The sequence below is a fragment of the Mustelus asterias genome, chromosome 8 (assembly GCF_964213995.1).
Source record: "Mustelus asterias chromosome 8, sMusAst1.hap1.1, whole genome shotgun sequence".
NCBI classification, from domain to species: Eukaryota; Metazoa; Chordata; class Chondrichthyes; order Carcharhiniformes; family Triakidae; genus Mustelus; species Mustelus asterias.
In genome coordinates this window covers 31547372-31619460 of record NC_135808.1, presented here as the reverse complement: position 1 = coordinate 31619460, position 72089 = coordinate 31547372, and the positions used below count along the sequence as shown (strand labels likewise).

The window sequence follows — 72089 nt, the reverse complement described above, 5'->3', positions numbered from 1 at the left end:
AATTAACTCACAGACCCAGTAACAGCAACACAGCAATGGAGCAGCATTGGTCCACATGCAATTATTAGAGATTTCCCATTATAAAACAGCATGCATTACATGGTAGGAATTTGACAAAAATGTATTTTGAAGCACTTTGCAAAACTTCTTGTTTTATGTTCTCAACAACTCAATTCCTTCATTTGAGCAGCACCACCTCCTGGATCTTGGGCAGAATGCAGGGATCATTTTGAATTCAGCATTACTGGTCCAGAGCAGGAATGGGCAACCTCGGCGAGTGAGTGGGCCACAGGAAGGGCCCTCTCAGTGGGCCATAAGATTGAAATAGGGCATGTCCACTGACTATGGTTCTTGAAGAAGATTGAATACATTTACTACACGCTGTACATTTCATAGCGCGTGATAGAAAATACTGAGTCATTCGGAAATCAATAGAACTGTCATCAACTTCAAGTGGTTTAAAAACAAAATAAACATTTAGGCTTTGATTGGGCACAGGGCAGGGCTCTCACAGTCAGTGTTGTGAGCAATCAGCAGGCACCTCAGTTTGCGTGTCCTTGTCGGATGTGTGTATCACTTCCGGCAGGGAAAAAGCAACCCGGAATGTGGTAACCCTGTGCGTGGGCAACGGTCGGCAAAGTGTCTTGAGGGACGCTCTCACAACCCTGATGGGCTGTTGGTCACCCCGGGCCACAGGTTGCCCACCAGTGATCTCCGGCACCATCATACCAGGCTTCCTATTCTGATAGGATCGATTTTTCAACTAAGATGAGTCAAGTAAACTTTTCATTTTCTACTGTGAATTTAAAATGATGCAAAATAATAATTGGGGTTTGAACTCGTACCTCTGCATCTTTAGTCCAGCTGTCTGGATTACTCGTCCAGTAACATAGCCCCATTCTCTATCTTCCAGCCCATAATTCATTGCTTGGTTTGAAGCTGGTCTGATTCAATACCTTTCACTCTGCCGGTTATAAAGTGCTCGTGCCACATGTTAACACCTCTCCCTGAACACCTCTCCTCACAGTTTGTGATATAACAGCAGACATTACAATGGATCACGCTGAGATCTGATTCCATTTTTAGGACCAGCTGAAATTAGCCTTGGATTCCATGGAGAAGGAAAAGAAAAATCAAAGTGAATTCAAACAGCAGCAGCAGAGGGAGATTTCAGAACTGGAGGTGAGTATGACTTCAGATCCCTTTCAACACTGCAACCCTTTAACAACCCGCTGTTTAAACAATCTCTCTCACTGTCATAGCAACTCACTGGATCCCTGGAGCAAGACATCTCCACACAATTTGCCAAAATCCATCGATATCTTGAAGACAAAGAGAAACATTTAATCGAAGAGCTGAGGAGACAAAAGGAGGAAGATCTGCGACCAATGGAGGAGAATCTGAGAAGAATTGAAGAGGAACTGACTTCACTTGAGGAGAAAATATTGAACCTTTGTGTAGACATCGAGCAGCAAGACAGTGTCTCCTTTCTCAAGGTGACCCTTTGTAACCCAATCCCCAAACTGTTGGTGTGATTGTAAACAGCATTTTATAACAGGGTCAAACCCCATGACAGCAATGCACAGTTTGCAGTATAACTGAAGGCACAAAGGGATCAGTCAGGATTGAGTTCAGGAGTGTTGAGGAGACTGTCCCACACTAACAACCCCTCACACTGACTGTGACTGGAGCCAGAATAAAAGGTTCAGAAAAGGAATGGGAATGAAGAGATGGGAGCTGAAACCAGGGAGGGTTTGTGAGGAACATTGAGGCAGCAATTAGAAATCACTTAAACTGGATAGGTGGGCGGAGGGCTTTGGCTGGGCTTTCTTTATCTACATTTCCCTTTCACTGCTGCCTCACAGTGACAGGGACCTGGGTTCGATTCTGGCCTCGAGTGGTTGTGTGTGTGGAGTTTGCACGCTCTCCCCGTGCCTGCGTGGGTTTCTTCTGGGTGCTCCGGTTTCCTCCCACAGTCCAAAGGGGCATGGGTTCGGCCGATTCGCCAGAGTAAATGTGCAGAGTTACGGGATTGGCCTGGGTGGGATGCTCCTTCAAAGAGTCGGTGCAGACTCAATGGGCTGAATAGCCTCTTCTGCACTGTACGGATTCTGTATTCTGTGATCCCTTCACACTTGACTGAAATCACTGATTTGCCATAATTGAAAATGACAATCTAAACAGCATTTTATTAAAATGTTTCTGATTCTCTGTCCCTCAGGAATTAAAAAGATACAGAGAAAGGTGAGTATCTAATCTAAACTCACACAGGGTTTTACACTGTGACCACAGTCTGTATCCAGCAGAGAGTGATTATATCAATCTCATTTACACAGCTACGGGTTGAAGATCAGAAAGTGGGACGTGTGGGGAGAGATGTGGATGGACACGAGAAAAATGAAATCTGAGAATCGGACAGAAATGATAATGGAGTTTCAAGAAAGGACATACACAGGGTATCGAGGCCCGTTACTCTACGCAATGTGGAAAGAAATGAAACAGATCATCTCTCCAGGTAAGAAACTCCACAGCTTTGTGTCCATTTTCTGTACAGTTTCATGCTCTCTTCACCCCCCTCCCCCTGCCACCGCCACCCCCCCCCCGCCCACCACCCCCTGCCACTGCCCCCACCCGCCCCCCCCCCCCCCCCCCCCCACCCCCCCGCCGCCCCGGCACTCCCACACATCTGAAGGTGCTGCCTGTTCCTGTGAACAGATCACTGGGGCAGCAACACCAGGGATGTTACTCAAGCGACCGTTCTTCATGTTGCTCCTCTGGTTAAGGGATTCAAGAATGAGATCAGAAGATCTTTTTAATTCACAATCAAACTCTCAGTCTATCCAGCTGGACTCACTGGACAGTGACCAGACTGTGATCATTTATTGTTACCTCACTGTTCACACTGGAGTCTGGGAATATATCTAACTGTACACCATACCCAGTCTGTAATATCTGTTCACTGTACACACTGGAGTCTGGGAATATATCTAACTGTACACCATACCCAGTCTGTAATAACTGTTCACTGTACACACTGGAGTCTGGGAATATATCTCACTGTACACCGTACCCAGTCTGTAATATCTGTTCACTGTACACACTGGAGTCTGGGAATATATCTCACTGTACACCATACCCAGTCTGTAATATCTGTTCACTGTACACACTGGAGTCTGGGAATATATCTAACTGTACACCATACCCAGTCTGTAATATCTGCTCACTGTACACACTGGAGTCTGGGAATATATCTAACTGTACACTGTACCCAGTCTGTAATATCTGTTCACTGTCCACACTGGAGTCTGGGAATATATCTAACTGTACACTGTACCCAGTCTGTAATATCTGTTCACTTTACACACTGGAGTCTGGGAATATATCTAACTGTACACCATACCCAGTCTGTAATATCTGTTCACTGTACACACTGGAGTCTGGGAATATATCTAACTGTACACCATACCCAGTCTGTAATATCTGTTCACTGTCCACACTGGAGTCTGGGAATATATCTAACTGTACACTGTACCCAGTCTGTAATATCTGTTCACTTTACACACTGGAGTCTGGGAATATATCTAACTGTACACCATACCCAGTCTGTAATATCTGCTCACTGTACACACTGGAGTCTGGGAATATATCTAACTGTACACCATACCCAGTCTGTAATATCTGTTCACTGTACACACTGGAGTCTGGGAATATATCTAACTGTACACCATACCCAGTCTGTAATATCTGTTCACTGTCCACACTGGAGTCTGGGAATATATCTGACTGTACACTGTACCCAGTCTGTAATATCTGTTCACTTTACACACTGGAGTCTGGGAATATATCTAACTGTACACCATACCCAGTCTGTAATATCTGTTCACTGTACACACTGGAGTCTGGGAATATATCTAACCGTACACCATACCCAGTCTGTAATATCTGTTCACTGTACACACTGGAGTCTGGGAATATATCTAACCGTACACCGTACCCAGTCTGTAATATCTGTTCACTGTACACACTGGAGTCTGGGAATATATCTAACCGTACACTGTACCCAGTCTGTAATATCTGCTCACTGGACACACTGGAGTCTGGGAATATATCTAACCGTACACCATACCCAGTCTGTAATATCTGCTCACTGTCCACACTGGAGTCTGGGAATATATCTAACTGTACACCGTACCCAGTCTGTAATATCTGCTCACTGGACACACTGGAGTCTGGGAATATATCTAACTGGACACCATACCCAGTCTGTAATATCTGTTCACTTTACACACTGAGGTATTTGGTGATGCAGATATTTTGGACTGTGTTCTAAGTCCAGTTATACAGACACCTACTAGTAACCTGTGTCCATGCAGCTTCCTCTGGTTAACATATTTATTGTGATTTATTTTGTATTTTCCAGTTGCAGTCTCACTGTTGCTGGACCCAAACACAGCACATCGTAAACTCATCCTGTCTGAGGACCGGAGCAGTGTGACCATCAGTAAGCGGGAATCCTGGCTGGTTCCTGATAATCCGGAGAGATTTGATGTATGTCACTGTGTCCTGGGGTCAGAGGGATTCACATCGGGGAAACATTACTGGGAGGTGGGGGTCGGGAACAAGACTGACTGGGCACTGGGTGTGGCCAGAGAGTCAGCCAATAGGAAGGGAAAGATAACACTGGGTTCTGAAGCTGGTTACTGGGCTGTGTGGCTGAGAAACGGGAATCGATATGAAGCCCTCGAAAGAACAGAAATCCCCCTGACCCTGACTGTGAATCCCAGGAACATCGGAGTTTTCCTGGATTATGAGTGGGGACAGGTGAGCTTTTACGATGCTGATGATATGTCCGTTCTCCACACTTTCACTGACACCTTCACTGAGAAACTCTTCCCTTATTTCTGGGCTGGGGCGTACAATGAGGGTAAAAATGCTGCCCCTCTGAAACTCCGTCACTTTGAACCGAGATTCCTAGCCCGATATGAAGGGGAATGGTGTTGATATTAAACTCCCATCAGGGGAGGGAGAGAATCAGGGGATGAAGGGGGATGGTTGAAATTAAAATGTCATGAAATGTGACCACAGCCCATCCTGTGCCACCATTTTTGTGATGGTGACTCGTGGGTTTGTCTGTGTCCTGCTCTCTCTGTGTCATTCAAATCAATAATTAAAACTCAGCTCAGTGATGGTGAATGTGAAACTCTCGTTAATTGTGGTAAAAACCCATGTGGTTCACTAAGATTGTGGGTGAAAACCAACTCCTGCATTGAAAGCATCACCCTCCGCCTTTTCTGCCAACCCCAGCATGATGGCACCATTAAACACACAGAATCATCGAATCCTTACAGTGCGGGAGGAGGCCATTCACGCTAGAATGTAACCGGTGACAACTTTGATTGGATGTAATGTGACCAATGGGAACAAGATATAAGGGTCAGCTGACCCAGTAAAAGATGGACCCAATTACAGAATGATGTGATGGTCAGCTGACTCACTATAAATAAAGAACTGTGTAGAATTGTGAAGAGCTTGGAGTGGCCCAGGGCATGGCCCCAAGTTTGGAGTAATTATGTTTCTTTATTAAACCCTTTCTTTGATTTATAAGTTGGAGTAAGCTTTGTTGTATTTTCATTAGCTGCATTTTGAAGAGTTCCTTCTGAAGTAACATTCAGCCCATCAAGTTTGCACCAGCTCCCAGACAGAGCATCTTACCCAGGCCTTCTCCCCGCCATATCCCCGTAACCCCACACATTTACCATGGCTAATCCATCTAACCTACGCATCTTGGGACACTAAGGCGGCATGGCCAATCCACCTAACATGCACATCTCCCCCTCACTCCCCCTGTCAGCATTCCGCAGGGAAGAATCCCTCCTCGACACCCTGGTCCCATCCTCCCTCATACCCAACACCTCACCCACCACCCACAGCACCTTACTATGCAGTCATAGAAGGTGCAACACCTATCCCTTTACCTCATCCCTGCTCACTGTCCAAGGTCCGAAACACTCTTTTCAGGTGAAGCAGTGCTTCAGGTGCACCTCCTTCAATCTGGTCTATTGCTTTCGCCGCTCCCAATGCGGTCCACTCTACATCGGAGAGACCAATCGCAGACTGGGTGACCACTTTGCTGAACACCTTCGGTCCGTCCTGTTGCTTGCCATTTCAACACACCGTCCTGCTCTCCTGTCCACATGCCTTTTACAATGTTCCAGTGAAGCCCAATGCAAACTGGAGGAACAGCCTCATCTTCCAATTGAGCATTTTACAGCCTTCCAGACTGAACATTGAGTGCAACAACTTTACAGCATGAACGCTCTCCTGCACCTTCACCCCATTTCTATTTCTTTTATTTCATTTCTTCTTTTCATGTTATTAATCCATTTTTATTACTTTATATTTTTAAAATTTTTCCCCTCCTAAAATCTCACGTTCCATCTTGTTTCAACCCTGTCCCTCGTTCTCCCCCACTCGGGCCATCTGCCACATCCCCACACTCTGCACCTTTGGTCTGCCATTTATACATTCTGATTTCTTAATGGACATTAGTAGCACTATTCCAAGCATTTATCATCACCATTTACATTCCCTTTCTCTTTTATCTATGCCATACATTTCATTTACAGCCGCTTCCCCACCCTGAAGAGTATAAACCTCATCCTATTTTCTTTTTCTTAGCTCTGACGAAGGGACATCCAGATTTGGAACATTGGCTCTGTTCCCTCTCCACAGATGCTGTCAGACCTGCTAAGATTTTCCTGCATTTTCTGTTTTTGTTGCCCAAGATCTGGAATTCCGTCACTTCGCCTCCCCGTCTCTCTGCTTTCCTCCTTTAAGACACTTCTTCAAATCTACCTCTTTGACCCAGCTTTAGGTTGTGTTGTACTATCTGTTTATTTCACTGTGTCATTCTTTGTTCAATAATGTTCCTGTGAAGTGCCTTGAGCATTTTCATTGTGTTAAAGATTCTGCATGAATACATAGAAACTAGAAGCAGGAGTAGACCATTCAGCCCTTCAAGCCTGCTCTGCCATTCACTGGATCATGGCTGATCAACAAATTCAATGCCCTGATCTCCCCTTCCCCCCATATCCCTTGAACCCTTCATCCCCAAGAGCTGTATCTAATTTCTTCTTGAAAGAAAAGTTGTTGTTATTATTCTGGGAGGGGACTTTGTTTCCAGGTGGAGGAGGGGATTTTGGGAGTCAGACAATGTTCCTTTTGGATGTGGATCAATTCTGAATTGTCCCTCGATTGTAGATGTTGTTTAATTATAATGTGGCGTTTTTCTGCTGTAATGGAAATGACACCTATCTTTATAAAACTAGACCAAGTGTTTGAAGACTGGGAGTGAATGGAACCACAATGATCAATACAAGGTAGCAGACTTTTCACAAGATTGTCAATTGGGAGCCATGATTGACAGAATGGCAGGGCTGGAAGTGGGCGGGGCCAGGCAAGGGGCGGGGTCAGAGTGTTGGCAGGGCCACTGATTGGACAGGGTTCAATGGGCGGGGACACAGACTGGGCGGGGACACTAGACAGGGCTCAGTGGGCGGGTCCTCGTCACCAGGCTGGAACTGGACACAGAGGTGAAGGTGTGAGTTGGCACTGTAAGTGGCACTCACTGGGGCACAGGTTGGCTGGTCTCTGGTGTGGGTCAGAGTTTTGCTATTCGGGATGGGGAGGATTCAGGACCTCTGGCTCCTTGTGTTTCCTGTGCTGGGGATCAGAACCAAGTGGCTCAGACATTGGTGCAGGCAGAGAAGTGAAAAGGAGTCAAATAAAACATTGGAAAGTAAAGAGGGTCTGAAAAATTAAACTATGAAGAAATAAGAAACGAACGAGTGAAGTACACTTCATTCACATGAATACATACACAAATAATAATAAAAATATGATAAGAAGTAACATATTAGAGATGGGGTAAGTGAGATTAGTTTGGGGCAGATGTTGCACTGTGGGGGAATGGGATGAGTTGATAACTGATATTGGGCAGTGGGATTAGTTTGGGATTGATATCGGGTTATAGGGAGTTATTGGGACAGTGGGATTAGTTTGGGGTTCATACAGGGAAATCTGAAGAGTTCAGGTCAGTATGTTTAGTTGGGATTGATTTTGATTTATTTTCACATGTATTGGGATACATTGAAAAGTATTGTTTCTTGTACGCTATACAGACAAAACAAACCATTCGAGAACATAGGGGAGAATGAAAGGACACGGTGCAGAATATAACATTACAGGTTGGTTGAAGAGATCTGCTAATGTGTGATAGGACCTTTCAAAAGTCTGATGGCAGCGGGGAAGAAGCTGTCCTTCAGTCGGTTGTTTTCAGACAAACGTGAAACTTTTTTTCAGACTTCTGTATCTTTTTCCCGATGGAGGAAGATGGAAGAGAGTATATTCAGAGTGCATGGCTGCTTTTCCGAGGCAGTGGGAAGTGTAGGCAGATTCAATGGATGGGAGGCTGGTTTGTGTGAATAGACGGGGCTACGTTCACAGCCTGTTTAGTTTCTTGCGGTCTTGGTCAGAGCAGGAGCAGTGGAAGAACCCATCAAGCTGTGATACATCCAGAAAGGATGCTTTCTATAGCACATCTATGAAAATTGGTGAGACCTGTAGTGGACATGCTGAATTTCCTTAGCTTCCTGAGAAAGTAGAGGCATTGTGGGTTTTTCCACTGTAGCATCAGTGTGGAGGGATCAGGACAGGTTGCTGGTGATCTGAATACCGAGAAACATGAAGCTCTCGACCATTTCTACTTCACCCCCATTGATGTAGACAGCGGCATGTCCTCCACTCCGCTTCCTGAAGTCGATGACTATCTCCTTCATTTCACTGACATTGTGGGAGAGATTATCATCGTCACACCATTCCAACAGATTCTCTGTCTCTTTCCTGTACAGTAAGAGGTCTCACAACACCAGGTTAAAGTCCAACAGGTTTATTTGGTAGCACAAGCCACAAGCTTTCAGAGCGCTGCTCCTTCATCAGGTGAGTGGGAGTTCTGTTCACAAACAGGGCATATAAAGACACAAACTCAATTGACAAAATAATGGTTGGAATGTGAGTCTTTACAGGTAATCAAGTCTTAAAGGTACAGACAATGTGAGTGGAGAGAGGGTTAAGCACAGGTTAAAGAGATGTGTATTATCTCCAGCCAGGACAGTTAGTGAGATTTTGCAAGCCCAGGCAAGTCGTGGGGGGTTTCAGATGGCGGTGTAGTCCGCTAACTTGAAAATGGAGTTGGAGGGGAATTTGGCCACACAGATACAGATATATTGGGAGAGTGTGAATCAATGGATTTAGTTGGGATTGGTACATGGCTCGGGGAGGGAGCAGAGCAGAGAGGAATGATTTGGTGTTGATACCGGCTTTTGGGATTTGAGAGTGGGACAGTGGGAGTAGTTTAAAAACGATTCGTTGCTGAGATCCCTGGGGAATCTGATGGAACCATGTGGGGGTGAGGGCAGATTTACTCAGATTCCTGTATGTGTATTTTATAGCCAGCAGTGAAGGGGTTAATGCTGAACCTGAACTCTCTTCAGATTTTCATCTTCAATCTGCGATCCCCAGATCCAAGAATTTGGCCGTTGTGTTTTGGAATGGGCGTTCAAAGACACATTTGCATGATGAGAGTGCACTTTCAGTGAATTTCATGCTAAACTGCGTGAAATGAAACTGAAAGTTCAGCGAATAACAGAAGCAGGAGCAGCAACGGAGATGGCCGTCAGTAAACACATCTTATCGCTGAGTGAGGATTTAACCTGCTCCATCTGTCAGTCTCTGTTTGTGGAGCCGGTGCGGCTGGACTGTGAGCACAACTTCTGTAAATCCTGTATCCAGAAGTGTTGGGGAAAGCAGCGTCAGGCTGTGTCCTGCCCGGAATGTCAGCAGCTTCTCCCCCGGAGAAGTTTCACCAGTAACAGGGTACTGGCCAATCTCTGTGAGAAAACCAGCCAACTGGAGCTGAAACTGGAGGAGGAACACGGGGAGAAGCTGGATGGAGACACAGAGAGGGAGCAGTGTCTCTGTGAGAAACACGGGGAGAATCTGATCCTGTTCTGTGAGAATGATGAGATTCTGATCTGTGCCAGTTGTCTCGACTCTGCCCCACATTTAGCCCAGTAAGAAGTCTCACAACACCAGGTTAAAGTCCAACAGGTTTATTTGGTAGCAAATACCATAAGCTTTCGGAGCAATGCTCCTTCGTCAGATGGAGTGGTCTCCATCTTGATTACCTGTAAATGAGATTTTTTGTAAACATTTTCTGTAAACCATTTTTTCTTCATAAGATAATGCGGGGGCTGGATAGGGTGGAGGCGGAGAGATTCTTTCCACTTAGTAAGGAAGTTAAAACTAGAGGACACAGCCTCAAAATAAAGGGGGGTCGGTTTAAGACAGAGTTGAGGAGGAACTTCTTCTCCCAGAGGGTGGTGAATCTCTGGAATTCTCTGCCCACTGAGGTGGTGGAGGCTACCTCGCTGAATATGTTTAAAGCGCGGATGGATGGATTCCTGATCGGTAAGGGAATTAAGGGTTATGGGGATCAGGCGGGTAAGTGGTACTGATCCACGTCAGATCAGCCATGATCTTATTGAATGGCGGGGCAGGCTCGAGGGGCTAGATGGCCTACTCCTGCTCCTATTTCTTATGTTCTTATGTTCTTACCCCAGTCCAACGCCGGCATCTCCACATCATGACTACCACATTTAGCCCACAGATTCCCAACTCTACCAATGGCTGTTGAAAGGTACAAGGTAAGGGGACACAGTGAGTTACCCGTCTCCATGTTCATGGTGTTTATTGGGTTGTAACCGGGACTGTAATACGTTAATAGTCAAATGTTGCTCTGCCCGATTGCTCGCTTTCAGCTCAATGCTGGCATCTGGCAGTGGGAAATGTGAGTGTTAATGTTAATAGTGTGTGAAAGGTTTTACAGCCTCTATTTACACTGACATTATATGAAGGCAGTCCCAAGTTTCAGCTTTCTTCATTCGGGCTGTGTTGTGTTGATATTATTTCTGGAGTTGGGGAACGCACTGAAACTGATTCTGTCCCTGGAGAATTCAGCGCATGATTTCCTGTCTCTAAACCCCGCCCCCGGACTTCAGCCATTGGTCGATGCACATGTCAATCCTCATCAGCATTGTCTTCCCCACCAATTGGGAAATGAACAGAGAGCCTTCAACAAGTGATTGGCTCATTTTATTTTACTGTCAGTCATTTCCCAACATCGGTGATATTTTGATACAAATAAGTTTCCCAAGAAAAAACAATAAAAGCTGTTTTCTTTTCATGTCCCTGTGATTTTCTTTCTCCTGGGTCGCCTCGTATTAGATTCCTGGAGTTCAGTCTTCAATTCAGGGAGACAATAGCACACAGTGGGAGGGTGGGTAACTCGAGCTGTTGTGTAATGCGGCGTTAAATAAGTTTCCTTCATTGCTGACTGTTTCATATTAATTGTACATTTAACCCAAGAAGCCGGACAGAAGGTCCAACCCTTCATCACTATTTAAGGCCATAAAGATGTCAGCCATTTGGCCCATCGATTCTGCTCTACCATTCAATTAGATCACAGACTTGTCTGATATGATCCTCTTTCACCACCATTGAACTATCTCGCTCACAAAATACTCTACTTTTTTCTTTGGATTTCTGTTCGATAGTGACAATACCAAGGCCACGTATGTTGTTTTTCTCCTGGGTCATGATTTAACCTGTGCCCACACAAAGATTCATTGAGCCATAGAGGTTTACAGCATGGAAACAGGCCCGACGGCCCAACGTGTCCATACCGCCCCTTTTTTTAACCCCTAAGCAAGTTCCAATTGCCCACGTTTGGCACATATCCCTCAACAGCCATCGTACCCATGTAACTGTCTGAACGCTTTTTAAAAGACAGAATTCTACCTGCCTCTACTACTACCTCTGGCACCTTGTTCCAGACACTCGCCGCCCTCTATGTTAAAACATTGCCCTTCTGGACACTTTTGTATCTCTCCCCTCTCACCTTAAACCTATGCCTTCGAGTTTTACACTCCCCTACCTTTGGGAAAAGATACTGACTATCCAGTTGATCTATGCTCCTCATTATTTTATAGATCTCAATAAGATCAGCCCTAAGCCTCCTACGCTCCAGAGAAAAAAACCCCACCCTATCCAACCTCTCCTTATAACTCAAACCATCAGGTTCTGGTAGCATCCGAGTAATTTTTTTCTGAACTCTTTCTAGTTTAATAATATCCTTTCTATAATAGGGTGACCAAAACTGTACATTCCAAGTGTGGCTTTACCAATGTCTTGTACAACTTCAACAAGATGTCCCAATTCCTGAATTCAATGTTCTGACCAATGAAACCAAGCATGCCTTCTTCACCACCCTGTCCACCTGTGACTTTCAAGGAGCTATGAACTTGTGCCCCTAGATCACTTTCTTCTATAGCTCTCCCCAACACCCTACCATTAACTGAGTAAGTCCTGCGTTGTTTCGATCGACCAAAATGCATCACCTCTCATTTATCTAAATTAAACTCCACCTGCCATTCGTCAGCCCACTGGCCCAATTGATCAAGATCCCATTGCAATCCTAGATAACCTTCTTCACTGTCCACTACGCCACCAATCTTGGTGTCATCTGCAACCTTACTAACCATGCCTACGAAACTCTTATCACTCTTTCATTGTATAAATGGTTCAGACTCTGAGAATATTGGAGGGTAGTTTTCCATTTTCTTAGGTTCCAACATTCACTTTTAGACTGTTATTCCAGCCAGAAAAGCAGTTGTTGAAGTATATTAACATAGTATAGTGTAATAATAACACACTTTTTATTTACAGTGTTGTGGGAGGAATTTTATGCTGGCCTGATCTCTCCCCAATGTTGAATTTTATTTGGGTGTTTATAGCCCACCCAGATGAGCGAGTCCCGCAGAGATATTAGGCTCTGGATGTTCTTAAGAAGCCAAGGGTTGGATATCAGCCGCCCAGAAGGGCGTCCAATATCCCGCCAGTGTGAATGTCCTGTGTTCCCACTGCCCCACCTCACCTACGGTGTCCAAACCTTCCCCATTCAAATATCCTGCACTTCCTTCCATCCGGTGTCCACTTTTGACACGTGTGGGACTCCTGGCAGCCCGAGCAGTGCCCACTGCTCTCTTCTGATGTTGGTGGAGCTGCCAAAGATCCCAGCAGCACTCGAAGGTGGGATCTCCTTTCCCTAAGGGGCAGAGGTTTAACCCTCACCTTGGTAATACCCTCCCACGGTGTAATACCGCACGGTGGCACAGTGGTTAGCACTGCTGCCTCACATTGCGTCAGGAACCCAGGTTCAATTCACTGTCTGTGCGGAGCCTGCACATTCTCCCCGTGTCTGCGTGGGTCTCCTCCGGTGCTCCGGTTTCCTCCCACAGTCCGAAAGACGTGCTGGTTGGATGCATTGGCCATGCTAAATTCTCACTCAGTGTAGCTGAACAGTGCCGGAGTGTGGCGACTAGGGGATTTTCACAGTAATTTCATTGCAGTGTTAATGGAAGCCTACTTGTGACACTAATAAATAAATTTAAACTTAATGGGGTGATTTCCCCCCCAAAAATTCTAAGTGTCGAATTCACGTTAAAAACTGAAGTAAATCCCACTGTTTCTTTTCAGCAGGATTTTCAAAATGAATCTCCCACAGTCTGTGCACTGCAGAGAGCCAGAGTGTGATTCACCTGAAAGATCCGGGGAAGGGGCCTATTCCCGCTGGAGAGGCTGGCAGCATAGCGCTGAGTGGGCCACTGTGCATGCGCTGATCTGTCAGCACCAAGATCAATGCATCCATCGTAGCCACACACTGTCGGCCTCCTGATCGCTGGCCAGTTTGATCGCTAGCCAGCCCCACGACCCTGCAAGGCTGCCCATCCGATCTCCCCCGCCACCCCCCCAGACCCGATCATTGGCCCCTTGAACATGTCCGGGTCAGCCTTGAACATCTCCCCACCGCCCCCAGCCCATCTCAATCTTGCCCCCCCCGCCAACCCGACCATCCCTCCCACCCGCAGCCCCGATTTCTCCCCCCACCCCCACAGCCCCGATCGCTGGCATCCCTCCTTCTGTCACCGCCGAGTGCAGAGTGGCACTGGGATAGCCCACCCCACTGATTGCCCCCCATTAGGTCCCGCTGCCTTGGCACTGCCCGATGCCTGGTGGGCAGTGTCAGGTGCCCCCTGGGCATTGGCACTTTGCTCCTTGGGCAGTGCCAGGGGGCCAGGCTGATACTGCCAAGCTGGCAATGAGCAGGGGTCACCACCCCTTAACTCTGACCTTCTCGGGGGCCTCGATGGCCTCACTTCACTCCAGCGCGGTTGGGCTGCCAGCTCCCCGCAAGTGGAGAGCTATTGTAAACCCTGCTGGAGTGAAACACTCCTGGCAGGGAGGGAGAGAGGCGAGCAGGCTCCGAGACTTCAGTCCCGAGCCCGCTGATTAAATGTAAAATATGTTTAATTGACAATCAGAATATATTATGCAGCTCCGCACCGATTTCTGGCACAAAGCTGACAGAGAGGGTCTGGCGCCCAATTGGGAGCCCGCTAAACGGCCTCAGCTTAAGCCTCTCGGCCTGCTGCGCTGCTTGAGGGACCATTGTCCCCAATATCTCTGCAGACCAGCCATTTACTAAAGCTGGTCGCGTTGCAACTGACTTTTCCTCAGACAGTGAAAGAAGCCTCTGTGTAAAATTCAGCCCGGACAGGTCTACGCATCCTCGAACCCAACTGTCTCAGTTTTAGTCTGTGCCTATTTAAAGGCACAGTAAATCCCCATTTAAAACCCAATACCAGCACCACAATCAAACACAATTACTATACAATTAACAATGTCTAAACTATCAAATCCTATATTCTATACACCATGAAGCTGTTGTTGGTTTGAAGCTGTACCTGGTCTGATACAATACCTTTCACTCTGCCGGTTATAAAGTGCTCGTGCCACATGTTAACACCTCTCCCTGAACACCTCTCCTCACAGTTTGTGATATAACAGCAGACATTACAATGGATCACGCTGAGATCTGATTCCATTTTTAGGACCAGCTGAAATTATCCTTGGATTCCATGGAGAAGGAAAAGAAAAATCAAAGTGAATTCAAACAGCAGCAGCAGAGGGAGATTTCAGAACTGGAGGTGAGTATGACTTCAGATCCCTTTCAACACTGCAACCCTTTAACAACCCGCTGTTTAAACAATCTCTCTCACTGTCATAGCAACTCACTGGATCCCTGGAGCAAGACATCTCCACACAATTTGCTCAAATCCATCGATATCTTGAAGACAAAGAGAAACATTTAATCGAAGAGCTGAGGAAACAAAAGGAGGAAGATCTGCAACCAATGGAGGAGAATCTGAGAAGAATTGAAGAGGAACTGACTTCACTTGAGGGGAAGATAGCGAACCTTTGTGTCGACATCGAGCAGCAAGACAGCGTCTCCTTTCTCAAGGTGACCCTTTATAATCCAATCCCCAAACTGTTAGTGGGGTGATTGTAAACTGCATTTTATGATAGGGTCAAACCCCATGACAACAATGCACAGTGTGCAGTATAACTGAGGACACACAGGGATCAGTCAGGATTGAGTTCAGGATGTCAGCGAGGTGGTCCCATACTCTCAGCACCTCCACTGACTGGAGTGTAACTGGAAGCAGAGTGAATGGGCAAAGAAAAGGATTGGGAGAGAAGAGATGGGTGCACTGGAATCAGAGACAGAAACAGTCTTGTCAGGAATGTTTAAGATGACAATCAGAATTCATTCAAACCAGATAGGTGGAGGGTGGCCTGGACTGGGAGGAAACCAGATCCATTGGAGACAAACCAGAGAATAGAAGGTCATCTGGAGAGGCTTCCAGACTTCGACAATTGGAAATACCTTTTGGGAGCTAATGGAGAATCTGTTTCCTCTCCTGCTCAATTTTCTTTTTATGTCAACAGGTACACACACATGCAGGCACACACAGGTACACACAGGTACACATGCACACATATACATACGGCACGCAGGGTATATATACACAGAGATTCAGGTACACACAGACACACACATGTAGGTAACATCTACATGTAATTACACACACGCAGGGTACGCACACATATGCAGGTACGCAAAAACTGTACACACAAGTACAGATGCGCACACACACAGACACACACACACACACACACACACGCGTGAGTTGAGAAGATGCTATCAACCTGAATTGAACCAAAGTTAGATCACACTTGGAATAATGTACAGAGTTCAGGTCTCCCCATTTTAATAAGGCTTAGAGACAATTAAGAAGATTCAATAAAATGCTAAAAAGAATTTTATCAGAACCAAAAGGTTATATCTCACAGGAAAGACTCAATGTGTTTTTATGAAGCTCTTTGGGCTATCAGCAGAATTGTATTCAAACACAATCTATAACCTCATGGTCCAGCATGTCCCCACTCTCCCATTATCCACAATTTTACCATTACCATCAAACCAGGGGATCCACCCTGCTTCAATAAAGAATGCAGGAAGCTCACAGACTGGTATGGGAGAAGTGGGTTCGAGTTCGTGGATTACTGGCACCAGAACTGAAGAAAGAGGGACCTGTATCATTGGGATGGTCTAGACCTGAACCGTGCTGGGACCACTGTCCTAGCGAGCCTCATATCAAGGGAAGTAGAGAGAGTTTTAAGTTAAATAGTGGGGACAAGGGATCAGATCAGGGAAGGTATGGTCAATGAAAGAGAAGCAACCAGGCAAAAGAGAAAAGTATTCTTACATGAAATGAAAAACAGACCATGACAGAAGGGATAGAGAGTCCAAATTGAACAGTAAATCACCAATGAGATAGAGGTTACAAAAATAATGAGAGGATAAAAATAAAAACTCTGTATCTGACTGCACAAAACATTGAAAACAAAACAGATGAACTGAGAGCGTACTTAGAAATAAATAAATACCATTTGATAGGCATTACAAAGACATGGCTGCAGAAGGCAAGGATTGTGACCTGAATATTGAAGGATTTCAGATATTTAGAAAGGTCAAGAAGCAAGGAAAAGGTGGCGAAGTGTGTCTGTAAGTTAATAATGTATTAGCGCAATTGATAGATATGACCGAGATTATGGAAACCAGGATGCGGAAACGGTTTGGGTGGAGATGAGGAATAGTAAAGGCAAGAGGTCACTTGTGGGAGTCGTGTCCAGGCCTCCTGACAGGAACAACATGGTAGGGTGGTGTATAAAGGGAGAACTAATCGGATCTTCTCAGAAAGACATATTGATAATCAGTTTAATTTACAAAGAGGACAGAAGGAGACTACAAAAAAGATATAGAAAGGTTAAGTGAGTGGGCAAAGGTCTGACAAATAGAGCATAATACAGGAAAATGTGAAATTATCCATTTTGGCAGCAAGAATAAAAAAGAAGCTTCTCATCTAAATGGTGAGAGATTGCAGAGCTCTGAGATACAGAAGGATTTGGGTATCTTAGTGCATGAAACGTGGAAGGCTAGGAGGCAGGTACTGCCAGTATTTAGAAAAGCGAATAGAATGTTATCATTTAGTGTGATGAAATTGAATACAAAAGTAATGCTTCAGTTGTACAGGGCATTGGTTAGACCACATCTAGAGTATTGTGTACAGTAGGAGTCAACTTATTTATGGAGGAATATAAATACATTGGAAGCAGTGCAGGGACGATTTATTGAACTAATATTGTCTTTTAAGGACCTCGATTGGTATCTGTTGAAGTTTGGAAGAAGAAGAGGCAACTTGATTGAAACATATTCAAGAGGCGGCGAGATATAGCACTTGGGGCGAATGGGATCAAAGGTTATGGGGAAAGGCAGGGTTAGGCTATTGAGTTGGATGATCTGCCATGATGGTAATGAATGGCGGATCAGGCTCAAAGGACCAAATGGCCTCCCCCTGCTCCGATCTTCTATGTTTCTATATACGCTGGAATTCTACGGTCCCGCCTGCCATGGAATTGGAGTGGGCGAGGGGGCGGAGAAAGGGAATGTCTGTTGACCTCGGGCAACATTTTCCAGTCTGGATTTGAGCGAAGCCGAAAATTCCCACTCAGAGGGTGCGATCTTACCGGCCGTTCACACGACACTCCCACTGCAGCGAAGTCGGAGAATTTGGCGTCCAGCCAAATCTCCATTCACTGGAGCGGGATGGGAAAATCCCACCAACGTGAATGTCCGTAACATTCCAGCTATAAGAACCTGAGGAGTCTTGACAGGGTGGAGGTGGAGAGGATGTTTCCTCTCGTCAGACAATCTGGAACTAGGGTCACTGTTTAAAAATAAGATCATCCATTTAAAATGGAGATCAAAGTTAAAGGGCCGTGAGTCTTTGTAAGTCACTTCCTCAAAAGGCAAAGGAGGTAGACTCTGATGTTTTTGAGGCAGACATGGGTAGATTCTGGGTAAGCAAGGGGGTGATAGGTTGTCGGTGAGTCGACGGGATGTTCAAAGTTACGATTTGATCAGCCACAATCTTATTAAATGGCGGGGCAGGCTCAAGGGGCTGAATGGCCATTTTTCATATGTTTGTTGCCAGGAACAGCACCAGACAAACCTAAAAATGAGGTGTCAGTCTGGTGAAGCGACAACACAAGACTACATGAATGTTCAATAGCGGAGGCAGCATGTGACAAGAGCCAAGTGATCCCAAAACCAACGGATGGGATTTGAGTTCTGCAGTCCTGCCACATCCAATCATGAATCAATGAAACAACTCACTGGAGGAGGAGGCTCCACAAATATCTCCGTCCGGAATGATGAAGGAGCATCAGTGTAAAAACCAAAGCTGAACCAATCATCATTGGCGAGAAGGGCTGAGTGGATGATCCACCTCGGCCTCCTCCTGAGGGTCCCAGCCTCACACCTTCAGCCAGTTCAATTCACTCACCATGACATCAAGACACGGCTGAAGGTGCTCGCTGCAAAGGCCCTGACAATATTCTGGCAATGGTACGGAAGACTTGTGCTCCAGAATCAACGCCAACCAAGCTGTTCCAGTCGGACTGCAGCACTGGAATCTCCCCAGCAATGTGGAAAAATGCCCAGGTATGAATTTCTTGACAAAAGTCAGAGGAAATCCAATCCGGCTAATTACCCCCCCATTAGCAGTGTGAGAGAAAATGTCCACACTGCTATCAAGTGGCGTTTACACAGGAATAACCTGCTCACTGACGCTCAGATTGGGCTCCAGCTATCCCTGTATCGAGGGGATGTTGGGGTTAAGAATAACATCGCTGTCACCAAGTCAGGGTGACACGAACAGAGAGGATCAGTGAATTTTATGGGAAAATAGAGATCAGAAACAATAAGGAACTGATCGTTTGAACCTTCATAGTCCTCAGCAGCAGAGGAAAACTGTCAATTTGATTTGATTTATTATTGTCACATGTATTAGTATATAGTGAAAAGTATCGTTCCTTGTGTGCTATACAGACAAAGCATACCGTTCATATAGAAGGAAAGGAGAGGAGAATGTAGTGTTACAACACCTGGGGTGTAGAGAAAGATCAACTTAATACGAGGTAGGTCCATTCCAAAGCCTGACAGCAGCAAGGAAGAAACTGTTCTCGAGTCGGTTGGTACATGACCTCAGACTTTTGTATCTTTTTCTTGATGGAAGAAGTTGGAAGAGAGAATGTCCGGGTTGTGTGGGGTCCTTGATTATGCCGGCTGCTTTGCCGAGGCAGCGGGAAGTGTAGACAGAGTCAATGGAGGGGAGGCTGGTTTGCGTGTATTCATGAGGTGGGGTGACTGACATGGGATCACATCACTGGAATCCATTAGATCCCTTCACATTTGACTGAAATCACTGATTCTACATAATTGAACATTACAATCTAAACAGCAGCGTGTATATTTATTAAATGTTTCTGATTTTCTGTCCCACAGGAACTGAAAAGATTGAGAGAAAGGTGAGTATCTAATCCAAACTCACACAGGGTTTTACACTGTGATCACAGTCTGTATCCAGCAGAGAGTGATTAAATCAATCCCATTCACACAGCTACCTGGATAAAGGGGAAGATGGGGAAGATGATGAGGGGAGTGAAGATGTAGAGATACTGGAGTTTCCAACAGAGAAATACGCAGGCTTCCGAGACCCATTTCTCTACCCAGTGTGGAAGGCAATGAAACGGATCACCTCTCCAGGTAAGAAACTCCCCAGCTTGGTGTCCACTCTCTGTGCAGTCTCCGACTCTCGCCCTCCCTCTCCCGAAGGTGCTGCCTGTTATTGGGTACAGATCACCAGTGCAGCAGCATCGGGGACTTCACTTTGGATACAAAGGTTGATGCGGTTTGATGGACAAGTTGTTTCCAATTTGAACAATTGACAGCAATCTCCTCCCAGTCATTAATGTCAATGCCACCGGGTTTCAAGGGGAATGTCAGAGGTGTGTTTTGTGTAGTGATTGCTTTCCTAACCTTCCCTGGAATGCTGGTCATTTGCGAGTTGAGAAAACAGGCACTGGCAGAGGGAGACTCATTTCAGATATTCAGACACTGTCCAGTCCATCATAGTTGAATCTGTTGGAGTTTTTCCTGAATATTTGTGGCGGTGACTTCAAGATAGGCTGGAGCGTTTGTTGGATGTTCCTGCCATTGAATCTGGGGAATATTGTGGAAGGAATTTCCCGAGCTGTTTTGTGTATCATGATGCACAGTCCAGGTCTCACTGCAGTGCAGGAGAGTTGTGACAACAGCCACTCTGTGCACTCGGATTTCTGTTGACTTGTGGAGGTCTTTGTTATGATGTGGAGATGGACTGGGGTGGGCACAGTAAGAAGTCTCACAGTTAAAGTCCAACTGTCTTGGCTTGAGACAATTCACACCTCTTTAACCTATGATTATCCCTCTCTCCACACACTGTTCTTACCTGTAAAGACTCGCATTCCAACCACTCTTCACATTCTAATCTGTAAATATCTTGCAATTGTGCCTTTGCACAAATCGATGCCATGTTTGTGAACTAACCTCCGCTCACCTGACGAAGGAGCAGCGCTCCGAAAACTCGTGATTCCAAATAAACCTGTTGGACTTTAACCTGGTGTTGTGAGACTTCTTACCGATGTCTTTGTTGTTACACATTCCCTCCTCTAGTTTGTAGGAAGCTGAGCTGGGCAACTGAGCCAGTGTTGGATCTCCTCACCAATATTGAAGAAGATGGCTGCCAATGTATCACAGAGTCTCTCCTTCAATATATATGGCAGGTGAAATATTTGATTGGCAGGTCTGGGTTGCTATTTAAGTTTTTGGTAACTCTCAAGTTTTTTGCATGGAGAATTGAAGAGCTCAAGGGGGATAATTTGCAAGTCTGGTGCAGAGAGGGCACCGACACTGCAGTCTTCCGCAAACCGTAGATTATGTACATCTATGGTGGTCAGTTTAGTTTTGGCACAGAGGCAACTGAGGTTAAAAAGTCTTCCATCAAGATGCTATTTAATATTCATACCAGAGGGCAGAGGATCTTTGATGAGGTGAATATCTCCTGACAGGTAGATTGTGAATAGTCTGGGAGGTTGTTACACTGTTTGACACTGGAGCAGGTTTAGAAAGTGTTTGTCTCAGATCTCCCACTCCTGACAGTTACAATAATATCATCAACGGCAGGATTGTGATGAACATCCAAATGTCTGGGGAACAATCCATCGATCCTCGTGATTTACTGAGTCAAATGATTTGGTCAGTTTGATGAGGCCAATCAAAAGTTCCTGGTCTTGTTCTCAACCTTTTCCTTGGATTTGTCTGGGAAGCACAGACTATGCTAGAGGTTCCTTTCGAAGGAGAACCACACTGTCTCTGGGAGCATTTCCTCAGCCACAGGAAGTCGGTGATTCAGGAGAACTTGTGTCCGGGTTTGTCCAACTCCCCAGGGCCTCAGTGAGCCCCAGTTACATGGATCCAGCACACAGAAGCACATTAGCTGCCTGGAACCTCTGGTCCTCATCCAGGCCTCTGTCTCCCAATGTCTCTCTCTCTCGCTCTCTCATGGTCTCTCTCTATCTGTGTCTCCTGGTGAATTCTCTCATTTTCTCTCTCTCCTAGTGATCTCTCTCTCTCTCTCTCTGTGTGTCTCCTGGCTGTCTCTCTTTCCCTTTCTTTCTCTCTGTCTCCTGGTGGTCTCTCTCTCCCTATCTCTCCAGGTTGTCTCTCTCTCTCTCTATTACTCTCCTGATGGTCTCTCTCTTTCTCTCTCCAGATGGTCTCTCTCTCTCTCTCTATTCCAGTGGTCTCTCTCGATCTCTCTTTCTCTCTCTTTCTCTCCAGATGGTCTCTCTCTCTCTCTCTCTCCCAGTGGTCTCTCCAGGTGGTCTCTCTCTATCTCTCTCGCTCTCTATTACTCTCCTGTTGGTCTCTCTCTCTCGCTCTCTCTCTGCGTCTCCTGGTGGTCAGTCTGTCTCCCTATCTCTCCAGGTTGTGTCTCTCTCCCCCTCTCTCTCTCTCGGTGGTCTCTCTATCTCTCTCTTTCCAGATGGTCTCTTTCTATCTCTCTCCAGATGGTCTCTCTCTATCTCTCTCGCTCTCTCTTACTCTCCTGGTGGTCTCTCTCTCTCTCTCTGTATCTCCTGGTGGTCAGTCTCTCTCCCTATCTCTCCAGGTTGTCTTTCTCTCTCTCTCTCTCTCTCTCTCCGTCTATTACTCTCCTGGTGGTCTCTCTCTCTTTCCTGGTGGTCTCTCTCTCTCTCTCTCCTGGTGGTCTTTCTCTCTTCCTCCAAATGATCTCTCTCTCTCTCTCTCTGTCTCTGGGTGGTATCTTTATCCCAGTGCTGTCCTTCAAGTCTTTTAGGAGGTTTATTCTTCTCCTCTCGTTCATTCCTTTCCAATCTTTGCCTGGTTACATCCATGGTGTAGGAGTTCTTTGCCCCCACCACCCCCCCCCCCCCCATGGGCACCCATGCAGCAAGGTCACTGGGGGGGGTGGGGGGGGGAGCGGGGACGGTAGGTGCCACACAAAGTGCAGTCCAAAGAGCCCACAATGCCAGAAGAAATTGCCTTTTCCAGGCCCATGCTGGGTCCTGTGACTGTGGTTTTCACCAGTCAAGCACGTTTCCAATGACTACTCAACAGAAAAGAAAACCCCAAAGGAAGAGCACAGAGCATGTGCAGCTGGTCATGTGACCGCTCTGCATATGCGCGGAACTCCTCAGGCCTGCTGGGAAATAGACATCTCAACTGAGCCCCAAACCCAGGTAAAGTCACGTTTCATTCCAATGGACAAATACCTCGATAGTTTCCACAGCCTAACTTATCTCATTTCTTGAAGATCTCATTCTTGAACCGAGGGAATTTCTATATCCTGCAAATTGGATGAGGGGCCGCGGGATTTGTTGTTTCCCATCAGTTTGATAGTTTGTTGCAGCTTTCCCGTCGATGGTGACTCACCCATGGATTCGGCCACAGGATCTGGGGGACAGCCTGCAGCCGCTGACACCTGTCGCTGTGGATTCAGGAATGGGAGATGTCTTTTCCAGTATCGATGGGTGGCTTTGTCACCCTTCAGAAGAGGAACTCCATCCTGTCAGTGAAGGGGACTTTGTCCATTTGACCTGGGTCCATGGGTTGTTTTGGAAAAGCTTTGCACGTCAGGAAGGTCGGCATTTCATTGGATCCCTTGGACTTTCTCTTCCCACTCCACCTTTCTCTTCCGGGTTTGTCCTTGGCTGTCCGTCTGGAACTGTTGGAAACGCTGCCTCTTGGATTGTTCTGTCAGGCAATGAGCACTGAGCCTTTTCCTTCCAGGAGGTCACGTATTTCAGCATCATTTTCATTGAACCAATGCTGGTGACCATGAGGCTCGGCGATGGTTGGGAACGCACGCGTCCCACGCAGCTGACTTCATTTGATCCCACAGTTCGGAAATTCCGTTGCACTTGGGGAAACCTAGCCGGTTGGCTGTGAGCTATGCTTGGATTTCCTCTCTTTGGTCTGGCAGCTTTAGGGGTGAGACAATGATCTTGTTCTTGGAGTTCAGGGTCTTGTAATGTCTTGGTGCTGGGAGGACACTCAGCATCAGTCGATGATCTGTCTGGCAGGCATCAGTCCCCCACATGGATTGAGTGACACAGACATCACTTCGGTCTTTGACTGGAACAACGACGTAATCCAGGAAGAGATAGTGCTTTGATCTTTGATACTTTCATGTGGTTTGTATTTGTCTTATTGACGGAAGTGGGTGTTTGTTTATAAGGAGTCGGTGGTAGCCATGATGTGGAGATGCCGGCGCTGGACTGAGATGGGCACTGTAAGAAGTCTCACAACACCAAGTTAAATTTCAACAGATTTATTTGGTATCACGAGCTTTCGGAGCACTGCTCCTTCCTCAGTGACTCACCTGATGAAGGGGCATTGCTCTGAAAACTCGTGATACCAAATAAATCTTTTGGACTTTAACCTGGTGTTGTGAGACTTCTTCCTGTTTCTAAGGATGCCATGCTGAGTGAACTTTGTTGGCAGGAGGGCACCGAGATGCCAGGAGGAAAGGGTGGACTTCTCGCTATTTTTCCCACTGGATTCTCTCCAGAAATTGGAGTCATGGCCAACACTGGCAATTAAGTTGCCCCGGGAGAATGGTTATTTTCTTTCTCTGGACTGGCAGGTCAGAATAGAACTTTTTCTGAACATCTGCACTGGGGCCTTTGTGCCGATGACCCTGGTAGATTGCTTATGGTTGAGCTCTGGATGGAATTTCATGGATACAATTGAGGAATTTTGGTTGAGTATCCCACATCCAATTCCCAGTGGCAGTACCAGCTCCATGGATGTTCGAGTCACTGTCAGCCTGACCTCTCCAGCAGAAGGTATATTCCCAGTTTGTTCCTTCAGGTGTCTCTCCCCAGGGAGGTGGGTCTCACCGAGGGCACCGAGGTCAATTTCAAGACTTGACAGCTCATTGCACCTCTTCTTTCTGGTCAGTCGTGCTTGAGATTGTCTTCCAGTGTTGCAACGTCCCGAGTTTTCTTTCTGCGAGAGTGAAGATGGGGTCCAGCAGGGTTTACTTCCCCAACAAGGAGGAAGTGGGACAGGCCATTTTGAGGGCACCCTTTCTGACCCCCCTCACCATCTGAGGCAAGCAGAGGCTATCTTCTGGAGTGCTCAGTAACCGCAGCTGCTGTCCAAAGGCAGCTCAGTCCCAATACAGGTGTCCAGTGACCTTCATGCGCGTGTATCTTGTGTTCTTGACTCAGGGGGACTCCTGGGTTCACTGCCCCGACCCCATTAATTTGCCAATTCCTCTTCCCCACAGGACTTGACAAATGGACCCTGGTAGAAAGCGACTCTGCCTTTGATGCACACGGGGAGGTCTTGTGTCACCGTCACAAGATCTTCACGGGTTGGTGGTCAGAATTTGGTGATGTGTCAAACCACAATGACTGGGACCATCTTCAGCCCCCTCCCAGCCATGGCAGTCCCAGAGCTGCAGAGTCTTCCTTTGTTCTGGCATTGTGGGCTCTTTGGACTGCACTTTGTGTGGCACCTCCCCCCCTCCCCCCCAACTGACCTTGCTGCCATGGGTGCCCATGGGGGTGGTGGGGGCAAAGAACTCCTGATGACGTTGCTGAAGGCAGAGTCGCAGCACACAGCCTCTCCAAGCCGACAGGGTGACAATCCACAGAGGGATGCGAGAATGAGGGCGGCAGAATGTCTTAATTTGACACCCAGACACTCAGACCTTGCAAATGGGCCTCTCTGGACAGTGATGAGATTGAGACACTGTATTTACTGTACACACTGGAGCAGGCTGGAGGGGCTGAATGGCCTCGTGTGCTGCTCTTTGTTTGTATGATTCGTAGGGAAAATATGTAAGCAAAGAGATGAGGTGAAATGTTTTCTCTCAGAAGGTCGTGAATCTTTGAAACTCTGTTCCGATAAAGATAGCAGAAGCCGCGACTTTGAGTATTTGTAAAGCACAAGTGTGTAAAACCTTGGTCAGCAAGAGGGTGAGAGGTTATTGTAGAACCCTTATAGTGCAGAAAGGCTATTCGGCCCATCGAGTCTGCACTGACTCTGAATATCTCCCCCGCCCCATCCCGTAACCCCACACATTTTCCAGGGCCAATCCTTCTAACCTACGCACCTTGGCACACTGAGGGGAAATTTACCACGGACAATCCACCGACCCACACCTTTAACTGTGGAAGAAGGCAGGATGCAGGTTTGATCAATCATGCTCTTATTAACTGGAGGAGCAGGCTTGATGGACTGACTGACCCACTGCTGCTCCTTGTGTGCTTTGTACGGCAATGTATCTAACAGTTCACTGTAATCAGTCAGTAATATTCAATGCTGCAGCAACTATGGACTGGGGGTTTGGGGTGTGATGGTGGGGTGGGGTGGGGAGGGGAGGGGGGGTCGGAGGGTGATGGTGGGGAGGGCGGGTCCAGTTACACAGACATCAGACCTTCATCTGTATCCATCCACTGTGTAAAATATTTACCCGGATGTTTTTTTTATTTCCCCAGTCTCAGCTTCCCCCACCTTGGTCTCGAACACAGAGCATCATCAGCTCATCCTGTCTAAGCAGCGGAGCAGTGTGAAAATCAGTACGACCATGCTGGTTTCTAATAACCTGGAGAGGTTCAGTGAGACTCTTTGTTCCCTGGGGGCGCAGGGACACATGTCGGGGAGACATTACTGGGAGGTGGAGGTCGGGGACAAGACTGACTGGGAGGTGGGTGTGGCCAGAGAGTCAGGCAATAGGAAGGCGGATCTCACACTGGGCCCCGAACATGATTACTGGGCGCTGCGTCTGAGAAACGGGGATGGATACGGAGCTCTGGAAAGCCCGTTAGTCCCCCTGACCCCCAGAGTGAATCCCAGGAACATCGGAGTTTTCCTGGACTATGAGGGGGGACAGGTGAGCTTTTACGATGCTGATGATATGTCCGTTCTCCACACTTTCACTGACACCTTCACTGAGAAACTCTTCCCTTATTTCAGGTCTGCATTATAAAAAGAGGATTCCGAGAGCAGCTCCAATTAAACATGCGACACTTAGAAGCGTAGATTCCTAAACAGTGAAGGAAACAGTGATATTCAACCCCCATTTGGGGAGAGAGAGGATTGGTGGGCAGGACGGGGGCAGAATGGAGGGGGTGGGACAGTTAAAATGAAAAGGTCATGAATTGTGGCCCCAGCCCATCGTGTGTGCACATGTTACCATTCTGGTGTAGATTTAGAATTATTTTAAAGTTTCAAGTTTATTAGTGTCACAAATAAGCTTACGTTAACACTATAATGAAGTGATTGCGAAAATTCCCTAGTCGCCACACTCCTGCGCCTGTTTAGGTACACTGAGGGAGAATTTAGCATGGCCAACTCATCTAACCAGCACATCTTTCGGACTGTGGGAGGAAACTGGAGCACCCGGAGGAAACCCACACAGACACGGGGAGGACGTGCAGACTCCACACAGACAATGTGGGAATTGAAGTGTGGGAATCCCAAGCCGGGAATTGAACCCGGGTCCGTGGAGCTGTGAAGCAGCAGTGCTAACCACTGTGCCACCTGGGAAAAATTGGGAAGTTATTGCAAACATGTGGACCCCAAAAATATAAGTTCAAATAAATCTAAGTTTTAATGATATTTATTTTGGGTTTGTGCATTATGTGCCACAAGTCTGATTGAATGTCGTCACAGTCCCAGAGGAACATAGGCTGCTCTCCCCTTGGAGAGAGAGCTGACTGGTGGTGATTTAACCTGAGGGTCACCACACCTCAGGCAAGGGACAAGTTTGAAAATGTGGAACCTTCATGGATAACCTCATGTCGAGAGGCTGGTGGATTGGACAGACACGTGGCAGATGAAGTTTAACGTAGATCAGTGTAAAGTGATACATTTTGGTCAGAAGAATGAGGAGATGTGATGCAAAATAAAGGTTACAATTCTGAATGCAGCAGAGAGAGCTGGGTATATTTCGCATGGATAACCTCATGTAGAGAGGTACAGGAATTGAACACACACTGTTAGCCTCACTCTGTATCAAGAACCAGCCATCCAGCCAACTGAGCTAACAGACCCCCACAATTCTGATTCTCCACTACTCAATGGATGGAATTACTTATTCATTGTGATCAAGTTTCAGGGTGTGTGCGCGGGGGGGTATGGATACGGTGTGGGTTTGGGAACTTCTTGTTCACCTCTTGAACTGTGTGGAATTACAAAGCAAGATATTTTATTGGCCAAATAAAAATAATCAGAAGAAAATGTTGTGGATGCACTTTCTACTCCGTGTCGGCTGATCCCTCCCAGCAGATCTCAGATCATTATCCAGTTCCTTTTTGAAAACAGCAATTGGATCTGTCACCAGCAAACACTCAATCAGTGCATTCCACATCCAGACCCCATGTTGTGTGCATTGACGGCACAGTGGTTAGCACTCCTTAATCACAGCACCAGGGACCCGGGTTCGATTCCCAGCTTGGGTCACTCTCTGTGCGGAGTGTGCATGTTCTCCCCGTGTGCGTGTGGGTGTCCTCCAGGTGCTACGGTTTCCTCCCACAGTCCAAGAATGTGCAGTTTAGGTGATTGGCCATGGCAAATTGTCCCTTAAAGTCCTAAGACGTGTAGTTTTGGGGGATTAGTGGGGTAAATATGAGGGGTTACAGGGATAGGGCCTGGGTAAGATGCTCTGTTGGAGCGTCAGTGCAGGCTTGAAGGGCCAAATGGCCTCTTTCTGCACTGTAGGGATTCTGTGAATCTGTCCAAGTGTCAGGAGATTTTTTCTAATGTCGATTCTGCCGATGGGAACAGTTTCTCCCTATTTACTCTATCCAGATCCCCCATGATTTTGAATACATCTAACAAATCTCCTTTCAACTATCTCTTCTCCAAGGAGAACAGTGCCAGCTTCACCAATCTATCCTCATAACTGAACTCTCTCATCCTCAGAAACATTCTCGTAAACATTTGCTGCATTCTTTCAAAAACATTCACATTCTTCCTGTTCAGACTGAGCCAGTGTTTTATAAATGTTTATAAGTGACTTGCTTTTGTACTCTGTGCCCTATTCATAAAACTCAGGATTCAATGTAATTGAGTAACTGGAACTTGCCTTCCACTTTCAATGATTGATGCGAAATATACCCAGCTCTCTCTGCTCCTGCATTCAGCATTGTAACCTTTATTTTGCGTCACATCTCCTCATTCTTCTGACCAAAATGTATCACTTCCCATTGATCTACATTAGACTTCATCTGCCACATGTCTGCCCATTCCACCAGCCTCTCTACATCCTCTTGAAGTCCATCACTATTCTCCTCACCGTGCGCAATACTTCCAAATCTTGCATCAGTTTCACATTTTGAAATTGTATCCATTACACCCAGGCCCAGGAAAAGAAGTGTTCCCCCCACGCACCATCCCCCAGTCAGAAACAAGTAAATTTTTCTCTAACTCATGTCTTAATAAACTTGAATTTAAAACATAAACTGTTGAGTAATGAAATTCCAGCTTTGCTAAAGACTAATGATGGAAAATACCACATGGTTCAAAGTAAAATGCCTAAAAAGCAGAATGTTACTGACTTTTGGGGATTAAAATTGTTCCGCTCTGAGTCACTCACCATCCTGACTTGGAAATATGTCACCCGTTCCTTCAACGTCACTGGGTCAAAATCCTGGAACTTCCTCCCTAACAGCACTGTGGGTGTACCTACAACTCAAGGATTACAGCGGTTCAAGAAGGCAGCTCCCGACAACCTTCTGAAGGAAGGACAATAAATGCTGGCCTAGCCAGTGATGCGACATCCTGTGAAGTAATAAAAACAGATCAGAGGAAAACAGTGGTCAGAGTAGCTTTAGAAATGATATGGCTAATACATTTTCTGACAGCACTGCATCTCAAAATTACTGGGTATATCACTGATGGAGTCCCTCACACATCTCCAGCAGCAACGACTCCCATCCTCACCCCCTCCAGTGACTCCTTCACCAAGATGGCGGAGTTTCACATGGGCACCATGATTGATGGGATGGCAAGGCTGAGAGTAGGTGGAGAATGGGCAGGGTCTGGCTCGCATCAGCAGAGAGAGTGAAGTGTTGTTGCCACGACAACCCACGCTCCTTGGCAGGCCAGTTGGTTGGTTGGATGGCTGGTCTGGATCATGTTGGTGCCAACTGCACAGTTTTTATCCTTAGTTTTCCTGAGGGGGTCAGGACTGCTGGTTCCTTGTGCCTTCCTGTGATGGAGATCGTAACAATGGGGTCAGACTTACAGTCAGAGAGCTCAAGAAGGAGAGAAAAGAAGTTAAATGAAACATTGGAAATGTAAAGAGGATTTAAAAAATAATTATCAAGCAACAGACAAACAATTGTGAAATACACTACAAACACATGAATACTTAAAAATAGGATAGGGTTACTTAAGGATGCAACAGATACACCCAGAGCAGAATTAGAGTCATAGCGTCATCGAGGTTTACAGCATGGAAACAGGACCTTCAGCCCAACTTGTCCATGCTGCCCTTTTTTTAAAACCCCTAAGCTAACCCCAATTGCCCACATTTGGCCCATATCCCTCTCTACTCATCGTACCCATGTAAATATCTAAATGCTTTTTAAAAGATAAAATTGTACCCGCCTCTCCTACTACCTCTGACAGCTTGTTCCAGACACTCACCACCCTGTGTGTGACAAAATTGCCCCTCTGGACACATTTGTATCTCTCCTCTCTCACCTTAAACCTATGCCCTCTAGTTTTAGACTCCCTACCTTTGGGAAAATATATTGACTATCTACCTTGTCTATGCCCCTCATTATTTTATAGACATCTATAAGATCACCCCTCAGCCTCCTTTGCTCCAGAGAAAAAAGTCCCAGTCTATTCAGCCTCTCCTTATAACTCAATCCATCAAGTCCCGGTAGCATCCTAGTAAATCTTTTCTGCACTCTTTCTAGTTTAATAATATCCTTTCTATAATAGGGTGACCAGAATTGCACACAGTATTCCAAGTGTGGCCTTACCAATGTCTTGTACAACTTTAACAAGACGTCCCAATTCCTGAATTCAATGTTCTGACCGATGAAACCAAGCATGCCGAATGCCTTCTTCACCATTCTGTCCACCTGTGACTCCACTTTCAAGGAGCTATGAACCTGTACCCCGAGATCTCTTTGTTATGTAACTTTCCCCAACGCCCTGCCATTAACTGAGAAAGTCCTGCCCTGGTTCAATCTACCAAAATACATCACCTTGCATTTATCTAAATTAAACTCCATCTGCCATTCGTCAGCCCACTGGCCTAATTGATCAAGATCCGGTTGCAATTGGAGATAACTTTCTTCACTGTCCACTATGCCACCAATCTTGGTGTCATCTGCAAACTTACTAACCATGCCTCCTATATTCTCATCCAAAGCATTAATATAAATGACAAATAAGAGTGGGCCCAGCACTGATCCCTGAGGCACACCGCTGGTCACAGGCCTCCAGTTTGAATAACAACTCTCTACAACCACTCGACAGAAGCCAATTTTGTATCTATTTCAATAACTCACCCTGGATCCTGTGAGATTTAACTTGATGCAACAACCTCCCATGTGGTACCTTGTCAAAGGCCTTGCTAAAGTCCATGTAGACAACATCAACTGCACTGCCCTCATCTACCTTCTTGGTTACCCCTTCAAAAAACTCAATTAAATTTGTGAGACACGATTTTCCACTCACAAATCCATGCTGACTGTCCCTAATCAGCCCTTGCATCTCTAAATGCCTGTAGATCCTGTCTCTCAAAATACCTTCCAACAATTTGCCCACCACAGATGTGAGGCTCACTGGCCTGTAGTTCCCGGGCTTTTCCCTGCCGCCCTTTTTAAACAAAGGCACAACATTTGCCACTCTCCAATCTTCAGGCACTTCACCCGTGACTATCGATGATTCAAATATCTCGGCTAGGGGACCCGCAATTTCCTCCCTAGCCTCCCACAATGTCCTGGGATATACCTCATCACGTCCCACAGATTTATCTACCTTGATGCGCTTTAAGACTTCCAACACCTCCTTCTCTGTAATGTGTACACTCCTCAAGACATCACTATTTATTTCCCCAAGTTCCCTAACATCCATGCTTTTCTCAACAGTAAATACTGATGAGAAATATTCATTTAGGATCTCACCCATCTCTTGTGGATCCGCACATAGATGACCTTGTTGATCCTTAAGAGGCCCTACTCTCTCCCTTGTTACTCTTAATATTTATTTTCTGAAACTCAGCAGAGATTTGGGGCAGTGGGATTAGTTTGGGACAGATACAGGGATATGGGGAAAGCACAGGGCAGCCGCATTATGTGGAGAGAGTGGGATTTGTTTGGAATTGATACAGAAATGGGGAAAGAGTGGGGCAGTTGGATTAGTTTGAGACTGATACAGGGCTATGGGGAGAGATCGGGGCAGTGGGATTAGTTTGAGACTGATACAGGGCTATGGGGAGAGATCAGGGCAGTGGGATTAGTTTGAGACTGATACAGGACTATGGGGAGAGATCGGGGCAGTTGGATTAGTTTGAGACTGATACAGGGCTATGGGGAGAGATCGGGGCAGTGGGATTAGTTTGGGATTGATACAGGGCTATGGGGAGAGATCGGGGCAGTGGGATTAGTTTGAGACTGATACAGGGCTATGGGGAGAGATCGGGGCAGTGGGATTAGTTTGGGATTGATACAGGGCTATGGGGAGAGATCGGGACAGTGGGATTAGTTTGGGATTGATACTGGGCTATTGGGAGAGATCGGGGCAGTGGGATTAGTTTGGGATTGATACAGGGCTATGGGGAGAGATCGGGGCAGTGGGATTAGTTTGAGATTGATACTGAGCTGTGGGGAGAGATTACGTCAGTGGAATTAGTTTGAGATTGATACAGGGTAATGGAGAGAGTGTAGAGCAGTGTACATTTCCAATCTTTCATTCAACTTCTTTTCTCTCCTTGAGCTCTCTGATGTAAGTCTGACCCCATTGTTATGATCTCCATCACAGGAAGCACAAGGAGCCAGAGTTCCTGCAACCCCCCCACCCACCCACAGACTGAGTATAAAAACTGTGCGGTTGGCACCAGCCTGATCCACACCAGCCATCCAACCAACAACTGGCCTGCCAAGGAGCCTGGGTTGCTGTGGCAACACCCACTTCACTCTCCCTGCTGATGCCAGCCTGCCCATTCTCTGAGTATCTCTGAACCGTATAAGAGTATGTACCTGGTGTTGTGAGACTTCTCACTGTGCCTATCCCAGTCCAACGCCGGCATCTCCACATCCAGGACTATGGGAGAGAACAAGGCAATCTGCGTTACCACAGGGATCTTCGGAAAGTGTGGATCAATGGGTTTAGTTGGGATTGGTGCATGGCTCTGGGAGGGAGCAGGACAGAGAGGAATGATTTGGGATGTATATTGAGTTTGGGGGATTTAGAGTGGGGTAATGGGATTAGTTTAAAAACGTTTCTTTGCTGAGATCCATGGGGAAGCTGATGGAACTTTAATCTGTGATAAGAAATTTTTTATTTTGCCAGTAAACTTGTCTTGGTGACACTGCCTCTTTAAGAACGATGTGAAATTTACTGATAACCGGAGTGAAATGAAACTGAAATGAAACTGAAAGTTCAGCGAATAACAGAAGCAGGAGCAGCAACGGAGATGGCCGTCAGTGAACACATCTTCTCCCTGAGTGAGGATTTAACCTGCTCCATCTGTCAGTCTCTGTTTGTGGAGCCGGTGCAGCTGGACTGTGAGCACAACTTCTGTAAATCCTGTATCCAGAAGTGTTGGGGAAAGCAGCGTCAGGCTGTGTCCTGCCCGGAATGTCAGCAGCTTCTCCCCCGGAGAAGTTTCACCAGTAACAGGGTACTGGCCAATCTCTGTGAGAAAACCAGGCAACTGGAGCTGAAACTGGAGGAGGGACACGGGGAGAAGCTGGATGGAGACACAGAGAGGGAGCAGTCTCTCTGTGAGAAACACGGGGAGAAGCTGGATGGAGACACAGAGAGGGAGCAGTCTCTCTGTGAGGAACATGGGGAGAAGCTGAAGCTGTTCTGTGAGGATGATCAGATTCTGATCTGTGCCAGTTGTCTAGACTCTCCCCCACATTCAGTCCACACACTACTAACTCTACCAATGGCTTTTGACAAGTACAAGGTAAGGGGACACAGTGAGTTACCCGTCTCCATGTTCATGGTGTTTATTGGGCTGTAATTGGCACTGTAATAAGTTAGTAGGCAAACGTTGCTCTGCCCGATTGCTCACTTTCAGCTCAATACTGACATCTGACAGTGGGAAATGTGAGTGTTAATGTTAATAGTGTGTGAAAGGTTTTACAGCCTCGATTTACACTGACATTATATGAATGCAGTCCCAGGTTTCAGCTTTCTTCATTCGGGCTGTGTTGTGTTGATATTATTTCTGGAGTTGGGGAACGCACTGAAACTGAATCTGTCCCTGGAGAATTCGCCACATGATTTCCTGTCTCTAAACCCCGCCCCCAGACTCCAGCCATTGGTCAATGCACATGTCAATCCTCATCAGCATTGTCTTCCCCACCAATTGGGAAATGAACAGAGAGCCTTCAACAAGTGATTGGCTCATTTTATTTTACTGTCAGTCATTTCCCAACATCGCTGTTTTCCAAGAAAATTATAAACTCAGTTTCTCATGTCCCGGTGAGATTTCTTCTGGGTCGATGGCAGCAGAATCCTGGAGATTAAGCTTCAATTCAGGGAGACAACAAGACACAGTGAGAGAGTCGGTAACTCCAGCTGTAATACAGCGTTAAGAAAGTTTCCTTCATTCCAGAATGTGTTTGCAGTATTACTGTAGTCAGTGTAATTTAACTTTACGTAAGTTTCCTTTATTGCAGAATGTTTCCACTATTATTTTAGTGTAATGTAGCTTTGTGTAAGCTTCCTTCATTATAGACTGTGACTATTACTGCAGTGTAGTGTAGCTTTAAGTAAGTTTCCTTTATTACAAGATAGTATTTCAACTATTACTGCACTATAATGTAGCTTTATGTAAGTACTCAAGATGCCAGACAAAGCTACCTTTGATTGCTACCCTTTCTAAAAGCATTCTGTTCCTCGGCCTTTTGGCTAAGATCAAGTGTAGTATCCGTTCTGATCAGTTCAGTCATTCGGTTACATTTTAGCTTCATTTGAAGCAATTTTTAAAAGCGGCATCTCGGTCTTTTGGCTCAGATGCAAATGAGATCAAGACTTGGAGGAGGTGCAATGCCTACTCCAATCAGCTTGGATCATGTAGATCAAGCCCAAGACAGGAGGTGAGAGTCCTGTCTTGTCAGCTTGGATCGGGAATGTCTCACTTTTTGAGACTCTGAATTGGACTTGATTTGATTGAATCGAAATTTAAAAAATTCTGTTCCTCCACTACCGGCGAACAGTGGCAGCAGTGTGTAGCATCCACGAGATGCACTCCAGTAATTCAGCAAGGCTCCTCACACATCACCTTCCAAACCCATGACCATGACCATCTAGAAGGACAAGAGCAGCAGAGGCCCGGGAAAACGCCAACTAGAGATTCCCCTCCGAGTCACTCACCATCCTGACTTGGAAATATATCCCTGTTCCTTTACTGTCGCAGGTAAAAATCCTGAAACACCTTCCCTAACAGCACTCTGGATGTACCTACACCTCAGACACTGCAGCGGTTCAAGAAGGCAGCTCACCACCAGCTTCTCAAGAGCAACTAGGGATGGGCAACAAATGTTTGACATGCTGGTCCTGGTATTAATTGGGTCTGGCCAGTGATGCCCACATCCAATAACTGAATAAAAAAAACTTTTCCTTCATGACAGACTGTGCTTCCACTATTACTATACTGTAATGTTGCTTTTAAGGAAGATTCCTTCATTACCATAAGAACATAAGATAGGAGCAGAAGTAGGCCATTTGGCCCATTGAGTCTGTCATTACAGACTGTTTAAACTATTGCTCTTGTATAATGTAGCTTTCAGTAGGTTTTCTTTATTACTGACCGTGTTTTCACTTACTGTAATGTAATGTAGCTTTGTACAAATTTCCATTCTTAGTGACTGTGTTTCTACTATTACTAGAGTGGAATGTAGCTCGAAGTAAGTTTCCTTTATTACAGTGTAGTATGTGAGGCAGATTGTTGGTGGGGGGATGTAAAATAGTTCGCCCACTGCCTTCCTGCCCACCCCGAGCAGAATCTACAATATGGGTGGGTAATCAGCCATCCCTTAGCTTACTGAGGGGCTTAACTGCCCAACTCAGTGGCGATTCTGAGCCTCTTTCTACCTCCAGTGGGCAGTGGAACGGACGAGTGAGGCCAGTCCGCTGTTCGCCAAAGGTGGAGGAAGGGCAGAAAGAATGGAAGGAGGGGGTGCCCTTGGCGCATTATGGGGACCTCTGAAGATCTTACCCCACCTTTGTCCGTTCCGAGACCTGTAAACCTGTCAGGCTGAACTTTGGGTGCATTGCGCAGCTGGATGAAAAGTCACTTGTCCCACGGAGATCCTGGGCAGTGCATGGCCTTAACAAGCTGAGTTGGACTTCCACCTTCCGGCCTGGTCTCCAAAACCCCTGCCCCCACTCCCCTCCTCTCCCCATGGGGACCAATTCCTCGCCACACAAAAACGCTGGGCTTCCTTCAATCCGCTGTCCACCTTTGATCTCCATGGCTCGCCTTGCGGCCCCTCGCATCTGGTTCCAATCTGATTGGCTGGCTGCACGCTCAGGCAGGACCTCCACTGAGGGGCAGAAGTCCGATCCCCAGCAATGTAATATCTTTAAATCAGGTCCAACCCAACTAATCTCATTATCCTGCTGAACAATACGCTCCACCTCCCCCGACCACTGATTAAACTCAGATCCACAAGCCGACACCTCCCAGCCAACTGTCAGTTTTAGTCTGTGCCTATGTGTAGGAGGTCCAGCGAATCCCCAATTAATACCAGGACCAGCACCACAATCAAACACAATTACTGTACAATTAGCAATGCCTGAACTATCAAATCCATTCATATATTCTATACACCATGAAGCTGTTGTTGGTTTGAAGCTGTACCTGGTCTGATTCAATACCTTTCACTCTGCCGGTTATAAAGTGCTCGTGCCACATGTTAACACCTCTCCCTGAACACCTCTCCTCACAGTTTGTGATATAACAGCAGACATTACAATGGATCACGCTGAGATCTGATTCCATTTTTAGGACCAGCTGAAATTATCCTTGGATTCCATGGAGAAGGAAAAGAAAAATCAAAGTGAATTCAAACAGCAGCAGCAGAGGGAGATTTCAGAACTGGAGGTGAGTATGACTTCAGATCCCTTTCAACACTGCAACCCTTTAACAACCCGCTGTTTAAACAATCTCTCTCACTGTCATAGCAACTCACTGGATCCCTGGAGCAAGACATCTCCACACAATTTGCCAAAATCCATCGATATCTTGAAGACAAAGAGAAACATTGAATCAAAGGGCTGAGGAAACAAAAGGAGGAAGATCTGCGACCAATGGAGGAGAATCTGAGAAGAATTGAAGAGGAACTGACTTCACTTGAGGGGAAGATATTGAACCTTTGTGTAGGCATCGAGCAGCAAGACAGCGTCTCCTTTCTCAAGGTGACCCTTTATAATCCAATCCCCAAACTGTTGGTGTGATTGTAAACTGCATTTTATAATAGGGTCAAACCCCATCACAACAATGCACAGTGTGCAGTATAACTGAGGACACACAGGTATGAGTCAGGATTGAGTTTGGGAGTGTTGAGGAGACTGTCCCACACTAACAACCCCTCACACTGATTGTGACTGGAGCCAGAATAAAATGTTCAGAAAGGGATTTGGAATGAAGAGATGGGAGCACTGAAACTAGGGAGGGTTTGTGAGGAACATTAGATGAGAAATCATTTAAACTAGGCAGGTGGGTGGATGGGTGAGGTGAGGGCAGGGGCAGGCAGGGGGTGGGGGTGGGGGTGGGGGGAGCCAGGATGGAGGGAGGATTGGGGATTACGGCCAGGAGCAAGCCGGATCCATTGGAGACAAACGAGAGGATAGATAGTGACGTGCAGGTGGGAGACATTGCCAGATCAAAAATGCTGAATCTTTTTTTCCATTCTCCTCAAAATTTCCTTCCCATCCATGGACTGTAACTCTCACGCACACACACACACACACACACACACACACACACGCACACACACACACACACACGCACACACACACACGCACACGCACACACACACACACACACACGCACACACACACACACACACACGCACACACACACACACGCACGTGCGCACACACACACACACACACACACGCACACACACACGCACACACACACATGCGCACACACATACACACACACACATAGACACATATATGCACGCACACCCACACGTGTACACACACACATATGCACAAACATACACATGTGCACACACACATTCATGCTCATGCTCATGGAGCTAGAGTTGGACGAACTTAGGATTATTAGGGACGCGGAGGTGGCCATAGACAGAAGCTTTAGGGATACAGTTACTCCGAGGAATGAAAATAGATGGGTGACGGTGAGAGGGGCTGGGAGGAAGCAGTCAGTGCAGGGATCCACTGTGGTCGTTCCCCTTAGCAACAAGTATTCCGCTTTGGATACAGTTGAGGGGGATGACAGACCAGCGGTGAGCCGCAGTGAGAGGATCTCCAGCACTGTGTCCGTCTCTGTGGCTCGGGAGGGTAAGGGGGAGAGCGGGAGGGCAATAGTTTAAATCCCCGTCCCTTCTCTTACCTATGTCGTTGGTACCAATGTGTACCACGACTTGTGACTGTTTCCCCTCCCCCTTAAGAATCTGGAAAACACGGTACACATTGGTACCAACACACGGTACACATTGGTCTGTCATCCCCCTCAACTGTATCCAAAGCGGAATACTTGTTGCTAAGGGGAACGACCACAGTGGATCCCTGCACTGACTGCTTCCTCCCAGCCCCTCTCACCGTAGTTATTGGGGACTCGTGAGTTAGGGGGATAGATTGGAGGTTCTGTGACAGCAAAAGAGACTCGAGGATGGCATGTTGCCTACCGGATGCCAGGGTCCGTGACGTTTCGGACCGTGTTTTCCAGATTCTTAAGGGGGAGGGGAAACAGTCACAAGTCGTGGTACACTTTGGTACCAACGACATAGGTAAGAGAAGGGACGGGGATTTAAAACAGAAATTTCGGGAGCTGGGCTGGAAGCTGAGAGCCAAGACAAAACATGTGGTCATCTCTGGTACGTTGCCGGTGCCACGTGATAGCGAGTTGAGGAACAGGGAGAGAGTGCAGTTAAACATGTGGTTGCAGGGATGGTGTAGGAGGGAGGGTTTCAGATACGTGGATAATTGGAACACATTCTGGGGAAGGTGGGACCTGTACAAACAGGACGGGGTGCACCTGAACCAGAGGGGCACCAATATCCTGGGAGGGAAATTTGATACGGCTCTTCAGGGGGGTTTAAACTAATTTGTCAGGGGAGTGGGAAAAGGAGTTGTAGTCCAGAAGTCAGTGTTGAGGGTGGTGAGGTATTGGGGAAGGTATCAAGGTCAAAGGTGGGAACCGGTAGACAGGAAGGTAGGTTGAAATGTGTCTACTTCAATGCAAGGAGCATCCGGAACAAGGTAGATGAAGTTGGGGTGCGGATTGGTACTTGAGACTACGATGTTGTGGCCATTACGGAGACGTGGGTAGAACAAGGACAGGAATGGTTGTTGGACGTTCCGGGGTATAGATGTTTCAGTAAGTGAAGGGAAGCTGGTAAAAGAGGTGGAGGAGTAGCGTTGTTAATCAAGGATAGTTTAACGGCTGCGGAAAGGCACTTCGAGGGGGATCTGCACACTGAGGTAATATGGGCTGAGGTTAGAAATAGGAAAGGAGCGGTCACGTTGTTAGGGGTTTACTATAGGCCCCCAAATAGTAATAGAGTTGTGGGGGAAGAAATTGCTAAGCAGATTATGGATATGTGTGGGGGTCACAGGGTAGTTGTCATGGGGGACTTTAACTTTCCAAATATTGATTGGAACCTTTGTAGGTCAAAGAGTTCGGATGGGGCAGTTTTTGTGCAGTGTGTGCAGGAGGGTTTCCTGACACAATATGTGGATAGGCCGACAAGAGGTGAGGCCACATTGGATTTGGTACTGGGAAATGAACCGGGCCAAGTGTTAGATTTGGTTGTGGGAGAGCACTTTGGAGATAGTGTCCACAATTCGGTGTCTTTTGTTATTGCATTGGAGAGGGATAGGGCCGTACGGCAGGGCAAGGTTTACAATTGGGGGAGAGGTAATTATGATGCGATTCGGCAAGAATTAGGGGGCATAAGATGGGAACAGAAACTGTCAGGGAAAGGCACTAATGAAAAGTGGAACTTTTTCAAGGAACAAATACTGTGTGTCCTTGATAGGTATGTCCCTGTCAGGCAGGGAGGAAATGGCCGATTGAGGGAACCATGTTTCACGAAAGAGGTGGAATGTCTTATGAAAAAGAAGAGGGAAGCTTATGTAGGGATGAGGAAACAAGGTTCAGGTGGCTCGATTGAGGGTTACAAGTTAGCAAGGAATGAGCTGAAAAAGGGGCTTAGGAGAGCTAGGAGGGGACATGAGAAGTCCTTGGTGGGTCGGATCAAGGAAAACCCCAAGGGGTAAAAACTCTTATGTGAGGAATAAAAGAATGACCAGGGTGAGGTTAGGGCCGGTCAAGGACAGTAGTGGGAACTTGTGTATGGAGTCAGTAGAGATAGGCGAGATGATGAATGAATACTTTTCTTCAGTGTTCACCAAGGAGAGGGGCCATGTTTTTGAGGAAGAGAAGGTGTTACAGGCTAATAGGCTGGAGGAAATAGATGTTCGGAAGGAGGATGTCCTGGCAGTTTTGAATAAACTGAAGGTCGATAAGTCCCCTGGGCCTGATGAAATATATCCTGGGATTCTTTGGGAGGCAAGGGATGAGATTGCAGAGCCTTTGGCTTTGATCTTTGGGTCCTCACTGTCCACGGGAATGGTGCCAGAGGACTGGAAAGTGGCAAATGTTGTTCCTCTGTTTAAGAAAGGGAATAGAAATGACCCTGGTAATTATAGACCGGTTAGTCTTACTACGGTGGTTGGTAAATTGATGGAAAAGGTCCTCAGGAATGGGATTTACGATCATTTAGAAAGATGCGGATTAATCCGGGATAGTCATCACGGATTCGTGAAGGGCAAGTCGTGCCTCACAAATTTGATTGAATTTTTTGAGGAGGTAACTAAGTGTGTTGATGAAGGTAGGGCAGTTGATATCATATACAGGGATTTTAGTAAGGCGTTTGATAAGGTCCCCCATGGTTGGCTTATATAAAGAACAAAGAACAATACAGCACAGGAACAGGCCCTTCGGCCCTCCAAGCCTGTGCCGCTCCCTGGTCCAAACTAGACCATTCTTTTGTATCCCTCCATTCCCCCTCCGTTCATATGGCTATCTTGATAAGTCTTAAACGTTCCCAGTGTGTCCGCCTCCACCACCTTGCCTGGCAGCGCATTCCAGGCCCCCACCACCCTCTGTGTAAATGATGATGAAAGTAAGGAGGTGTGGGATAGAGGGAAAGTTGGCCGATTGGATAGGTAACTGGCTATCTGATCGAAATGATGTGGAGATGTGTACCTTTAAGACCTGGCTGGCTATAGGGATTCGCATTCTAATCAGTATTCTGCAACTTGATTTTGTGTCTGTTTGCACTGTTTGAGAGCACATTTCCACTCCATCTGACGAAGGAGCAGCGCTCCAAAAGCTTATGGTATTTGCTACCAAATAAACCTGTTGGACTTTAACCTGGTGTTGTGAGACTTCTTACTGTATCTGGTCGAAGACAGAGGGTGGTGGTGGATGGAAAATTTTCGGTCTGGAGGCAGGTTGCTAGCGGAGTGCCACAGGGATCAGTGCTTGGTCCTCTGCTCTTTGTGATTTTATTCATGACTTAGAGGAGGGGGCTGAAGGGTGGATCAGTAAATTTGCTGATGACACCAAGATTGGTGAAGTAGTGGATGAGGTGGAGGGCTGTTGTAGGCTGCAAAGAGACATAGATAGGATGCAAAGCTGGGCTGAAAAATGGCAAATGGAGTTTAACCCTGATAAATGTGAGGTGATTCATTTTGGTAGGACTAATTTAAATGTGGATTACAGGGTCAAAGGTAGGGTTCTGAAGACTGTGGAGAAACAGAGATCTTGGGGTCCATATCCACAGATCTCTAAAGGTTGCCACTCAAGTGGATAGAGCTGTGAAGAAGGCCTATAGTGTGTTAGCTTTTATTCACAGGGGGTTGGAGTTTAAGAGCCATGGGGTTATGCTGCAACTGTACAGGACCTTGGTGAGACCACATTTGGAATATTGTGTGCAGTTCTGGTCACCTCACTATAAGAAGGATGTGGAAGCGCTGGAAAGAGTGCAAAGGAGATTTACCAGGATGCTGCCTGGTTTGGAGGGTAGGTCTTATGAGGAAAGGTTGAGGGAGCTAGGGCTGTTCTCTCTGGAGCGGAGGAGGCTGAGGGGAGACTTAATAGAGGTTTATAAAATGATGAAGGAGATAGATAGAGTGAACGTTCAAAGACTATTTCCTCGGGTGGATGGAGCTGTTACAAGGGGGCATAACTATAGGATTCATGGTGGAAGATATAGGAAGGATATCAGAGGTAGGTTCTTTACGCAGAGAGTGGTTGGGGTGTGGAATGGACTGCCTGCAGTGATAGTGGAGTCAGACACTTTAGGAACATTTAAGCGGTTATTGGATAGGCACATGGAGCACACCAGGATGATAGGAAGTGGGATAGCTTGATCTTGGTTTCAGATAAAGCTCGGCACAACATCGTGGGCCGAAGGGCCTGTTCTGTGCTGTACTGTTCTATGTTCTATATGTGCACACACATATCCACACACACATATCCATGCACACATGTTCACACACACACATACAGTTGCACAGATGCACGAGAGAATGTTCTGATTGCATTTTGCACTTGCGTCCACCTTGACTGGAAGAAAGAATCTACAAGCAGAGAAGTTGTTTCAAATCTATCTTGAACCGTGGATTGTACATTTAATACTGTGTACAGCTGAGGTCACCCTGTTTTAAGAAGTGCTGTTTGCATGAGGAAAGCCTGTTTTGTTTATTCTCTCATTGGATGTAAGTTTTCCATGTTCAAAATTTTAAATTTGGAATGATAGGTTCCTCAGATGTGCCGTCACCTAACAAGGTACAAATGACCAGTATTCATGATTTAAATATATTTTTAAGCAGGATGTTGAATGTATTTAACAAATGCAGTCAGACAGTGTGGACGTTTGTTATCTCCAGAGGGCCGAGGTTTCCATCAGTGCTGACAGCACAGGCAATGCTGTTTTCTGTCTCTGAAATGATGTTGAACTGTGTGTGAAAAGAATCACACCAGAGAAACACTAATGGAAATGTGTCCAGAAAAACTCTGAGATCCCAATTACTCTCTCTGACTCCTTATTAGGAAAAAGTATAAAGTAACTCAATCTAAACAGCAGCGTGTATGTTTCTTAAAATGTTTCTGATTCTCTGTCCCACAGGAACTGAAAAGATTGAGAGAAAGGTGAGTATCTAATCCCAACTCACACAGGGTTTTACACTGTGATCACAGTCTGTATCCAGCAGAGAGTGATTAAATCAATCCCATTCACACAGCTACGGGTTAACGAAGAGGAAGGGGAACATGAAGACAGAGATGTTTATTAGGAAGATAACAACACTTGAGATTCAGAGGAAGAAGATGATAATGGAGGTACGAAGAAGGAGATACTTGGGATTTCGAGGCCCATTGCTCTACGCAGTGTGGAAGGAAATGAAACAGATCATCTCTCCAGGTAGGAAGCTCCCCAGCTTTGTGTCCACTCTCTGGACAGTTTCCTGCTCTCTTTATCCTCTCTCCAGAAGGTGCTGCCTGTTATTATGAATAAATCACTGGGGCAGCAACATCAGATACATCACTCAAAGGACTGTTATTAATATCACACATCTCACTGAGGGACTGAAGAATGAGGGGATCTGAACAACTTTTTAATTCACAATCAAACTCTCAGCCTATCCATCAGGAATCGCTGGTCAGCAATCAGACTGCGATGATTGATTATCACCTCACTGTACACACTCGAGTCTGGGAATATATCTAACTGTACACCATACCCAGTCTGTAATATCTGTTCACTGTACACACTGGAGTCTGGGAATATATCTAACCGTACACCATACCCAGTCTGTAATATCTGTTCACTGTACACACTGGAGTCTGGGAATATATCTATCCGTACAGCGTACCCAGTCTGTAATATCTGTTCACTGTACGCACTGGAGTCTGGGAATATATCTATCCGTACAGCGTACCCAGTCTGTAATATCTGTTCACTGTACACACTGGAGTCTGGGAATATATCTATCCGTACAGCGTACCCAGTCTGTAATATCTGTTCACTGTCCACACTGGAGTCTGGGAATATATCTATCCGTACAGCGTACCCAGTCTGTAATATCTGTTCACTGTACACACTGGAGTCTGGGAACGTGTCTAACCATACACCATACCCAGTCTGTAATAATTGATTTGATTTATTATTGGCACATGTATTAGCATGCAGTGAAAAGTATTGTTTCTTGCGCGCTATGCAGATAGAGCATATCGTTCACAGAGAAGGAAACGAGAGAGTTTAAAATGTAGTGTTACAGTCATAGCTAGGTTACAGAGAAAGATCAACTTAAGTCGAGATAGGACCATTCAAATGTCTGCTGGCAATAGGGAAGAAGCTGTTCTTGAATCGGTTGGTACATGACCTCAAACATTTGTATCTTTTTCCCGACGGAAGAAGGTGGAAGAGAGAATGTCCTGGGTGCATGGGATCATTGATTATGCTGGCTGCTTTGCTGAAGCAGCGGAAAGTGTCGACAGAGTCAATGGATGGGAGGCTGGTTTGCGTGTATTCATGAGGTGGGGTGACTGACATGGGATCACATCACTGGAATCCATTAGATCCCTTCACATTTGACTGAAATCACTGATTCTACATCATTGACTGGTTTGCATGGTGGCTTGGGCTACATTCATGAACTTTTGTAGTTTCTTGTGGTCTTGGGCGGAACCGGAGCCATACCAAGCTGTGATACAACCAGAAAGAATGCTTTCTATGGTGCAGCTGTGTAAGTTGGTGAGAGGTGTGGCTGACATGCCAAATTTCCTTCGTCTTCTGAGAAAGTAGAGGCGTTGGCGGCCTTTCCAAATTAGAGTGTCCGCATGGGGGGATCAGGACAGATTGTTGGTGATCTGGATACCTAAAAACCTGAAGCTCTCGACCCTTTCTACTTTGTCCCTGTTGATGTAGACTGTTCACTGCACACACTGGAGTCTGGGAATATATCTAACCGTATACCATACCCAGTCTGTAATATCTGTTCACTGTACACACTGGAGTCTGGGAATATATCTAACTGTACGCCATACCCAGTCTTTAATATCTGTTCACTGTACACACTGGAGTCTGGGAATATGTCTAACCATACACCGTACCCAGTCTGTAATATCTGTTCACTGTACACACTGGAGTCGGAATATATCTAACCATACACCGTACCCAGTCTGTAATATCTGTTCACTGTACACACTGGAGTCTGGGAATATATCTAACTGTACACTGTACCCAGGCTGAGATATTTGTTTTTGCAGAAATTATGTATTGTGCCAATTCCTTATACACAGACATCAGCTAGTAACCTGTTCACACAGCTTCCTCTGTTTAATAGATCTATTGTTTGTCCTTTTTATTTCCCCAGTTGCAGCCTCACTGACGCTGGACCCAGAGACAGCACATCCTAAACTCATCCTGTCTGAGGACCGGACCAGTGTGAAAATCAGTTACAGAGGAACCCAGCTTATCCCTGATAATCCGGAGAGATTTGACGCGTGTCTTTGTGTCCTGGGGTCAGAGGGATTCACATCGGCGAAACATTACTGGGAGGTGGGGGTCGGTAACAAGACTGACTGGGATGTGGGTGTGGCCAGAGTGTCAGCCAATAGGAAGGGAGGGATAACACTGTGTCCTGAAGCTGGTTACTGGGCTGTGTGGCTGAGAAATGGGAATGAATATGGAGCTCTCACTAGCCCATCAGTCCCCCTGACCCCCAGAGTGAATCCCAGAACCATCGGAGTTTTCCTGGACTATGAGGGGGGACAGGTGAGCTTTTACAATGCTGATGATATGTCCGTTCTCCACACTTTCACTGACACCTTCACTGAGAAACTCTTCCCTTATTTCTGGGCTGGAACATACGATGAGGGTAAAAATGCTGCCCCTCTGAAACTTCATTACTTTGAACCATAGATTCCTGATGTGTCAGAGATGAAGGGGAATGGTGTTGATATTCACCTCCCATGAGGGGGTGCACAGAATCAGGGGATGAAGAGAGATGTTAAAACTGAGCTGTGAGGTAATGCACTTTGGAAGGTCTAATACAGATAGGAAATATACGGTAAATGGCAGAACCCTTAAGAGTATTGATAGGCAAAGGGATCTGGGTTACAGGTACACAGGCCACTGAAAGTGGCAATGCAGGTGGAGAAGGTAGTCAAGAAGACATACGACATGCTTGCCTTCATCGGCAGGGGCATTGAGTTTAAAAATTGGCAAGTCATGTTGCAGCTTTATAGAACCTTAGTTAGGCTGCACTTGGAATATAGTGTTCAATTCTGGTCGCCACTCTACCAGAAGGATGTGGAGGCTTTGGAGAGGGTGCAGAAAAGATTTACCAGGATGTTGCCTGGTATGGAGGGCATTCGCTATGAGGAGAGGTTTGTTCTCACTGGAACGACGAAGGTTGAGGGGTGACCTGATAGAAGTCGACAAGATTATGAGAGGCATGGACAGAGTGGATAGTCAGAAGCTTTTTCCAAGGGTGGAAGAGTCAATTACTCGGGGGCACAGGTTTAAGGTGTGAGGGACAAGGTTGAAAGGAGATGTACGAGGCAGATTTTTTACACAGAGGGTAGTGGGTGCCTGGAACTCGTTGCCGGGGTAGGTAGTGGAAGAGGATACGATAGTGACTTTTACGGGGCGTCTGGACAAATACATGAATAGGATGGGAATAGAGGGATATGGTCCCCAGAAGGGTAGGGGGTTTTAGTTAAGTCAGGCAGCATGGTTGGTGCAGGCTTGGAGGGCCGAAAGGCCTGTTCCTGTGCTGTAATGTTCTTTGTTCTTTGTTTAGTCATGAAACGTGACCCCAGCCTATCCTGTGCCACCATTTCTATGATGGTGGGCCGTGGGTTTGTCTGTCTCCTGCTCTCTCTGTGTCATCCAACTCAATCATTGAGACACAGCTCGATGAAGGTGAATTCATTAATAATGGTGATTAATTATCATTGATTGTGGTAAAAACCCATCTGGTTCACTGAGAGAATCTTTCATCCTGACCTTGTCTGGTCTACATGTAACTCCAGACCCGCAGCACTGTTGTTGACTCTTGATTACCCTCTGAAAAGGTCACTCCGTGGTCAGGAGTAATTCTGGATGCGCAGGAAATGCTGCAGCAACACCCACATCCCATACAAAAAAAATTTAAAAGTTGATAATGAGGCAAGTTTCTAACTTCATATTCGCATCTTCACTCAAGCTGCTTGTTTCCCACTGTAACATCGTCTGCCTTTCAGCTTGCCGTACTTTCTGGTGTATTGCTCATGTGGGAATAGCATTCTCGGAAATCAGGGTGGGATGTGTAGCCTCAGATGTGTTGGACAGCAGATCAGAAGAGGAAGACCCACAGTATCCAAGGCAGCGATGACGTGCACTGCTGGGATCAGTACATGCAAAGGAGGGAGATGGACACAGAGCTGAGAGCGATAGAGCGAGGGACACTAGAGAGGGTCACAGGGGAGAGGAAGGACATGCGAAGGTGGAACTGAAAAGAGAGTGGGTGTAGAATGGAGCCAGTGCTTGAGGAGTGAGTCTGTTACTCAGGGAGTGACTCTGGGACTTATGGAGTTACACTGTGACTCAGTGTGAACTTTGGGAATTCCTCTTGCTGGTGACTCAGAGATTGACTGGAGGGTGTCCAAATCTCACAAAATACAAGGTTCACTTAGACTATCGATCCTCGGGTTGGTGTAGCGAGAGTGAGGCAGTGCCTGACCTGATAAGTATTACCAGCCTGCTTCATTTTGATTCCAGTCTTTAAAGCACAGAAACAGACCATTCGGCCCATCTGCAATCTCCTGACCACCCCTGAGGCACAGTTCAGAATTGATCCACATCCAAAAGGAACATTGTCTGTCTCGAGTTTCAGGGGTGATGTCAGGAAGTGACAGAAAGGCAGGTAGAGCAGGAGTCCCTGAGTATATCTCTCTCCCCAACCAGTATTCAGTGCTGAATACTGATTGAAGTGATGGTTGATCTGGGGAGTGCAGCCAGAGTCAAGTCCCTGGTACCAGCTGCACAGAGGACACAAAGAAGACTGGAGCAGGAATAGTGATCGGAGATTCAATAGTTAGAGCTACAAACAGATCTTTCTGTGGCTGCAGACATGAATCCAGGTATATTTACTTCCTGATGCCAGGTCAGTTATGTCAGTGAACAGCTGCAAAGCAGCCTGAGGGGGTGGAGGTGAATAGCCAGGGGTCATGGTCCACATCAGTACTAACGCCACAGGTAGACACAGCGATGTGCTCCTGCTGCCAGCATTTAGGGAGCTGGGTAGGATTATACTGGCTGCTTTTCCGAGGCAGTGTAAAGTGTAGACAGTGTCAATGAGTGGGAGGCTGGTTTGAGTGATGGACTGGGCTACGTTCACAACCCTTTGTAATTTTAAATTGTTTTTACAAAAGCAGCAAAGCGGGATGGGGGAACTGCCCTCAAGGTGTATTACCACAAAGAGGAAAGGCAGGACAAAGAAATCCAGAGCTCCCTAGATGACAAAAGAGACAGAGATTTAGGTGATGGAGGAAAAATGTGATTATGACCCATGTCAGGTGGAAAATACAAGAGAGAAGCTGGCAACTAATTATCTAACTGGAGAAAGCCTTTGAGGCGCTTCAGTGCAGAGCGATCTGGGTGTCCTTGTACATGAGTTGTAGAAAACTGGTATTCAGGTAATAGGGAAAGCAAGTGGAATTTTGGTATTTACAACTAAAGGAATAGAGTATAAATGTAAGACATTGCTACAACTATATAAGGCATTGGCGAGACTATACCTGGAGTACTGTGCACAGTTTTGACCCCCATATTTGCAAAGGATATGGTGGCATTAGAAAGAGTTCAGAGGAGGTTCACGGGATTGATTCCAGAGATGAGAGATTGAGCAGTTTAGGCGTGGACTCTCTGGAGTTCAGAAGAATGAGAGGAGATCTAATTGAGGTACATAAGATGATAAAAGGGATTGGCAAAGTAAACGGAGACTGCATGATTCTTCTTGTGGGGCAACCTTGAACAAGAGGTCATAGTTTTATGATTCAGGAGCAGCAGATTTAAAACAGAGATGAGGAGAAATTACTTCTCTCAAAGGGTCATGAATCTGTGGAATTGACTTCCCCAGAGTGCAGTGCATGCTGGGACATTGAGTAAATTTAAGGAAGAGGTGGATAGATTTTTAATTAGTAAGGGATTGAAGGGCTTTGGTGAACGAGCAGGAGATTTTTGGGGTAGGACAGAGAGAGGACACGTCCCCTTTTCTTCGTGCTCTGCCACTTTTCTTTCGGCTCACGCCCAACCCTTGTTGCTCCCTGTGATGCCTTGTCTTTATCTTTTGGCTTGTTATCTCCTTGCCTCCTGGGCCTTTTTCTTCTTGTACATTATATATTATTATCCGTGTTAGTTTTTTTTTCTTGTGTGGGGTGGTGCGTGGGGAGTACCGCAGTGTGGCAGAAGAGGAGTAGGTGGGGAGGAGGAAGAAAGAACAAAGGAAAACATGGTGATGGTCTATTTCTGTCGTATTTTATGTGGTTGGGGAGGGGTGGTTGTTGAGTTGGGTGTGTGTTAGGAGGAGGGGGCTGTTCGGTTGGTGTTTACATGTTTCCGGGGCTGGGATGGATGTCCAAGTGGTGTGTGTGTGTTGGAGAGTTTTTTTTTGGCGGGGGGGGGGGTTTCTTGACTGGGGAGGTTTTGTGTCTGTTGCTGAGTCAGATTCTGTTTTTTTGGGAGGTGGGTGTGGGGGGGGGGGAAGAAATTTTTGTTAGTCGGTGGGCTACTGAGGGAGTAGTAGGTGGGCTACTGGGTGTGGGGGGGAAGAGGTCAGGTGGTGGGAAAAAGGGTCCTGGAGGTTTCCTGATAGGGATGTTGGTGGGTAGATTGTTGATTGAAGGGTGGCTTGTTGTCCTCCCCTGTCTTGGTGCTTTTGTCTCCCGTGTGTGCCTGTGAGGGTGGGTGAGGTGAGGTCCCGGAGTTGGTGGGATGGAGTGACTTTTTATTCTTTGTGGGTGTTTTATGTTGCGGTGGGCAGGATGTCGTGGTGTGGATTCGAGTAGTATTTATTGGATTGGTGTGGGGGCACTTGTTGGCGGAGGAAGTTGGTGTCGGGACATTCCCGTTTATTCGGATGGTTTATGGGTTTGATATGAGGGCTGGTCTTTTGTTGGTCGTGCAAAAATTGCTTAATTGACAATTTATTGGTTTATTTCTTTATTTATTAATTAATTCGTGTCCCCAGTCGGCTTACATTCGCAACGTAATGAAGTTACTGTGGAAGGGTACACTGAGGAAAACTTTAGCATGGCCAATCCACCTTTGTTTGTTGCAATGAGTCGAACTGTGTCCAGGTTTCTCCCATTGTTCCTGATAGTCAAATACTTAAAGATTTGCATTTCCCCCAGAGCTGCCTGTGGATTCTGCCCAGTCACCATGTGGTGGGAGTATCATCCATGCAGAGTTACACATTTATATTTTTGTTTTTAGGGGTTTATACTTCTCCGCGTGGATTAGTTCGCCCATTCTAACAGATTCTCATATATGTCCAATTGTCCCTTTTAGTTAAGGTGAAACTATAGCGATCCCCCAGGCCATGTCTAAGACAATGTCTGAGGATCTTTTGTGTATGTTTTATTTTTAAAATCTCACTCACTCTGAAGCTCCTGAAGGTTGAGATGAGATCAGCTATGATTGTATTGAATGGCAGAGCAGGCTCAAAGGGCTGAATTGCCTACTCCGGCTCCTAGTTCTTCTCTTGTAGGTTCAGAGGGGAATTGGAAAACCACATAAGAGAAGAGAGTATGAGAAGATTGTGGAAGGTAACACAAAAGGGAATCCAAAAGTCTTCGATTGGCATTTTATGAGTGAATTGGGCCGATGAGAGAACATGTATGTGGCATGGCTGATGGATTAAATCAGGGGAGGTGATGGCCTAGTGGTATTATCACTAGACCATTAATCCAGAAACTCAGCTAATGTTCTGGGGACCTGGGATCAAATCCCACAACAGCAGATTGTAGAATTTGAATTCAATAAAAAATATCTGTAATTAAGAATCTACTGATGACCTTGAAACCATTGCCGATTGTTGGAAAAACCCATCTGGTTACTGACGTCCTTTAGGGAAGGAAATCTGCAGTCCATACCTGGTCTGGCCTACATGTGACTCCAGAGCAATGTGGTTGACTCTCAACTGCCCTCTGAAATGGACTTTCAAGCCACTCAAGGGCAACTAGGGATGGGCAATAAATGCCGGCCAGCCAACAATGCCCGTGTCCCATGAAGAATAAAAAAAAAGGTAGCCATCTTTCTGGTCATCCCTTCTTCATATAACCTTCTTTGCCTCGGCATTAATTTTTCTCTGATTACATCTCTATGGAACGCTTTGGGACGTTTGACTGTATTAAAACACTCTATAAATACAAGCTGCTGTCCTCTCACATTCCCTCCGATCCTCAAGGTACAGACCGGGAATACAGACTGGGGACTTTGGCCTCTCGTGCTCTGTTTGAGTGGCCATTCAGCATGTGTAGACCCAGACAGTGAGTGTTGTGAGACAATGGAGACTGTCACAGCCGAGACACATCCTGCCCTCCCCGTGACTTCCCAGCTGGCCTCACTGATGAGGAACGGGATTCCTGGCCGATTCTTCCCCAGTAAGAGGTTTAACAACACCAGGTTATAGTCTAACAGGTTTATTTGGTAGCAAAAGCCACACAAGCTTTCGGAGCTCCAAGCCCCTTCTTCAGGTGAGTGGGAATTCTGTTCACAAACAGAGCATATCAAGACACAACCTCAATTTACATGAATAATGGTTGGAATGCGAATATTTACAGCTAATCAAGTCTTTAAGATACAAATAACGTGAGTGGCGAGAGCATCAAGACAGGCTAAAAAGATGTGTATTGTCTCCAGACAAGACAGCCAGTGAAACTCTGCAGGTCCAGGCAGGCTGTGGGGGTTACAAATAGTGTGACATGAACCCAATATCCCGGTTGAGGCCGTCCTCGTGTGTGCGGAACTTGGCCATCAGTTTCTGCTCAGCGACTCTGCGCCGTCGTGTGTCGTGAAGATAGTGAGGAGATAGTGAGGAGCATTGTCAGAAGCTACAGAAGGATATAGATAGGTTGGAAATTTGGGCAAAGAAATGGCAGATGGAGTTCAATCCTGATAAATGCGAAGTGATGCATTTTGGTAGAAATAATGTAGGGAGGAGCTATACGATAAATGGCAGAACCATAAAGGGTGGAGATACGCAGAGGGACCTGGGTGTGCAAGTCCACAGATCCTTGAAGGTGACGTCACAGGTGGAGAAGGTGGTGAAGAAGGCATATGGCATGCTTGCCTTTATTGGATGGGGCATAGAGTATAAAAGTTGGGGTCTGATGTTGCAGATGTATAGAACGTTGGTTCGGCCGCATTTGGAATACTGCGTCCAGTTCTGGTCGCCACACTACCAGAAGGACGTGGAGGCTTTGGAGAGAGTACAGAGGAGGTTTACCAGGATGTTGCCTGGTATGGAGGGGCTTAGTTATGAGGAGAGATTGGGTAAACTGGGGTTGTTCTCCCTGGAAAGACGGAGGATGAAGGGAAACTTAATAGAGGTGTATAAAATTATGAAAGGCATAGATAGGGTGAACGGTGGGAAGCTTTTCCCCAGGTCGGTGGTGACGTTCACGAGGGGTCATAGGTTCAAGGTGAAGGGGGGGGAGGTTTAACACAGATATCAGAAGGACATATTTTACACAGAGGGTGGTGGGGGCCTGGAATGCGCTGCCAGGCAAGGTGGTGGAGGCGGACACACTGGAACGTTTAAGACTTATCTAGACAGCCATATGAACGGAGTGGGAATGGAGGGATACAAAGAATGATCTAGTTTGGACCAGGGAGCGGCACGGGCTTGGAGGGCCGAAGGGCCTGTTCCTGTGCTGTTTTGTTCTTTGTTCTTTGTGAAGGCCGCCTTGGAGAACGCTTACCCGAATATCAGAGGCCGAATGCCCATGACCGTGATTCTTCCCCTCCATAGACCAGAGACGCTGAGGCTAATTGAAGTCCCTCCATTACTACCCCAGGAATGGCTCCTCCCCCGGGTGTTTGTGCTGGTAGATTAGAAGCTGAAGCCTTTCTAACCACTGAGTATCTGATTGTCTTCTTGATCAGAGTGACTCAGAGAGTGACTGATACCTGATGCTGCACTGAAAGGATGCTGAGTTTATACAGCAGCTTCCATACATATTGATGTCTTCTTCTGGTGATGTTTGGAGATGTGGTCCAAGATTAAATTAGCCTTCTTGAAATGATGGAGCTGATGGTGGGAGAGGTTGGAGACAGACACTGCTGAGACTGACAGTGCTTTGGAAGGACAGCTCCCCTGTGTGAGCACTGGAGGGTAAACATTCGAGTAAATCTCTTCTGTGCCTCCTCCAAAATTCCGAGATAGAGCGGTAGGAACTTTTTGAAAAGACCAATAACATCACACAGTGAGAACTGACCATTCCCAGTCCACAGGATAATAACCAGCTCCCAACACACACACAACTCAACAATAGGAAGTCAGTAAGAATCCTCAGACACTCTGCCCTCCCAGATAATCACAGTAAGAAGTCTCACAACACCAGGTTAAAGTCCAACAGGTTTATTTGGTAGCAAATACCATAAGCTTTCGGAGCACAGCTCCTTCGTCAGATGGAGTGGATATCAGATATCTCAATAAGTGTCACTTGAAAACGCTCTAGATGACAGTTATTGAGATATCTGATATCCAGTAGCTGATAACCGAGGGTAGACTGATGAGAATTCTTGTGTTGTGCAGGACAAAGCAGGTTTTCGACATTGCTGGCTAGATGCCTGTGTTGGAAATGTAATGGAACAGCTTGGCTGGAAGTGCAGCAATTTCTGGAGAACAGGTCTTCAGTATTATTGCTGGAATATTGTCAGGGCCCATGGCATCTGTGTTGCCCAGTGTTTCAGCTGTTTCTTGATGTCACATGGAGTGGATAGAATTGGCTGAAGACTGACATGTGTGATGCTGGGAACCTTCAGAGGAGGGCGAGATGGGTCATCCACTCAACACTTCTGGCTGAAGGTTGTTGTATATGCTTCAGCCTTATCTTTTGCTCTGATGTGATGGGCTCCTCCGTCATTGAGGATGGGGATATTTTGAAGAGCATCCTCCAGTTAATTGTTTGGTTGCCAACTACCATTCATGACTAGATGTGGCAGGACTGTAGAGATTAGATTTGATCCGCTCGTTGCAGAATAGCTGCAAATTTCACCCCTCACTATCATCAGTCTGGCAGTTAACATTGACCAGAAACTGAACTGGACCAACTGTATAAATACTGTGGCTCAAGAGTCAAAAGCTGGGAATCCTGCAGTGAATAACTCCCGTCCTGACTGCTCAAAGCCTGTCCATCATCTACCAGGCACAAGTCAGGAATGTGATGGAATGTTCTCCACTTGCCGAGATAAGTGCAGTGCAAACAACACTCTGGAAACCCTCCCCATCCATAAACGTTCACTCTCTTCATCACTGGCACAGTGTGCACAATGTACAAATGTCCTGCAGCAACTCACCAAGGCTCTTTTGAGGCAACTTCAAAAATGCAACGTTCACCAGCTGGAAGACCAGGATAGCAGAAGCATGGGAACACCAGCACCAGTCACATGCCATCTTGGGACATTTCGGGATGGGCAATAAATGTTGTTCTACCCAGTGACATACGCATCCTGTGAAGATACAAATGAAAAACTGAGGAGTCACTCCCTTCAACAAAAGAGGAGAGGGATTGGAGGAAATCATTTTTCCTTTTTTTAGTTTTACAGAGGTATTGCACCGGACTACACCAGAGAATACAGTGAGGACCGACACCACAGATAGATCCTGACCATCACACAAGGAACAACTGCACAACTGTGGGAAGACATCCAGTCCCTTCACAGCATTGCACAACAGAGAAGATTGAGCAGCGAAACCATCTTCTGGAAATCAGTCTCTTCTGGAAATCGGTCAGATCAGGGGAGCTTTGACATATCATCAGATCTGAAACTGGTCAGTGGTGTGGAACCTTCCATCAGAACCAACCTTTCTGAAGGTTCGGCTGTGGGTGATCGGTCAGGGTGAGGCTGGGAAAAAGTGTGAGTGGACTCCAATTGTGGTGAGAGCTTCAATCAAGCCTCATGAATCACTGACTCATTCCTACAGGGGAGAGGCTGTTAAGTGTGAGGATGACTCTACAGACTCATAAGGTCTCCTAACACACCAGCTGCATCTGTTGACCCACAGGAACAGCGACATGGAAGAGAAACCATTCAGGTGTGAGGCGTGTGATGGAGCTTTCACACATCATCAACATTGTGCACTCACTGACGCAGTCACACAGGAGAGAAACCTTTTCAAATGTGAGTTCCTTAGAATCATAGAAACCCTACAGTGCAGAAGGAGGCCATTCGGCCCATCGAGTCTGCACCGACCACAATCCCACCCAGGCCCTACCCCCACATATTTACCCACTAATCCCTCTAACTACGCATCTCAGGAACAATTTTTAACCTGGCCATTCAACCTAACCCGCACATCTTTGGACTGTGGGAGGAAACCGGAGCACCCGGAGGAAACCCACACAGACACGAGGAGAATGTGCAAACTCCGCACAGACAGTGACCCGAGCCGGGAATCAAACCCGGGACCCTGGAGCTGTGAAGCAGCAGTGCTAACCACTGTGCTACCGTGCCGCCCTTGAGTTCTGTAACAAATCATTCTTACAGTCCTGGTGTCGACTTCAGCAGCAGAGGACTCACACAGGGGAGAGACCATTCAGATGTGAGGCGTGTGAAAAATCATTCTCGCATTCATCGAACCTCCAGCAGCATCAGGAGACTCACACAGGGGAGAAACCATTCAGATGTGAGGTGTGAGATAAATCGTTCTCACCATCACCAAGTCTCCTGCTCCATCAAAGGATCCAGACGGGGAGAAACCATCCAGATGTGAGGAGTGTGACAAGTCATTTCCACGATCATCAAGTCTTCTGCTTCATCAGAGGATTCACGCAAAAGAGAAATCATGATATGAGGTTTGCGACAAATAGTTCTTTTGATCATCAAGTCTCCTGATCCATCAGAAGTGTTACACAGGGGAAAGTGTGAGGTTTGTGTTCAGTTTGCTGATGATTTCGGCCTTTCTGGGCCATCGGATGGTTCAGAAAGCGGAGAAACTCTTCAACCGCGGTATTTCTGTCAAGACTTTCACCTTCCCCTCAAACATTCGAAGGTAAGCTTTGCCATATGGGCCAGGTTGTAGATCAAGGAGCCCTTCTATGTGGTCCACCAAAGCCCTCTATATGGCCTTGTGAGGAGAGTGTGTGCATGCACATGTATTGAGGTGGGGGAGTTTGGGTATGTGCGTGTATGTGAGGGGCATGTGTGTGCATGTTAGGGGGTGGGGATGGCTGTGTGCGTGAGGAGGTTGTGTGTGTTTGTGTGTGGTGGTGACAGGGAGGTCAGAGTGTGATCTGGTTCACTCAGTCTCTCGCTCACTCAGTCTCAGTGTTCGTAATCACTCTCATCCCCACACATCAACACTCACCTGGTGATGGGGAAGTGAAGAAGCACCTGAGACTGGGAGATAGCTGGGCACACTCTCACCCTCTGACACTCCAATGGTCATCGTTATCTGTCACTCAATTTTTTATAAATAATGAACTTATCGATGTGACCTTTTCTCAGCAAGTTGTTTCCCTTCATAAGTCAGCTATTTTTAAAATTCACGTTGAACGACGTGTCAAACTTTTCATAGATGAAATTTGCTCATCAGCTTTTGAGTGAGAAAAATTGAAATGTCGCCCCGCCCCCTCCATGCGAAAAGGTTGAATAAGCCTCATGTAGAAGGTGGATATGAGGGAATGATTAAACCAGATTGACGGCTACAGGAGCATTGTGGCGAATGGAGGGTCAAAGGGCAGAGAGTTGGGAATGAGAAATCATTGTCCATCACATCTGGGGAAGGGTGTCTTCCTGGGATGGAGACCGATTGGTCCATGGATCCATGTGACCACTTCATCTCTGTAACTACTGGTGGGTTTATATGACGGAAAGCGATTCCAAAATAAGGTCTTTTCTGAATTTGGGGATTGGGGCCACACGAAAGCACAGGGAATTTACAGAAACTCTTGTCTGTAGTATTCTGACAGAGTTTCTCCTGATGTGAGTGTGTTTGTGTCTTAGTGAAGTGAGCCAACTTCAGTGAGTTAGTATGGGGCAGAATCTGATCCTGCTTTATATGGTGATGTGAATTATAGAAAGATCCTCTGACTATTATCATGGGTAATGTTTGAACTCTCCTGTCTAGGAGGACGACTAACCTTTAAATGGTGAGGGAGTGCGGGTGAGTCTCTACAAACCTGAGTTCCCTCAGTCCATCATAACTCAGTACAATATGTTCATCTTAACACTCTGCCAAGATTAATTTCATGTTCTGAGAAAGATTGAGAGTCATTTTCAAAGTGCGTTTCTGTTTTGGTTGATTCATAGTTTGGATTAAGCTGCAAATTGTGTTGTTTGTCTGCTGTTTTATCAATCTTCTGTATAGATTTATAACTCACAATAAATTCATGTTTTTAAACTTTAAACCAAACTACCTGATTCGTCAATATGGTGTGTTCCTATTCACTGAAACACTCAGGAGCCTCCAGTAAAAGTCCTGCACACAATATATTGGTCAATATCACTGTATAATGGGTTTATAATTTCCAGTTCACAGGAAGCATAACATTTCCCTCAGAAAGAAAGCTTTGCACTTGTATATTATCAAGTGTAGACTCAGTACTAATATCAGAAATGTAGCAGTCAGTTTGTTCACAGCAAGTCTTCTCAAACCTTAAGGTAATAAATAATGACCAGATAATCTTTTTCTGTGACATTGATTGTGGGATCCATATGGATTCCTCTTCTCTTCTACAATGTCGTGTCATGGGATCTTTTACATTCACCTGAGATGACAGACAGGGCCTTAGTTCAAGTCATCTGAAAGCTGGTACCTCTGACAGTCCCTCGGTACTGCACTAGAGTGTCAGCCTCAGTGCTCAAGTCTCTGGAGTGAGACTTCAACCTCCAACTATCTGTTCCAGGTTAGATGAAAAGAAGAAAGACAGCCGACAACCAAGACCCGAGGCCTGATTGTCAAGATTCAGAATCAAGGTTGATGTGGTAGTGCGGAATTGTGTGTGAACTTCTATCTTTTTGATACTGACCAGTAACTGGGAGATACAAAAGAAGAATATTGAATCATCAGTTAAGAGTTATCAGCATGTTTGCAAACTTTTCTGTTCTTTTATTGTTGAGTTTATGATGTTTAATACAGACAGTCCATCGAGAACTGCATACTAATACTGATCTGTACATGGCATAAAAGTATGCAAAAACTGCTGATATATCTAAATATTGGGTATGCTCATACGTTCCTATACATGTTGAGGGAGGAATATCCGTACACCCAGTGCCTTTGTCATGGGCAGATTTAATTGTGTGGGATCAGCTTACTCAGTCTTTTAGAGATCATGAGGCATTAGCATTAGGTTTTCCTGGAACTTGTGATGAAGTAGACTTTTACAGAAATAGATCTTGTACAGCTGGGCCAGGTCACATGAACAGGTATAACCTGTCTTTAACACATCAGGTCCAGCACCCAGCCTTATTTTAATTGAAGCAGAAATGAAGCAGGAAGGCATATTGTGTGTTGAGAATAAAAGAGGCCCTGGAGGGAATTTGGATGCAAGTAAGTGTTAACGCACAGTCGATGTAACCAAACAAATTTGTCTGAATCCACCGAGCGATGATCGATTTTGCAGAATTCCATATTGCTTCAGAGGGGAACACATATATCCAACCTTCAATAGCACTTATTGGATTTGTGGAAATAAGGCATATCCGTGGTTGCCTATCGGATGGAAGGGGTCCTGTTACCTTGGATATGTAGTGCCATATATTTATCATTCCTACCAGCTTCCGACTGGGAGAAAGCGACATGCCCTTGTGGGATGAGACAATTTCCTTGGTATAATGAGGCCCCTGTATACGTATATAAGACGACCAATCAAGATTGAAGACATTACCTTGATTTTGGAACAAGTTGCCAAGGGTACTGATACAGCCCTTCTGGAGATCAGCGATGAGATGTTGCAATTTGCATTGTTGTGTTACAGAATCAGATGGCGTTAGACTTCATCTTGGCAGCTAGGGGTGGAGCATGTGTTTTAATTTGTTTAAAGAACAAAGAACAGTACAGCACAGGAAACAGGCCCTTCGGCCCTCCAAGCCTGTGCCGCTCCTTGGTCCAACTAGACCAATCGTTTGTATCCCTCCATTCCCAGGCTGCTCATGTGACTATCCAGGTAAGTCTTAAACAATGTCAGCGTGCCTGCCTCCACCACCCTACTTGGCAGCGCATTCCAGGCCCCCACCACCCTCTGTGTAAAAAACATCCCTCAAATATCTGAGTTATACTTCGCCCCTCTCACCTTTAGCCCGTGACCCCTCGTGAACGTCACTTCTGATCTGGGAAAAAGCTTCCCACCGTTCACCCTATCTATACCCTTCATAATCTTGTACACCTCTATTAGATCCTCCCTCATTCTCCGTCTTTCCAGGGAGAACAACCCCAGTTTACCCAATCTCTCCTCATAGCTAAGACCCTCCATACCAGGCAACATCCTGGTAAACCTTCTCTGCACTCTCTCTAACGCCTCCACGTCCTTCTGGTAGTGCAGCGACCAGAACTGGACGCAGTACTCCAAATGTGGCCTAACCAGTGTTCTATACAGCTGAATCATCAGACTCCAGCTTTTATACTCTATACCCCGTCCTATAAAGGCAAGCATACCAGATGCCTTCTTCACCACCTTCTCCACCTGTGTTGCCACCTTCAAGGATTTGTGGACTTGCACACCTAGGTCCCTCTGTGTTTCTATACTCCTGATGACTCTGCCATTTATTGTATAACTCCTCCCTACATTGTTTCTTCCAAAATGCATCACTTCGCATTTATCTGAATTAAACTCCATCTGCCACACCTCCGCCCAATTTTCCAGCCTATCTATATCCTGCTGTATTGCCCGACAATGCTCTTCGCTATCCGCAAGTCCAGCCATCTTCGTGTCATCCGCTAACTTGCTGATTACACCAGTTACACCTTCCTCCAAATCATTTATATATATCACAAATAGCAGAGGTCCCAGTACAGAGCCCTGCGGAACACCACTGGTCACAGACCTCCAGCCGGAAAAAGACCCTTCGACCACTACCCTCTGTCTCCTATGGCCAAGCCAGTTCTCCTTGTATCCCATGAGCCTTAACCTTCTTAACCAACCTGCCATGTGAGACTTTGTCAAATGCCTTACTGAAATCCATATAGACGACATCCACGGCCCTTCCTTCATCAACCGTTTTTGTCACTTCCTCAAAAAACTCCACCAAATTTGTAAGGCACGACCTCCCTCTTACAAAACCATGCTTTGTCAGTTTTAATGTTCCCTAAAAAACCTAACACTTCCTCTCTTGTAATGGAGATTTTCTCTAACGGGTCAACACCTCCCTCCGAGACACTCCCGGTTAACACGCCCCTCTCCTTCGTGAATACCGATGCAAAGTATTCATTTAGGATCTCCCCTATTCCCTTGGGTTCTAAGCCTAATTCCCCTCCTTTGTCCCTGAGAGGTCCGATTTTCTCCCTGACAACTCTTTTGTTCCTAACATGTGAATAGAATGCCTTAGGATTCTCCTTAATCCTGCCTGCCAAGAACATCTCGTGACCTCTTTTTGCCCTTCTAACTCCCCGTTTGAGTTCTTTCCTACTCTCTCTGTATTCCTCCAGAGCTCCATCTGTTTTCTGTTGCCTGGACTTAACGTACTTTTCATTTTAATCAGATCCTCAATTTCCCTGGTTATCCACGGCTCTCGAATCCTACCTTTCCTATCTTTCCTTTTTACAGGCACATGCCTATCCTGCAGCCTTATCAATTGTTCCTTAAAAGACTCCCACATGCCAGACTCGAACATCCTCTCCCAATCAACATCCACCAATTCCTGCCTAATCCAGCTATAGTTAGCCTTCCCCCAATTTAGCACCCTGCCCGTAGGACAGCACTCATCCTTGTCCATTACTATCCTAAAGTTAACAGAGTTGTGGTCACTATTTGCCACATGTTCCCCTACCGAAACTTTGACGACCTGACCGGGCTCATTTCCCAGAACTAGGTCCAGTATAGCCCCCTCTCTAGTCGGGCTATCTACATACTGTTCCAAAGAACCTTCCAGTACGCATTTTACAAATTCCTCCCCGTCCGGACCCCCAGCTCTAAGCACTTTCCAGTCTGTGCCAGGGAAATTAAAGTCCCCCACTACAACAACCCTATTTTTTCTGCACCTATCCAGAATCTCCTGACATATCCTTTCCTCCACTTCCCGTGGGCTGTTGGGTGGTCTGTAGTACACCCCCAGCATAGTGACTGCACCCTTCCTGTTTCTGAGTTCCACCCACAGCGACTCAGTACATGACCCCTCTAAGTTGTCTACCCTCTGCACCGCGGTAATATGCTCCTTAACTAATATCGCTACTCCCCCACTTTTTTTAGCCCTTCCTCTGTCTCGCCTAAAACACTTATACCCTGGAATATTCAGCTGCCAGTCCTGTCCTTTTAACCAAGTTTCCGTCACCGCAAACACATCCAAATTCCGCATAAGCATTAAGGCCCTAAGTTCGTCTGTTTTACCCGTGTCAAGGTGTTGCACCGACATTCCAGACACTTCGGAGGACATAACTAATTTGGTTACACACATTCAGAAGGCGGTCGAGAAATATAAACAACTGACATCTTTTTCTCTGTGGATTGGGCAACTAACTGAATGGGTTCACGGGGGACAAATATAGTGCAAAGGAAAGTGATTTTCATGGTAGTCACTTTGATTTTTTTTTCTGGTCGTACGAGCAATCAGATGTTGATGTTCTTTTGCAACCAAGTACATGGGAGGTGTCGTAGCAGTTACATCTCTTCTAGTGGAGGAAGAGTTAACCAGAATCCCAAGTGTCCCTCCAGCGTATGAGAATACGTACTGGCAATCATCCATTTGAGGGATAACACGGCCTGAGATACAGTATTGTCAATGACCATCAAGAATAGAATAGTTCTTTGGAAGCATTTATAGTGGCCTCGTCTTAGACGAGCCAAATGCTCAGAAGGGGGGATCTGAAAGTGACTAATTTACATTTCTTTTAGGTTTGAGGCATATAGGCATTGGCAGGGCTAAAAGGGATCATATTTTGCAACAATAATGAATATGTTCAGTCAATGGCCAGACACAGAATAGAAATGCCCCTGGACGCAGGAACACATGTCTATTCATCTTGGCAGTGAGCAGGTAGGAACATCCACTTTGAACCTTATGGTAGCATCTACCGTAACCAGGCAACAGGAAAGTAGCTTTAGCCAAGAAGGGAGTTAACGTCCGGGTTTTATGGATGAATGAAATACCATCATGCTGGCAGTTACAATGCAGTTGGCTGAGGTACTTGACAGAAATTTGTATTGATGTGTGTATACTAAATGAAATTAATTTTAAACTAAGGATTTTAAAATGTATAACCTTGGCATGTCAGCTACGACTCTCACCAACTTTTACAAATGCACCATAGAAAGCATTCTTTCTGGTTGTATCACAGCTTGGTATGGCTCCTGCTCTGCCCAAGACCGCAAGAAACGACAAAAGGTCGTGAATATAGCGCAGTTCATCACGCAAACCAGCCTCCCAACCATTGACTCCGTCTACGCTTCCTGATGCCTCAGCAAAGCAGCCAGCATAATTAAGGACCCCACGCACCCCTCTCTCTCTTCCACCTTCTTCCTTCAGGAAAAAGATACAAAAATCTGAGATCACGTCCCAACCGACTCAAGAACAGCTTCTTCCCTGCTGCCGTCAGACTTTTGAATGGACTTACCTTGCGTTAAGTTGATCTTTCTCTCCACTCTAGCTATGACTGTAACCCTACATTCTGCACTCTCTCGTTTCCTTCTCTATGAACAGTATATTTTGTCTGTGTGGTGCGCAAGAAACAATACTTTTCACTGTATGTTAATACATGTGACAATAATAAATCAAATCAAATCAAAAATTCTGTTTTTACTAATAGCTTCAGAACTTGTCCGAGAAGCCCAGGTATTCTGTATCTGTGATCATCGAGATTACTTCTCCCATTGATCACTGGTTGGTAATAAAGGTTTTACTTTTTTACTGTGACATTGGTTTCCGAAGTCTAATTTTGTTGAAAATGCTGCGAACAGCTCGAATGGACACCTTAAGGGATTGTCTTCAATTAGTGCTGCTGATGAACCATTCTGATTTCATTCACTAATGAAAGTTTGATTGTTGAAGCACAGTTCTAACAGTCTTGTCAGGAATAAAACTTGAGGAATAACCCACTCTTCCCAGGAAAGCTCAGTGTTAGTTTCAGTGAGATTTTTGAGTTTGTTTTCAAATCCTTCCATGGCCTGCCCCTCCCTATCTCTGTAATCTCTTCCACCCATCTGTACTGCACTGGAGAGTCAACCAGGATTTTTTGTGCTCAAGTCCTGGAGCGGGACTTGAACCCACAACCCTCTGACTCAGAGCAAGGTTGTGGGTTCAATTCCAACTCCTGATAGATCATTCCATGACGACCTCGTTATTCAAACCGAGTCAACATTTATGAAAGGTAAATCTTATTTAACAAATTTCTTCAAATTCTTTGAGAATGTAACAGAGAGAATATATAGAGGTGTTGTAGGGAAATATCCCTTTACCAGTGCAGAATAGAAGTTGAGTCGCAAATCAAGGTTCAAAGCGTGTCTTTATTGTACAATTACTGGGATCCCAGGGAGACCCCCGTAGCCAGCTCAGAAACAGTGGCTTGGCCACGTTGATCTCAATTAAATCACATCAGCTCTGGATCTTTATAGGGATCCAAATTCGCGCGGGAACATTTGATTATGCTTTTTTACACAATGTATAAAGTGGTCTGTCAGTTTCAAAAGTCCCTAGGAAGTTTCATCGATTAGCATTTGTATGGTGTGTGTTCGTGTTAATGGGATTACTTGGTCCTGCCCCGGTGTCTAAATGCGTTTCCCATTATCATCTCTATGTGTCCTCTTATTTGAATTGATCCTATTGTTCCGTGTCTGTGTTTCCTGCTTGTGAGATTGAGTGTTAATGTCATCCTGTCCTGTTGGGTGTCTGGAGTATTTCATTCTTAACCTTTTATCCTTATCTCTTAGTTTATCAGATTTTTATGTCTGCCTTGGCCGAATTGGTAATATTTCAGTGATAGCTTGTTTTTGATAACCCACTCTATGTCTCGTTTCATAGGGATCTTGATCGTCCTTGGCCAGTTTAAAATGCAGCTGCGCGCTGTTGCTAGGCAGATTAGGGATCTTCCGTAGTTTCTGAAATTCGTGAGTCTCTCAGCTGTGCAGGGGGGGACCCGATCGAATATCCATCCGGGGGTGCCCCTCTGCATTGTTGGCCCGTTATGAGTGGTGCCAATTAGTCCAATATGTAAATATGTTTGATGATACAAATATGGTTTTCTGGAAAATTTCCTCCTTCAGAGGGAAACCTGTAGATGTACTGTATTTAGATTTCCAAAAGGCATTTGACAAGGTGCTACATAATAAGATGATGCATGAAGTAAAAGTCCATGGAATTGGAGTAAGTGTGTTAGCATGGATTGAAGACTGGCTGTCAGATAGAAAACAGAGAGTTGGAATAAATGGGTCTTGTTCAGAGTGGAAATATGTAACTAGTGGAGTACCGCAGCAATCAGTTCTTGGCCAGCAATTGATCACTATTTACATGAATGACCTGGAGAATGGAACAAAATGAAACAAGATTTCCAAATTTGCTGATGATACGAAGGGCATGTTGAGATTCTGCAATGAGATATAGATAGATTGGGTGACGAGGTGAAAACCTGACAAATGGAATTCAACAGAGGGAAGTGTGATGTCATGCACCTTGGTAGGAGGAATCAAAAGACAGATTATTATCTAAATGGAGAGAGACTGCAGGTGAGTGATGCGCAGAGGGATCTAGGTGTACTCGTCCATGAATCACAAAACGCTAACAAGCAGGGCCAACAAGTAGTTAAGAAGACAAATGGAATTTTGACCTTCATTGCAAAGGGGTTGGTGTTTAAATAGGGTGTTGGAGGGACCTCATACTGTGTGACTTCAGTAGTAATTATTATCAGTGCAGACTCAACAGGCCGGAGAACCTTTTCTATGCTGTACAACTCTATGACTACTTGTGGAGGAGAAGCTAATTTTTACACTAATATGTCGCATTCTAAAATGCCTTGAAATGAGCTTCCATTTATATTCTCTCCAGATAGTTGAACAGGTGACAAGATAGGATTCAGAACAAATGTCATTCCAGTCTTCCTCTGGTATCTCCTGTTGTAGTTCAACCTTCCATTTCCTTTTAATATGTAAGGAATTGCTGGGAACCATGGAGAGCAATGTCTGATATATACAGGATATTACTTTTCCCACAGTGACATTTTGTTGAATGTTTACAAAGTATGACTCTGATAGAGACGGACATCTTACTTTGTTAATGTCTTCATGTTTTGGAAAAAACGGCTTATCTGGAAGTATCGAAAACAGTTCGTATTCAGAAGGCCAAATTTCCCTCTGATCTGCTCAATTGATTTTAGAGTATCCTGCTGAAATAGCTGGTGGAGGAAGGTGAGACCACATTCAGACCATTTCTCAAAGTCTTTGGAGGATATGAAATTATTTATAGACCCAATAGTGGTCAGAGCTGAGATTTAACTGGGTCAGTCAAATAATTTCTGAATTTCTTTCCAAATATTGATAGTCAATCTCGCCCATTCCCTCATTCTGCAGTCCTTATTTTCCATAAATGGCAATGCTATTAATGGAAGTTAGCATACAAGTTTCTCCAGGTTCAGCCACCGTGTTTCCATTCTCCCTGTTAACCAAACTGTCAGAAATTTTAGTTGAGCTGCCAAAAATAGAATTAAAAATCAGGGAGTGCTAAACCTCCTGCCAAACTAGTAAGCTGTAATATCTTAAATCACATTAGGGTCATTTCCTTACCATATAAAACGATCAGACGTTCCAGCATATTGAATGTAGATTTTGGAATCTGAATAGCTTCTGAAACAGGTACAAGATGTGAAGGACATTCATCAAAACAACTTCAATCCTACCTAACAGAGAGAGGGGTAGGGTCTGCCACTGATCCAGATCACTCCTGACATGATTAACAATACTGGTGTAATTTGTTCCATTTCTCGGATCAATTGATGATGGGACAAGAATACTGAGATATTCACTGCCCCTACTGGGACATTTAAAGGCACTTTGTGTCTGAATATGGTTGGGAATCTGTCCACTTATTTCCATTACTTCAGTTTCATCAACATTAACTTTGTAACCTGAGTAAACTGCCAAATTTTTAAATATTCTCTTTTCAGAAAGAATATGGATGTTGTCGGATCTGATAAGTATGGCAGGATGTCATCAGAATATGTCAATTTGTGCACGTCTTCTCCAGCTATAACACCTTTTATGCCCTTATTGTCTCTCACTATTTGTGCTAAGGGTTCTATATATAGAGTGAACAGAAGTGGGGGGATAGAGGACAATCCTATCTTGTCCTACTCTTGACTCCAAAAACTTCAGAAATATGACCATTCGCTCTGACAGAGGCCTGTGGATTTGAATAAAGGATCTGGACCCATCTCACAAAGTTGTGTCCAAACCCCAGGCCTTCTAAGTCTGGAATAGGTACACCTTTTCAGCTTCTAAAGATAAGATCATGGCCTCAACTCCTCGACCTTGGGCATGAGTCATGATGTTAAGGAGCGTGTGGAGATTGTCCCTAAAGTAATGCCCTGTTCTACTTGTTTGGTCTGGGTGTATGATCTCAGTTATTATCCTATTTACTCTCTGGGCCAGTTTAAATGTTAGAATTTTCAGATCATAATTAATTAACAATATGGAGCAATATGATCTGCACACTGTTGGCTCCCTACCCTCCTTATGAATGACTGGTATGACTGCATCTCTCCACGAAGGAGCCAATGCTCCACTTTCTACTGAGTGATAATAGGCCTGCTGAAGTAATTATGTAGCCATTGGGCTGAGGTTTTTGTTATTTTTAAGTGCATCTATTACCTCACTGATTTCCAAATTTATGATATATTTGTCCAATTCCTTTGCGTTATTTTCTGACAACTTCGTCACGTTGATGCTTTGCCGAAAGTCATTAATTTTTTCTCCTCTCCCTACAGCCATCAATTCCTACAGCAGTCTGCAAAAGCAGAAGTGGTTGCTCTGGTTTGGTCAAAAAGTGGTGGGGTGTCTGTGACTTAAGTTTTGGAACAACATTGCATGATTTCTGTTTGCCTAATTGAAATGTCAACAAGCGGCTCGCCCTGTTACCGTGTTCATAATATCTCTGTTTCACAAATCGTAAACATCTTTGACTTGTTCTGAAAGCAAACTATCAAGAGCTCTATGAGCCTTTGTGAGGGAGGCCATCAAAAGCTGATGAGTGCTGCTTTTTGTGTTGCTGTACTAAATATTCAATTTCCCGTTCTAATTCAACCCATTTTGATTTATTTTTCTCCCTTTTGGAACAGCAAATGAGATGATGCAACCTCTTAAATACACCTCCACTCAGTCCAGTAATGTCAGGAGTGAGGGATCTGGTGCTGCATTGAGTTCTTGATAGTGTTGAAATTCTTGAATAGTCCAGTGCCTGGAGCTGGGAGCGGACACAAACTCCCCGTCCATTCAAACTGGCCACTGCAGCCGCTTGGTGACATCATTGCAGGCAGCTGTGTGATTGGCTGCTGGCTGCTTTGTGATGTCACCTGGAGACAGGTTTTAACCCCTGGTTACGGCCCATCAGTTTGGGGTCACTCTGGGAGGTTGGGCTTCAGTGCTGGTGAGTTGCCAGGTACAGAGGATACTGCCATGTAAAGCATGGCACACATCATTTAAAATATGGATCGTATTCAATATGGACATTGGACAGAGAAGCTGTTAAAATATTAGGTTAGAAAGAAGGTCACTGCGTTCACAAAACTGCCTCTGACCATCAGGTGACCCTGTTGTGCGGATTCCAGAATAAGAAGTTTAACAACACCAGGTTAAAGCCCAACAGGTTTATTTGGTAGCAAAACCCACTGCCTCACAAAGAGAAAGGATTGTGATTGTCGGTGACAGCAGCCCAAGTGAAACAGCAGATTCTAGAGAAATCTGAGCACAGCCACTGTTGGTTTGAGGTTGCTTATTGGTTTCAGTAAAAATAATTAAATTGTCATTCTGACTTCAGCCAGAGAAGAGATCCAGACACGACAAGAAGGAGCCACACATCCTGCCGACGACACCAGGAAAAACATTAAACTGCTTTTCTGACCACAGTCTCTGAAGCCTCAGGACACGGCAAGAAGAAGCCATCCATTCTGGTGACAAACCAAGGAGCAGACGAATCTCTCCCTGAACATCAACCCACACATGAACTGACTGTTCATCAATTGAAGAAACGACTAGAAACCATCTTCATCCTTTCAAGAGGATCCCAACAAACATCTTCTCCCCAGGCTGTCAAAATCCCTTCACTGATCCTTCACTAAAGAAGATCTCTCATCAGAACTGCAACTTCGATCATCAGATTACATCAGGCAAGTGTTTTGTGAACATTTCCTGTTTTACCCTGTAACTTTTCGACAGTGAGTTAATGAGCGAATGTGAGACTGTGAAGTAGCATCAGTTTTTTTATCTTTTTGTTTAGTTTTTATTGTTTTGAATACAAAATTGGAAATAAATAAATATGATTTGAGCCATTAGATGCTGCAGGATGACATAGATTGGCACCGGAATATTGTTTGGGATGTTTGGGAAGGGCAGGAAGTGAGGAAAAGGTGGAGGAGTACTGGCTCTATTAATCAATGAGGGGATTAACACAATAGAGAGGGATGGACTCAGCTCAGGAAACCTGGATGTGGAAACAGTTTAGGAAGAAATTTAAGAGAAATGATAAAAGGAAGAAGTCTCTTGTGGGATTGACAGGCCCCTTAACAGGAACCACACGGTACGACAAAGGTATAAAGGCTAAAGGGAGTTTGTCAGAAAGGTATGGCGATTATCATCAGGGATTTTAATCGAGATATAGACAAGAGAAATCAGCTGGACAAAGGTAGCATCGGTGGAATTCATATTTATGAGGAATTCATAAATATTTTCAGGACAGTTTATTAGAACATCATGTTTTGCCACCTACGAGAGAGCAGGCTATACTAGACCTGGGAAAGTACACAAATAAGGATTAATTAATGACCTCAGAGTGGAGGCACCCTAAGATAACAGCCATCCTAATGTGATGGAGTTTAGCATTCAGTTTGAGGGAAGGAAGTGTGTGTCTGAGTCTAATATTCTAAACTGAAATAAGTTTAATATTTCACAATACACAGAACAGATACATTCCAACAAGAATAAAAAATTCCCAGGGGAGGGCCTACCCTCTGTGGTTAGTTAGAACAGTTAAAGACATGATCAAAGTTAAAGATGAAACACATTTGAGTGACAGATCAGAAGATTTGGCAGAATATCAAAAATAGTAAAGAATGACTGAAAGATGAATAAGGACAGGAGGGTTCGAGTTCAGGAGAAAGCGCGCCACAAATCTGAAGACAGATGTTAAGAGTTTCCACAGATATTTTAAACAGAAATTACTTGAAGTGAGTGTTTGACAATAGAAAGTGAGCCTGCAGAATTAATAATAGAAAATAAGGATCTGGCATGCGAATGGAACAGATTCTTTGAATTGGTCTTTACTATCGAAGAAACAAGTTACACCCACCCACCCTGCCCTATGATGTTGGGAGACCTTGTTTTAGTTCTATCAATGTCCCCCCATGATTGGATATCATGTTTAAGGTGGGGGGGGGGAGGGGTGGGGTTGTTTTCCATGTGTTTCCATGTTTTCCTGTCAGCAGTTCTTACCATGTGTATGTGTTGGCTTCATTGCATGCATAATATTTAAAATTGTGTACAAATGATGTTATTGAGAGTTTCTGAAATAAAAGGGGAGGGGTGTTATATATGTAGTTTGGGGTGTGATGCCCCTTTGAGAGAGCGGTATAGGTGACCCAGGGAACAAGCTGTAGTCAGTATTAGAATGACTATTCAACTATTAAGATGTTAAATAAACTGTTCTTGTTTTAATTATCCTGACCTAAATGGTTGTCTTTTTATTGTTTATAATTAGATGCAAGTGTAATAGTTGGGCCTGAGACATTACCCTGAGGAACTCCTGCATGATGTCTTGGAGTTGAGATGACTGATCCCCACAACCACAACCATCTTCCTATGTGTCAGGTATGACTCCAACCAGCACAGAGTCCCTTGAAGAACCATTGTCTGCGATCTTTCCCCATAATTCTGTAACTCTCATCAGAAATTAGTTTACAACAAGATTCTGAACTTTTACTTCAACCCTAAAACCCAAATCTATCCAATACAGCATGGTGATGATAGTGCCACACAACACTCACTGTGAAGATGGGACTTTGTCTGCACAAGGAGTGTACAATGGTCACTCCTCCTACTGCTGTCATGGAGAGATGTATTTGCGTCAGGCAGGTTGGTGAGGAAGAGGTCATGTATGTTTTCCCTCTTGTTGTTTCCTTCACCTGCCACAGAGACTCTGTGTCCTTTAGGGCTTGGCCAGCTCAATATGTAGCATCTGTCCTGCTGATGGACTGAGAAATTAGATGGCACTTTCTGGCCGGCGGGACTGGAAGATGACAAACCCCCAATGTGGGTTTCAAAGTGGCGAAGGATGCACTCAATACAAAACCCTGTTGACACTGGCGGGACCAGAAGATCCCGCTCCGGCCAATGGCGGGTCACCTCCCACTGCCGCGAAACAGTCAGTGGGTTGTGCGGTAAACCCTGCCCATTGGGTGTAATTAGTCAGGCTGTTGCTGGAATAGACGGTGAGGCAGCTCCCAATTTGCACAACACCACAGATGTTAGTAAGGTGATGTCGCAGGGCTGACAGGGCTGTGTTTGCTCTCTCATTTCCAGTGCCTAGCTTGATACCGAGTGGGGTCAATACAGTTATTGTCTTCTTTGGGGGTTTGATACAAATTGCTAGGCCATTTAAGAATCCACCACATTCCTGTGGATCTGGAGTGACAGATAGGCCTGACCAGGTAAGGATGGCAGATGCGCAGATGTCATCGAAACATAGAAAATAGGAACAGGAGGAGGCCATTTGGCCCTTTGACCCTATTCCACCATTCATTGTGATTATGGCTAATCATCCAGCTCCTGTTCCTACTTTCTCTTCATAATCCTTTGATTCCTTTAGCCCCAAGAGTTATATCCTTCCTGTTTTTGCTATCAAAGTGGATAACCTCACATTTATCCAAACTGTACTGCATCTGCCATTCAATTGGCCACTCACTCAATTTGTGCAAATTGCACTGAAGCATCTCTGCATCCTCCTCACAGCTCACCCTCAAACCCAGCTTTGTTTCATCTGCAAATTTGGACATGTTACAT

The 72089-nt window shown here is 45.6% G+C and overlaps 2 protein-coding genes and 2 pseudogenes across 2 annotated transcripts in view; all 4 read left to right on the top strand.

Annotated features, from left to right (window-relative positions):
- The window catches only part of LOC144497865 (zinc-binding protein A33-like), a 7121-nt gene extending 1519 nt beyond the window's left edge, over positions 1-5602 (top strand). Inside the window, exons 2-6 of the mRNA XM_078219304.1 lie at positions 1087-1182; positions 1263-1496; positions 2222-2244; positions 2337-2515; positions 4421-5602. Coding sequence (XP_078075430.1) covers positions 1087-1182; positions 1263-1496; positions 2222-2244; positions 2337-2515; positions 4421-5001 — 1113 coding nt within the window. The 3' untranslated portion in view covers positions 5002-5602. The remainder of the gene's footprint in view (positions 1-1086; positions 1183-1262; positions 1497-2221; positions 2245-2336; positions 2516-4420) is intronic.
- A 4095-nt stretch (positions 5603-9697) lies between these two features.
- Positions 9698-28217, top strand: LOC144497864 (zinc-binding protein A33-like). Its single transcript, XM_078219303.1, has 7 exons — positions 9698-10130; positions 10720-10763; positions 15069-15164; positions 15245-15478; positions 19928-19950; positions 20043-20188; positions 26497-28217. Exons 2-7 carry the CDS (start codon positions 10743-10745, stop codon positions 26985-26987), a joined length of 1011 nt encoding a protein of 336 aa, XP_078075429.1. The 5' UTR covers positions 9698-10130; positions 10720-10742; the 3' UTR covers positions 26988-28217.
- Positions 28218-33659: 5442 nt separating this feature from the next.
- LOC144497863 (zinc-binding protein A33-like) lies at positions 33660-46389 on the top strand (annotated as a pseudogene).
- Positions 35088-35265, top strand: LOC144498028 (U2 spliceosomal RNA; annotated as a pseudogene).
- Positions 46390-72089: the final 25700 nt, after the last annotated feature.

Excerpts from the sequence above, each read along its gene's own strand:
- LOC144497864 (XM_078219303.1), top strand. The coding sequence starts at position 10,743 with ATGGCTGTTGAAAGGTACAAG. Across the intron at positions 15,165-15,244 it reads GGGAGATTTCAGAACTGGAG|CAACTCACTGGATCCCTGGA; the intron begins GTGAGTATGACT and ends TCACTGTCATAG. Across the intron at positions 19,951-20,042 it reads CTGAAAAGATTGAGAGAAAG|CTACCTGGATAAAGGGGAAG; the intron begins GTGAGTATCTAA and ends CCATTCACACAG.